Raw genomic sequence first — 72,089 nt, forward strand, 5'->3', positions numbered from 1 at the left:
TCTCGAATTCCCAGTCCACCCTGCTCCTTAGTGTTTGTAACTTTATCCCACGATACCCGAGCTGAATGATTCCCCTCTATTCCTCCAGTCCAAAGAAAAGCTCCACACATTGAGTTAATAACTTTAACACAAGCCATTGGAAGAATGAAAGACGAGCACCAAAAGGTAGTGATCCCTGAAATTACTGTCTTTATAAGTAGAAGCCGACCTGCAAAAGACAACGTTTTAACTGTCCATGAACTGAATTTTGCTTTAACTTGTTGGATCAGGGGCTGGTAGCTATGGAGAGACGGCTTTTTCGAAGAGAGAGGGACTCCAAGATACCGCATTGGAAGTGAGGCACACGACATACCAGTTGAAGCTTGAATTGTCGCAATTTCTTCTTCAGACAACCCTGATGCAAAGAAACTAGTTTTTTGGAAACTTACCGCCAGACCCGAACGCTGCTCAAACTCATGTAGGGTCTTCAGCACAGTCTGCACTGATTCTATTGATCCATCAATAAAAATCAACAAATCATCAGCAAATGAGAGATGTGTGAGCTTTGTTTGGTGACAGTTTTGATGATAAGAGAGCTTCCCCTCCTCCGCAACTTTGTTAAGCATCAAGGATAAGCTGTTCATAGCAATCACAAATAGGTACGGAGACAGAGGATCACCTTTTCTCAAGCCTCTCTTACCCTTAAAATAGCCATTGACTGTTCCATTATAACCCACAGTGAAACTCGTAGTGCAGACGCAAGCTTTTAGCCAACTGGTGAACCGTGGAGGAAGTTGCAGCGCATCTAAACAAGAGAAGAGGAAGTCCCAAGATAAAGTATCAAACGCTTTAGCAATATCTACCTTCAAGGTAATTCGCTTTGGGGCCTTGTTCTTATGGTAACCGTTGACTAGCTCACTTGCAAGAACTGTATTCTCAACTAAAAGCCTATCTTTGACAAATGCTGTTTGATTTGGTACAATGAGACCCTGCAAAATAGGTTTCAGTCGAGAGACAAGCAGCCGTGAGATCACTTTATAGAGGGTATTGAGGCACGCGATTGGCCTGTAGTCAACGATACAAGAGGCTCCGGGGAACTTTGGGACTAAGGTTAAGATCGTGGAGTTTGCAGTAGCTGGCAGGAATGACGAGTGAAAGAATTGATGAATAGAGCCAACTACTTCCTCTCCCAAAATACCCCAAGCAGCCTTGAAGAAACCAGAAGAGAGACCATCTGGCCCTGGCGCCTTATTGGGGTTTAACTTGAACATAATTCTGGTTATCTCTTCTGAAGTTGGGAGCACTATCATCTGATTCTGCTGAGCCACCGAGCATCTGAAAGGAGTAAGCGAGTGAAACAAAGCGAGAGGGGTGAATTGGCGCCTCAGAACTGAACCTTCAGGACCTAGCACTGACTTGAAATGGCCTACAGCAAGGTGACTCATCTCAAGTGGGTCAACAATAATTTCTTCCGAAGCCAATAAGAACGACCGGATCGCATTGTAGCTTGCTCTCGCCTGACACATCCTTTGAAAGAAGGTAGTATTTTGATCTCCTAGGTTTAACCAGTTAATTCTTGACTTCTGTTTGAAGTAACTTTCCTCTATCTGTCGCAGGAAATGCCATTTTTGACTTAAGATAGACTCTTGAAGGAATGTCTCTGCCGATGGAGAGTCTAGTGATTGAACCTGCAAAATTTGAAGCAAACGGTAAGCTTCCTTAACCCTCTCTTGAATATTTGAAAAAATTTCTTTGTTTACGGTTCTGAGCTCCCTCTTTATGTTTTTTAGTTTCCAGCACAAACTTGCACGGTCCATGCACAAACTTCCAGCCTGATTCCACGCATCCTGAACCACTTGGTGAAAATTTGGGTGTTTGGCGAGATAGTTAAGGAACTTAAAAGGTTGGATTCCAGCTTTGGGTAAGGGGAAGGCTAAGTCAGTGAGACAGGGGGAGTGATCAGATATCATAGGGGCTTGGAAGAAGGAAGTAGCATGAGGGAAGGACTGAATAGATGCATAGTTGAGGAGCATCCTGTCAAGTTTCTTAGCAATGGGGAGTGCATGTTGTTTATTTGACCAGGAGAAACTGGGCCCTTGAAATCTTGAGTCAAACAACCCCACTTGCAAAAGAGTATCTCTGAATTGGTACATGGCAGAAGAGTTGTTGTAATCAAAGGGTACGGACTGCTCTGTAGAGTGAAGGATCTGATTAAAGTCACCTCCCATCATCCAAGGCTTAGAGTCGAGGTCGGAGACAGAATGAAGATGGGTTAGCTCAGCCCAGAGGTCTGTCCGCTCCTGGCTCGTATTAGCAGCATAAACAGCAGTGTAAATGAAGGCTGGAAGACCCGGGATTTTGATTTCACAAGTAACTGATTGCCGAGATTGGGATATGATCGAGACTGACAGTGGGTCTCGCCAAATGAGGATCACCCTTCCATCATCATCAGCTTGGTGGTTGGAAGCATAGTTCCATCTTGGACAGATGGAGGACATGATATGGGGCAGGGTAAGTTCTTTGATATGTGTTTCTAATAAAGCTCCAAAATAAACATGTTGACTATTAAGCCAACTGACAAAAGGCCGATGCTTGTCCGAATCATTTAAACCTCGGACATTCCAAAAAAAGAGTTTTACACTCATTAGGAAGAAAAATTTGGTCCCCCATTAGAGTGGAGAGAACCAAGGGAAAAAGGACACGAAAGGTTTAGGATCAGAAATTTGGGGAATATGGTTAGGGGGAGTAGAATCAGGACCTGTAACTCCTGAAGAAAGAGTGGTAGTTGCAAGATTAGAAGTTTCTGAGAGGCTAGAAGAGGGTGCAGGTGATGTAAGGATAGTGTGGTTAGGAGTAAAAGAGTCAGGGCCTGCAATTCCTGAGGATCGAGTGGTAGTTGCAGGTTTTGTAATTTCTGAGGGGTAAGAAGAGGGAGCAGGCAGAGTAAGGGTTTTTTGATGAAGGGGGGGTGAGAGAGTGGGAGAGGATCGAGATCTTTTCAAGGATAGTCTAGGAGGGTCTGGGGAACTTTGTGGAGTATTTAGGATGGCAAAAGGATTAGGGGAGGAGGAAATAGAGGTTTGAGAAGGTTTTTTGTGATGGGGTTTACGGGTAGTAGATTTTGGAATAGAGAAAGAGTTCTCAGTATCCATAGGAAGCGGAATAGATTGAGAATCCTTTGAGAACGGAGTTCTTGGTGAGGAGAGGTTCACTGTGGCAGAACCAGATTCTGCTTCACCTAAGGGTTTCTTTGTATTGTGATCCTTTACTGCCACATATTGGACCTGCGGAGCTGACTTCTCTTTTGTTTCCTTTTTATCAGGTTTCCTCATTGAGCCCTTTCCTTTACCAGGAGGCGCAGCAGGGGGTACTGGGAGTTTTAGGCAGTTACGCGCAATGTGACCCAGCTCTTTGCAATGGGAGCAGGTGGGTGGAAGCCAAGGATATGATACCAACACTTCTACCACTTCACCACTTTGACGTTCAAACTCAACAACACTTGGAAGAGGCTTTGTGAGATCCACCTCAACTTTAACATGAGAGAGCGATAAACTGACCAGGTTCAAGGTGAAAGCGTCGGTTTCTTTTGGATCTCCAACCAAACTAGCAACGAGACTTAACCCTTCTCTGTGTCTAAGATCCAGAGGCACTCCAGTGAGGTGAGCCCATATTTTGATGGAGTCCATGGCCGGAGGCTGCGCTGAGGTAGTAGAGGACCATAAGGCTGTATGAAACATAGTATCTCCCACATACCATATGGACTTCTCCAGGATCTTATTTCTCAGGTACTCACTTGTGATTCTCACAATTGTTGTTCTGTTTAGTGGGTTGTTGTGGATTTCAAGCTTTTTACCTTTCCCCCACATATGGTTGAACACGCTTTGAATTTGAGTGAAGGGAGGCGCTCTTCCATTGTAGTAGCAGATTATAAAGTCCTTGTGCAGCTCAGCTCCTTTTTGAAATACAGCATCTGGTATTAGAACTCTAGGTCTGCCTGTTTCAGAATAGGATACTGGCGCTAGTCGCTGCAAGGATTTATCTTCGGAAAGTCTAATTCTTTCAACCAGGGTAGGAGGGTTAGGTTGCAAAGGGGTTACTGGGGGGGGTGTGGGTGTGGGGGGGGGGGGGGGGGGGGGGGGGTTGGGGAAGCCATCTCCACATCTACAAGAGTAGACACGGGTTTGGGGTTAGTTAACGTGTAGTTCCATATTTTGATACCCCCGTGAGAGTCCCAGTCGCCATCGTGAACGGTGACACTTTGGATGTGGTGGCCAACGGCGTCAGGGAAGAGATGGTTCTCGCTCTTCCACCTCTTGTAGTATTTCTCCGCTGTTCCGTTTAATGGAACCTCCGTTACATATGTTCCTGACGTCGCCAATTTCTCTCTCTCTTGTTGTTTTTGTTTTGCTTTGGTTGATGAAATAACACTTTGCCTTGGTTTATACAATGAAGCTGACGGTTAAAGACATTGTTACGACCGCTTCTTGTAACTTTTTAATCGGATAAATGTCCACCCTAAAATCTTCTCATTTTTTCAACTCACACTATTTTATGAACACTATTGAATCACTGAAATGTGCATTATGATTGATAACTTCTCGACCACGTTGTTAACGAGGGTAACTGGGCCCATCATCCCTTAGAAGATATACACACTAATTGCGACGAAAATATTAGGTCGTGTGTATATTTTATCATTTCTTAATTTTATTTCATATTATTTGATTGCGATTAGGACACGTATCCTACTAGTTTCTGCTAATATTGGGTTGTGACTTGTGTTTTCCATCATTAAGAAATAAAACACTACGCTTTGTAGATATTCCAAGTTTTTTTTTTTGAAACACAAGATATCTATACTAATAAAAGAGACCTTTTGAGGTTCCATAAAACGTCTACATCAGCGAAAAAAACTTCTCCCGAAAAATGACACGTGACATTATTATTTAAAAAATAGAGAATAAATAATAAATAAATTTGCAATATAAAGAAAAATAAATAATATGTAAATAAATAAACAGAAACATTGCATTAAACTAATAAGTAAATATACAATATAAGGAAAAAAATTATAAGTAAATATACAATTAAGAAATAAAAAAACTAAATTAAACATATATATGAAAAATGTATAGTAGAATAAATAATAACTAAATACACAATATAAGAAATAGAAATATTATATTAAATATTTATCGTAATATTAGAATAAATAAATATAAAATATAAGAAAAAAATAAATAATAAGTAAATATAGTATATAAGAATATTACATTAGATATATATCGTAATATTATCAGTGATATAAAGCAAGAATCCTTACTAATAAAAGGGACCTTTTGAGGCTCCATAGAGCGTCCATATCAGCAAAAAAAACTTCTCCTGAAAGATGACACGTGGCATTACTATTTAAAAAATAAAAAATAAATAATAAGTAAATTTACAATATAAGAAAAAATAAATAATATGTAAATAAATAAACAGAAACATTGTATTAAACTAATAAGTAAATATACAATATAAGGAAAATAAATTATAAGTAAATATACAATTAAGAAATAAAAAAAACTAAATTAAACATATATATAAAAATGTATAGTAGAATAAATAATAACTAAATACACAATATAAGAAATAGAAATATTATATTAAACATTTATCGTAATATTAGAATAAATAAATATAAAATATAAGAAAAAATAAATACTAAGTAAATATAGTATATAAGAATATTACATTAGATATATATCGTAATATTATCAGTGATATAAAACCAAAAAATTTAGAATAAACAAATATACAAAATAAGAAAAGATAAACAGTAAGTAAATATACAATATAAAAATGGAAAAAACTAAATTAAAATAAATTAAACATATATCTGAAAAATGTATAGTTAAATAAATAAAAATTAAATATACAATATAAAAATATTGCATTAAACATTAATTATAATATTACAATAAGTAAATAAAAAACATAAAAAAAATAAAGAATAAGTAAATATACAATATAAAAATACAAAAAATACATTAAACATCTATCTGAAAAGTATATTACAATAAAAAGTTAGATAAGTAAATATACAATATAAGTAATAGAAATATTACATCAAACATCTATCGTAATATTACAATTTGATATAAAATCAAAACAGTTAGATAAGTAATCTATACTAATAAAAGAGACCTTTTGAGGCTCCATAGAACGTCCACATCAGCGAAAAAAACTTCTTCCGAAAAATGACACGTGACATTATTATTTAAAAAATAGAGAATAAATAATAAGTAAATTTGCAATATAAGGAAAAATAAATAATATGTAAATAAATAAACAGAAACATTGCATTAAACTAATAAGTAAATATACAATATAAGGAAAATAAATTATAAGTAAATATACAATTAAAAAATAAAAAAAAAAACTAAATTAAACATATATATGAAAAATGTATAGTAGAATAAATAATAACTAAATACACAATATAAGAAATAGAAATATTAAATTAAATATTTATCGTAATATTAGAATAAATAAATATAAAATATAATAAAAAATAAATAATAAGTAAATATAGTATATAATAATATTACATTAGATATATATCGTAATATTATCAGTGATATAAAGCAAGAATCAATACTAATAAAAGAGACCTTTTGAGGCTCCATAGAGCGTCCATATCAGCAAAAAAAACTTCTCCCGAAAGATGACACGTGACATTACTATTTAAAAAATAGAAGTAAATAATATGTAAATTTACAATATAAGGAAAAATAAATAATATGTAAATAAATAAACAGAAACATTGCATTAAACTAATAAGTAAATATACAATATAAGGAAAATAAATTATAAGTAAATATACAATTAAGAAATAAAAAAAAACTAAATTAAACATATATATATAAATGTATAGTAGAATAAATAATAACTAAATACACAATATAAGATAGAACGTCCAAATCAGCGAAAAACACTTCTCCCGAAAAATGACACGTGACATTATTATTTAAAAAATAGAGAATAAATAATAAGAAAATTTGCAATATAAGGAAAAATAAATAATATGTAAATAAATAAACAGAAACATTGCATTAAATTAATAAGTAAATATACAATATAAGGAAAATAAATTATAAGTAAATATACAATTAAGAAATAAAAAAACTAAATTAAACATATATATGAAAAATGTATAGTAGAATAAATAATAACTAAATACACAATATAAGAAATAGAAATATTATATTAAATATTTATCGTAATATTAGAATAAATAAATATAAAATATAAGAAAAAATAAATAATAAGTAAATATAGTATATAAGAATATTACATTAGATATATATCGGAATATTATCAGTGATATAAAAGCAAGAAATTTAGAATAAAAAAATATACAAAATAAGAAAAGATAAACAGTAAGTAAATATACAATATAAAAAATACAAAAAAACTAAATTAAAATAAATTGAACATATATCTGAAAAATGTATAGTTAAATAAAGAATAAGTAAATATACAATATAAAAATATTGCATTAAACATTAATTATAACATTACAATAAGTAAATACAAAACATAAGAAAAATAAAGAATAAGTAAATTTACAATATAAAAAATACAAAAAATACACTAAACACCTATCTGAAAAGTATATTACAATAAAAAGTTAGATAAGTAAATATACAATATAAGTAATAGAAATATTACATCAAACTTCTATCGTAATATTACAATTTGATATAAAAGCAAAACAGTTAGATAAGTAAATATAGTATAAAAAAGTAAATATACAATATAAGAAACGGAAAAACTATATTAAACATCTATCTAAAAAATGTATAGTTTTACATTTTTATTATTTCCAGATATTTTATAAGTAAATATAAAATATAAGTCAAACAAGCATACAATATAAGAAATATTATATTAAACATCTATCATAATATTAGAATAAGTAAATATACAATTTAAAAAAATAGAAATATTATATTAAACATCTATCATAATATTAGAATAAGTAAATATACAAAATAAGAAAAAATACACAATAAGTAAATATACATTAGTAGAAATAGATACTAATAAAAGAGACATTTTGAGGCTCCATATAGGGTTCACATCAGCGAACAAAAACTTCTCCCATGAGACGAGGCATCATTATTTAAAAAATAGAAAATAAATAATAAGTAAATAAACAATATAAAAAATAGAAACATTACATTAAACATATATCATAATATTATCATTTGATATAAAAGCAAGAAAATTAGAATAAGTAAATATACAATATATAAAATAGAAAAATTAAATTAAACATATATATGAAAATGTATAGTTAAATAAATAATAAGTGAATATACAATATAAAAATATTACACTAAACATTTATTATAATATTACAATAAGTAAATATAAAACATAAAAAAATAATAAGTAAATATACAATATAAGAAATACAAAAAATACATTAAACATCTATCTGAAAAATATATTATCAAATGAATAATAAGTAAATATATAATATAAGAAATAGAAATATTACTTTAAACATCTATCGTAATATTACAATTTGATATAAAAGAAAAACAATTAGATAAGTAAATATACAATATAAGAAATAGAAACATTACATTAAACATCTATCTGAAAAATGTATAGTTTTACATTTTTATTATTTCCAAATATTTTATAAGTAAATATACAATATAAGTAAAACAAGCATACAATATATGTAAAAGAAACGTACAATATAAGAAATATAAATATCACATTAAACATCTATCATAATACTATTATTTGGTATAAGAAAAAAGAAAATTAAAATAAATAAATATACAATATAAAAAAAATAAACAATAGGTAAAATACAATTAAGAAATTAAAAAACTAAATTAAACATCTCTCTGAAAAAAATGTTTAGTAAAATGAATAATAAGTAAATATGAAATTTAACAAATAGAAATATTATATTAAACATCTATCATAATATTAGAATTAATAAATATACAATATAAGGAAAAATACACAATAAGTAAATATACAATATTATAACTGAAAAAACTAAATTAAAAATCAATCTGAAAAATGTATAGTAAACTAAATAATAATTAAGTATATTTATTTTGACAACAATAATTAAGTATAAGAAATAAAAATATTACATTAAGCATCTATCATAAAAAAAAAAGTAAATATACAATATAAGAAAAAATAAATAATAAGTAAATATACAATATAAGAAATAAAAACTAACATCAAACATCTATCTGAAAATGTATTTTTTTGCATTTTATTATTTACAAATACTTTTATAAGTAAATATATATACAATATATGAAGAAATAAATAATAAGTAAATATGCAATATAAGAGATAGAAATGTTACATATTATAATAAGTAAAAATATAAGAAAAAATAAATAATTAGTAAATATAGTATATAAAAAATAAAAATATTACATTAAATATATATCATAATATTATCATTGATATAAAAGTAAGAAATTTAGAAAAAGTAAATATACAAAATAATAAAAGATAAATAGTAAGTAAATATACAATATAAAAAAAATTATACATCTATCTTAAAAATGTATAGTTAAATGGAAAATGTATAGTTAAATAAATAATAAGCAAATATACAATATAAGACATAGAAATATTACATTAAATATCTATTGTAATTTTACCATTTGATATAAAAGCAAGAAAATTAGAATAAATAAATATACAATATAGAGAAATTCTTTAAGATGGTCAGTTTAAGTTTTTGTCACAAAATAGCTTTAATAAGAAAAATGACAAAAATAAGTTTTATTAAAGAGTAAAAATATTTTTATACCGTAGGGTTAACTAATCTAGATTTAGGGTTTAGAGTTAAGGGTGGGGTTTTAAGGATAGGATTTCAAATTTAAAAAAAAACTAAAATTAAAATTTTCAAAATTTAAATTAAAATTTTCAAAATAAAAAGTGGTTATTTTGGTCATTTTACTTATTCAATGTTATTTTTGTGACAAAAACTTTAAAAAAAAAATTGAGAGAGATGTCCTACTATATAAGAAAAACTAAATAATAAGTAAATATACAATATAAGAAATGAAAAACTATATTAAACATCTATATGAAAAATGTATAGTTTTCAGTTTTTTCCTAAGGAAATATATATTCACACAAACATACAATTCAGAATTTTGTTGTTCTTCGTAATACAATGTAAAAAAAAAACTATATAGTAAACATTTGAAAATCAAAATAGCTCCGCGCGTAGCGCGGATTAACTCCTAGTCTATATCTATCTATATATATAAAGAAGACTTTCTTTCACTCCTAGGCTATCCACATCAGATTTCATGTCACTAATTCGGAGTTTGTGGTGACAACACGTGTTACAGTCAATCAAAAGTCAATGTTTCATTAAATCTTGAGTTTAATGGGTTTTATGTTTACTAGGGTCCAAATACAACTTCTCTATAAAAAATTGTATACGAAACTTAGGGAAAGTGGCCGTCGAGCAACAATTCCCGTTCAGTCAACTGTCGATAGAAATCCAACGGTTTCACCGGTGACGAACGATTTCGATCAATGTCAGTCGGAAGCTGAATAGACTTCTTTAATCTGGCGCCGTTACTGAAATTAACTTGGTTCATGCATCTTCATTAACATTCACATTAATACCTACTCTCTACTTCTCACACAATCTTACATTCAATGAATCCCTTCATTCATTTCTATGTATTAATTCTCCATTATAAATATCAAGGTTTTCTTTCAACAAAATCATCCGTTCATTTCTCTTAATAAACAATACAAAAAGGTGATGAAAAAAAATTTGTTAAGCCCATTGTTGTACTTAAAAGATTGTGACAGAAAAGTGATAAGAAACAAAAAAAAATGAGATGAGAAACAGAATAAACAGGGAAGAAGAGAAAAGAGGAAGACGATAGAAGAGGAGAGATAACTTTTTTCAGTGAACCTTTTTTTTTTAAATCTATTTATCTTTAGCTCATAATAATTTCCAACATCTTGGTGTTGATTTTTCATTAATGTGGCTCCCTAAAAGGTTGTTGGTCCTGATCTCAAGGATACAACAGTTAGTGCAGACACTTATGGATATAGAATTCTATGTGAGTATGAATGATTGTGATTTGTGAGTATATTTCAATTACATTTTTTCCATACCAACTAATGGACTGTGAATTCTATTTAACTTGGTTGCTTATGTGTCTTCAAAATTGGCTAAGTTTTGATATATACATAGAATGCATTTTTCTTATTATACTTCTAAGTTTGAGTCTGCATATATCACAATAAAATGAGGACGGTGGACGAATGAGCTGAGTGTGGAATACTAAACATGTTCTTACATGAAAGTGAAGCGTTGTAGTTTTGTCCAAACACTAACTTATGCCTTATTTAGAACACTCACTTTCCATAACATATATACTCTCTTCTCGGCAAATAACACCTGCTATCCTAATAAAAAAAACAATCACAGCGTTGACACATTTGAAAGAAAATTTGTCCAACCGCACCTCCTATTTCGGATAAAAACAACTAAACAACGATATGAAAAGAAATAGTTTCAAATATATATATATATATGAAAATAATGTTTCATTTGACATCAACCTAAAATAATATTTTAGCACATAATTAATAATATAATATCAAAGACATAAATTTTAAAAATATTCATAAGAGAAAATATAATCTAAGATTTTTGTATTAAAAATTATTTTACTTAATATCAAAATTATCATAATTACAGTAGATTAAACAAAGAAAATATTTAAAACTATTATGTATTCATGAACATTTTAATATTAAGATGGTCATGATCTATAAAAAGAATAACAAAACATATACAATAAAAGTTAATATCACCTTAAATTTTAAATAAGCTAAACATTGTGAAATACTCTTTAAACTGATATATTTATGTATTTTTGGTTCCTAACACGTCCGTAACGTGAATAGAGAGAGAGAGACAGTAAAATTATGCTAATAGTAAAAATTAGTATTTTTGTTAATTTTCAATTAAGAAAATATATTATATCTCATATACATTTCTTGAAAATGTAAACGTAAAACACAAACCACAAATCATATAAACGATAATAATCTTGATTATAAGTAAAGTATATCTCGCCCGTAGGGCGGACCGACCCTAGTTACTATAATAGAAGAATTTCCTGGCTCCCGGAGGTGTCCACGTAGACAAGTTTTTAAAGTTTGTGGGTCCTACCTGTTAATACATCTAACAACGACGTTATTAATGTGTTTTGATTTGGTATGTGTGGGCTAGTGTGAATTTATAATTTATATTTAGAAGTCCATTCTAAAGCCTTTAGCCCAATGATAACAAAACTCCGCGTTTAAGTTTAGGTCATGAGTCGTCTCTTCCGTGGACTATTGAACTTCACTGTGTATTGTTTGAGAAAAAAAAAATAGACCTTAATTCCCTTTCACCTTTTACCTCGACTGTCTCTTCATCTCCATCTCTTGCTTACCCTCTTTCAACGTTTTGATCTTCAAATGCTCAATGAATCTGTTGTATTCATTAAAGTCATTTACTCCCACGAACTCTCCGTCTCCCTTTCTTTGCAATCCTTACACTCCGAGCTTTATTTTCGATTTAAAACCTAAAGTACAACTCAAACCCTATAAATAAAAGAGGTTTGCGAGTCCAATCCACCTACACCGACACTGTCTATTGTTTCACCGACACTGTCTATTGTTTCATCTACTTGCCAAAAGCCAGACACTTCTTCCTCTGATGTTGTTCTTGCCCAATCAGCTATCACTCAGCCTTTGATGATCTGCGGTTTGTGAACCTGTTATGAGGAGCGTCATTGGAGTGAAAGTTGAGCAGTTGACGTTGTCGTGATTCGTACAAGGTACTATTTACATGGATTCTGAAGGTTTGTGTCAGCGTTAGAGTTTTAAGCCCTGTTCGTTTGGTTGCCGCATGTTTCGGCGTCAGCGGCAGCGTCTGCGTCAGCGGCAGCGTCTGCGTCGGCGGCGGCGGCAGCGTCAATGAAAACAGTTGTTGTTCGTTTCGCAGACGCTGACGCAGAAGCTGCCGCTGACGCTGCCGCAGATTATTGTTCGTTTAGAAAACGCAGGAAGTTGATGAAGCAGATTTTTGGGTTGTTCATTTGACAGACGCAGCGGCTAATTTTTTGGTCAATTATACAAATGTAAATTATACAAATGTAACAATTTTTTTTCATACATCATAAGCTTAATTAGAAACAAAATAATAATTCAAAATATTTATCATAAACAAAACTAAATATTACATCAAGTCTTAAATAAATATCACATTTAAATGACAATCAAAGTTATAAGCAAAAAAAATTAAATCATCAACTAAAACATTTAATACGGTAAACGACCTCTACCATATTCATTTGTGATGTTATCACGCAAATCTTCCATCGCTCTATCACCTGTCGGCTCATATACAATATGTCCACCACCACCACCACCACCACCTCCACCACCACCATCATCTTCATCATCATCATCATCATCACCTTCTTCTTCATCACCGTCACTATCAGCTTCTCCTTCTCCATCATCACCATTTTGCCACTATACAAAATCATGATCTTCCCGATGTGAATCACGTATGAAGTTGTGTAGCGCCATCGTCGCTGTCACCGACCAAGACCAATAAGAAACAATATTTAAACGACTCTTTGAGGTTTAAAAGACCTAAAGACAGTTCCATACAGTCTAAAGACAGTTCCATACAACCTAAAGACAGTTCCATACAAGCATTAAGACTAGCTAGTGTGAGAGAAACTTACATCTTTTGACGTCGACATCTTAAAAAGTGAGAGGAACAGCGGTAGAAAGTGAGTTTGAGAGGGTCTGAGCTTGAGAGAATGAGCTTGAGAAGATCTGAGTCTGAAAAAAAAAAAAAAGAGAATAAGCAATGTGTTCACGTTTTGGAACAAGTAGTAAAATATATTTTCACTTGTTAGTCACCTTTTCCACTAGGTCTGAGCAAGCCTGAGATCAATGGAGCCTGAGATGAGAGAGCCTGCAAAAAGATGCAGAGAAATGGAGCTTATGATCAATGAATCAAAACACATAAGATCTTATGATCAATAAATACTTTATAAATTTTAAACAAATATGGAAGAAAAGCATAAATAAAAATCATTCACAATCCACAGTTTGAAGCATACGTTGAGTGTTCCCACACACACAAATTATTAAAAAAAATGAAAAATCAAGTCAAGCCGTCTACTTTCTCCAAATAAGACCAAACAACGTTCCAACAATGTTCCAGGAAACAGAAACAATTTAACTTCTACTTGACTCGGCATATGTTAACTTCTTAAAACAATTTAATACCAAGAAGCAACCCTTTAAACTTCCCCATGAGTGCAGACTCGTAAACCAATACGTACTAACTACAATAGGATGTTTTTGTAGCCTGCACTTTAAATTTAGAAACCCCAAAAGCTACACTCAGAAGACAACCCATCGTTCATTTTAAAAGAACAGACCAGCAATGGAACCATGAAGGTAAAGAAAGGGAGTTACAGCTAGGCGTCTTTCACAATGAAACCAAAGATATATCACACAAAGACTCAGTATGGAGCATCAAACAATCATCAGAGATTCAAATAATCAGAATGTTGAAACTCTATTTGACTAGCATCAAACGTACCTCAACGAGAAAAGGAGAAGAGAGAGCTTGGAGATGAGATGAGCTCGGAGAAGAGAGCTTCGAGATGAGATCGGAGATGGGTAAGAGAGCTTCAAAATGAGATCGGAGATGGGTTTTCTTCGGAGAAGAGAGACAGCCCGAGATGGAGACAGATCGTGACGGAGAGAGAGCCAGAGAGCCTGAGATGGAGACAGCTCGTGACGGGGAGAGAGCCCGAGATGGAGAGAGCTCGAGATGGAGAGAGAGCTTGAGATGGAGGGAGCTCGAGATGGAGAGAGAGCTTGAGATGGAGAGAGCACGAGATGGAGAGAGCTCTCGAGATCTTCACTGGTTCTAGAAATGGAGATCGAGAGAGAGAGATAGAGATGGAGCTGCGTCAAACTTTCCCCGACTGCGTCAAATTTAGGTTTAGGTTTTGTGTAAATACTAAAACATAGTAAGGGTAAAATAGTAAATTACCTTATTGGCCGCAGGTTTTATGTCGCGACCGCAGGTTTTATCGGCGTCAGCCGCAGGACGCGGCGTCCGGACGCTGCGTCAACGAAACGAACAAGAGTTGACGCCGAATGTTGACGCTGCCGCTGCCGCCGGTACCTGCGGCAACCAAACGAACAGCCCTTTAGCCTATTCTATTGCTAATGAAGTGCAATCGTATCTTTTAAACAGATGTAGTTTATTCAGACTTTTTCATAAAAGTGGACCAAGGGAGCAACTGGACGAGAGACGCCGCTTGAGTATGGCATATGATGTGGTATGTTTGACCTCTTTCCTTTACCACTCCTGAACGGGTTTTAAATTGAGTTGATTACTTTGTGATCTTGTGTGTGTTTCTCATCGAGTTGTTTTGCCATTTCTCTGTAACTCTGTTGCAGGCTAAAGGAATGAATTATCTTCATAATCACAATCCTCTGATTGTACATAGAGATCTGAAATCTCCTAATTTGTTGGTCGACAAAAAATACACCGTCAAGGTTTGAATCTGAATTACAAAACTATTTTGTTCAGTGTATTTTTTATGTTAAATCATTTTATAGACATTGCAAAAATAAATTAGTCTGCTGTAACCCATGAAAGCCTTGGCCCCCATCTATTGTCTGAAAAGCATATCTCTTGCAAAACATTATTTCTTTTAATTTTTGATTGGTCTTAAAATTTCAGGTTTGTGATCTTGGTCTGTCGGTTAAAGGACAGGACGTTTCTTTCATCAAAGTCGGCGGCTGGAAATGTAAGTTCAGTTAGTTTGAAGCTAAATATAAGATGAACAAGTTAACTCAGTTTTGGGCCCTATTAACTATTTGTTCAGTAGGAGATAACAAAATTGATTTGCTTTTTGATTTATCAGCCCGAGTGGATGTCACCAGAGGTCATGCGGGATGAGCATCCAATGAGAAGTCAGCCGTGTACAGTTTTGGGGTCATCTTGTGGGAGCTTGCTACATTGCAGAAACCATGGGGGTACTTTGAACCTGGCTCAGGTACTCTCCACTCCAAAAAGTTATTTTACACTAGAAAGTTGTTCATCACATGTTTTCATCAGCAACGATGTTTCATAACACGCTATATTGGTCATTCAAATAAAAACTGGTCCACAGGTTGTAGCTTCGGGTGGTTTCAAGAATAAACGGCTTGAGATCCCATGGAACCTGAACCCTCAAGTTGCAGCAATAATTGAGGGTTGTTGGACAAAGTACGTTACAATTTTTTTTTTCTTTTTCTGAAACTTCATTTGTGATTTCTACCTTGAATCATTCATATTTGATTGTCAGTGAGCCGTGGAATAATCCGTCGTTTGCAACTATAATGGACTTGCTAAGACCATTGGTCAAATTAGCCGTTACTCCACCCAACCGCTTGGATCTGTGAAACACCGGTCCACTTGGAAACACGATTTTAATAAGTTATGGGAGCAACAGAGGCGTTTGGGAAGTCTTTGAAGACATGGAAGTCATGGGTTTTGGAGAAACTTGATCTTGACAAGACTTATGTCTTCCTCAGAAATGCACTACAGAAATGGGACATGGAATCTGGAGGTCTGTGTGATGCAGAGACTGGTCCTGAGACTGATAAGAGGACAATGGAACCTGATGCAGCTCACAATAGATATATCTATGAAGTAATTGAAGATATGGATATCAACACAGTAAGGTTAAGTTTATCAACATTACATATCTGACAGAGACACAAAGTTCAGGAAAGATGGTCATCCTTCTCGGTTCCGAGAGGGGGTACCCCTGTTGATGCTCCTCAAGACTGCAGCCACTGGTGCTTACCAGGCGTGCCTGACACATGGAATGAGATTCTCTATACAAAATTCTTGTCAATGAATTATGGAAATATTGAGTACGCTGGATAAGAAAATGCACAGCAGGACATATACATACATAACCAGAACCCAAGTTATATGCATAATTGAAATATACGTGTTCGGTCTCTTTACATACATTTTTGTAAAAATACAAATTTTAAAACTAGACTTGAAATTAATATGAATTTAAAATCAAATATAAACAGTCATAAATTTTTAATTACTCACCCACATTGAAAATCAGGGAAATACTCAATAATTTACTTGAAATTTATAATAGGGCAGAGACTTGCATGTCATCTTTTCATGCAAATATTTTTTCTTGACGTATAAGGTACCGTTTTTCTCTAAAGATCTGAGACGCTCTTTGAACCGTTTGTCAACGTCCCCGCGCACCCTAGTTCCAAGTTAAAAGAAAAGTTAATCGTGCATCTCAAATGGAGATTATTATATTGAGGTGTCATAATATGTAATCTTTGAATTAGTAAAGTTAGAAAATAAAATCTTTGAATTAATAAACTAATCATCGACCACAATGAGGGTAGTTGGCCCATCATTATTTAGAAGATAATCATTCCTCATGCACAATAATTGCATGAATCATTTAATATTTTTTATTAAAATAAATAATCTAATAATTTATGACGATATCGTTGTAATTCAGATTTATGATGACAAACTTAGATTTAATCTATTAATAGCCATTGGACGTTTGGCAGACTCTAGGGTATTTGCCAAGCTCTAATGATATCAGGCACAAGTTTTGAATATTTAGCAAATTTTATGTATTTTTAAAAATTTAGCAAATTTTGGGTATTTTTAAAAATTTATTGTTTTTAATAAAACACCCTTTAAAAACTCCAACCATAAAACCAAATTTGATGTTGAAATAACACAAAATTGGTATTTTGGTGTTAAATTATATTTTCCATCTCCAACCACAATACCAAATTTAATACCAAAACTAATATTATTTGCTATTTTATTTTTGAAACTTTAAGTTTTTGTAATTAACTAATTATTATTTATCACATTTATATTTTAGGTTCACTTCTTAAGATTTTATAATTTTATGTTTTCAATATGTACTTAAATTTTTTTTTTTTTTTAGCTAATTTATATATTAATTAATGTAAAATAGCATTTATAATTACACATGAAGACCATTAAATATGAAAAATTATAGAGTAAAATGATAAATTTATTTTTAATAACATTTTGATTTTATTAATAATACTTATTTAGCTAAATTACTAAATTTAAAATAAAATATATTATCTTAATTTTTAATGTAATTAATAATAATACACAAAATATAAATATAAAACAATATGATTTATTTATTTTTGGTATAAATTTAAACTAATTAATAATAGTAATTTGGATATATTATTTAATGAAACATAATAAAATATACACTTCTAATGTTCGGTGTGATGAACTGAACACCAAATTTTTATTACATCAAATTTCGTGAGACAGTGTTCGTATTGCACTAAATTTGGTATAATACTATTCACAAAATATCAAATTTGGTGAAATGTTGTTTTGTAATCTAATTCTAAATAAAATCACACCAAGTTTAGTTTTCTGGACTCTCATTGGAGTCCTTGTTCTTGAGTTTCAAATGGAGCAAGTCAAATTCCTTTTTTTTTGCGCAACAATAACTTACATAAACTCATAAACTTAAATAAGTTGTGCAAGCTCCCTTGGTCAAGTGATTTGACGAAAAGTTCATTAATGTTTCTACGCCAGAAGGTTTGGGCTTCAATTGTCGAAAAAGGCAGAATTATGCAAATTAAGGAAGAAAAGGCTTACAAGAGATCTGCAGCATAGCGCAAGGAGTACTGTCAAGCATGGATCCCATAGGACGGTTCAGGTGATGCAGTCAGGCCAGAAGCGTGGATCCCATAGGACGGACGGTTCAGGTGATGCAGTCATTAATGTTTCTACACCAGAAGGTCTAGGTTTCAATTCTCGAAAATGGCAGAATTATGCGAATTAAGGGAGAAAAGGCTTACAAGAGATCTGCAGCATAGCGCAGGGAGTACTGTCAAGCGTGGATCCCATAGGACGGTTCAGGTGATGCAGTCAGGCGTGAATCCTCATATGACAGATAGAATTGTCGGCTGTAAAATCTTCTGTAATATTTCTCATGATTGTAATGGCATAATTATCGAGCGTTAAAATAAACTTAAATAAGTTGGCCCAAAGGGGCAATACAGAGGTAGCAAGTCTAATTCCTAAAACTGGATTAGACTGCTATTTTCTTTTTGTAATCTGAATTACTTTATTGGGCTGAAGACAAAAAATCTGGAATGGGCTTTTGTGTACTTTTTCTTTCTAGTGGTTTTTGATAACAGTCTTTATAAAAGGTTTTCTGACATGATGTTAAGAGGTTCTGGTGTATGGAACATCATGAAGATCAAAGAACTGCTCCCAGATCTTGTAAATGAGATCATGGCTATTAGACCAAACGAGACAGGAGCACCAGACTCATATGTGTGGTATCCAGCAGTATCAGGAGCGTACTCAGCAAGGTCAGGATACGATGCTGCGTCCGAGAGCAACACACACAAACCAACCTTACCGCTAGCTACAACATCTCTAAACTGGAATAAGGTGATATGGAACGTCAAATACCCGCCAAAATAGAAACTATTGATATGGAAGATCCTCCATGAAGCCAGTACTGCACATCACTAGCGGAAACAGTAGATCACCTATTCCTCCACTGCCCCTTTGCTACTCAGATCTGGGATCTTGCTCCGATACAATCACGCTTCGACTCTGCAGTATGCCCAACTTTCCTTACTGCGCTGGAATCTTCATCTCGCTGGATCTGTCTACCGCCGTCCGGAATAATGAGAGACATCTTAATCTGGATCACTTGGACAATTTGGACCTCCCGGAACCAACGAATCTTCGAATCGCGATCATCCTCCCTGATGGAAGTGATCTCCAGAGCTCTCTCAAATGCACAAGAGTGGACTAGGATCCAGTGGGATCTTCATACACTCCAAGTCATCCCCACCTCTACACTCCAACCTCCGATGACTTCAATTCCTCCCGATGTGATCCTATGTAACTCCGACAGGGCTTGGGTGGATCTTCACAACATGGGACTCCCGAGCGCAACATATGCATCCAGTCGGCCCTCCAAGCAGAAGCTCTTGCGGTAGGTGCTGCTCTCTCACACGCCATTCACTTTGGCTACAACAAAATCTGGCTTCGTTCAGACTCCCTTCGGCTAATCAAAGCCATCGTTTCGACATCAAAGCCGAAGGATCTCTATGGAATTCTCTCGGACGTGAAAACCCTATCATCCTCTTTCAATTTCGTTTATTTTTTGTTTGTTCCAAGAACCCTTAATGGGCCTGCGGATCTAGTGGCAAAATCTGCACTTTGTAACGTGACTTCTTCTTGGGCTTGAGCCCAATTCCTTAATATAAGTATGTGTTTGCTCAAAAAAAAAAACGTCTTTATAAAAAAAAAATAGTGTCTAGATGCTTAGACCAGCTCCATCGCTAGGTTCAGGGAGAGGCTCTTAGGGAAAAAAGCCAAAAAATTAAATCAAAAATGCTTTGACAATAGAGAACCGGTGCTTAATTTAGAGGGTTTAGAGTTAATAGAAACCCCATACGTGGTGGCGGCTTACTGGCTCGTTGCTTTCACACGAAGGGAAAGAAAATTGTCTCTTCTTTCTCGGTCTCTCTCTCTCTTCTTCGACATTCTCGAAGTTCCTTCGTCGACGAATCGATTTTGATTCTTTCGAAATCTCCAACGGAGATGAAGTTTGATCTGTTGCTTCGTCGTTGCTTCGTCGGTTGGTCTCTCTTGTCGTCGTCGATTGGTCTCTCTCGTCATCGTAGATTCTGTTGAAATCTCCAACGGAGATGATGTTTGGTGCTTCTCTTTACTCGTCGATGTTCTCCTCCAGTTCCGTCCATTCCATCACCGTGAAGGTTCAGATTATTTTATTTTGTTGTTTCTGTGAATTCAATTCCTTCGATTAGAATCGAAAATTTTGTTTTGATGATGAGATGTGACTCTGTTATTAATCTCCTCTCTTTGTCTCTCTTATTACATCGGTTGGTTCGATCTTAATATTCGTCTGTTGTTGTCCAGATTCCAAACCTCTTTGTTATTGAAAGAGCCGCGAGAGAAAGAGAGGTATGTATCTTTCTGTGTCTCTGATTCAGTATCTCCTTGATCAAATAAGTTTATTGAGCTTATCGGTTTTGTAGGAACTCCATGGAGAGAGGAAGAACATAGTAGCTACATTGGTTAGTCTTTTATCCCTTTTTCCCTTACTCTGATTTTGTTTCAGGTTAAATAAGTCATATGTTAGTTTGGTTTCTATTTCATGATTAATTTCGAGTCTGGATCAAGTTAGTTTGGTTTCTCTATATGCTTAATGTCGGGTCTGTAGTATGGTTTCTCGAGTCTGGATCAAGTTAGTTTGTTGTTGTATTGGTCTGTATAATATATCTCTTAATGCTTATTGCTTAATGTTGTATTTGCTTTTGCTTTGTCTCGTGTTGTTGTATTGTGTATCTCGGGTTGTATTCGTCTTTATAATATATTACATAGTTGCTTCCTTGTGTATCTCTCTTTGCTTTGATCAGTTGTTGTTTGTTGTTGTATTGGTCTGTATAATATATCTCTTAATGCTTATTGCTTAATGTTGCATTTGCTTTTGCTTTGTCTCGTGTTGTTGTACTGTGTACCTCGGGTTGTATTCGTCTTTATAATATATTACATAGTTGCTTCCTTGTCTATCTCTCTTTGCTTTGATCAGTTGTTGTTTGTTGTTGTATTGGTCTGTATAATATATCTCTTAATGCTTATTGCTTAATGTTGCATTTGCTTTTGCTTTGTCTCGTGTTGTTGTATTGTGTATCTCGGGTTGTATTCGTCTTTATAATATATTACATAGTTGCTTCCTTGTGTATCTCTCTTTGCTTTGATCAGTTGTTGTTGTATTGGTCTGTATAATATATCTCTTACATTGTTGTATTGTGTATCTCGGGTGCTTTGATCAGTTGTTGCTGTATTGTGTATCTCGTGAGTCATGTGACATAAGAAGCCAGGAGATGATATTGGTATGTTTCACTCACTCATAAAGCTTGTCACTGATGCTTACGATTGTAACTCATAAAGCTATTGCTTTTGCAGGTGGAGCCAACAAACGACAGTAGCAACATGTGACACCAACAAACGACAGTAGCGACATGTGACAACAAAAGCAAGTTGTGACTCCTTTTTATTTTTTTATAAGCTTAGCCATTTCACTTAAAGAGTGCATAAGTTGTATTTGTCTTCCGAGTGTAAGCAAGTTGTATTCCTCTTCCGAGTGTAAAAGAACAAGTGTGTGTTCTTTTTGTTTTTCTTACCATTTGCAAGTTGTGTGATATAGAACAAGCTTTGCAAGTTGTGTGTTATAGAACAAGCTTTGCAAGTTGTTTGTTCTTTTTGTTTCTCTTTCCATTTCACTTCTCATTTCTCACCATTTCAATTCTCATTTCTTTTCTAAATGGCTTCATCTTCTAATAATATCGAAGACATGATGTATGAAAAATTCGACCAAGTTTTCGATCAACAATTCGAAAATCGTTTCATTCATATCATGATGATCATCAAAATGCGGGAAAATCCAAAACAATACATCAACAATCAAAATCCAAAATAATACATCAACATGATTTTAACTAATCGGCTTTTTTTCGTTTCCGATTTGTATTTGTATTTTTAATATGCTTTTATGTCATTTTTATTAAAAAATTTATGTAAGCTTTTATTTTAAATCATTCAACTTTAAAAAAATAAAAAATTAAGAACCCCTATGAAGTTCTCCCATTGGAACAGAAAAAAATTAATTATCCTAACATAGATTCTTAGCTTCTCAAATCACCTAAGTAACTATTAATTTATTGATAAGAACCCATTAGAGGTTCCTACCAATGGACTTGCTATTAGAGCACCATTTTTTTCTCGTCAACATTTATGCTCGTTTATTTATTTTTTGGGTTGAAATGTAAAAACAAAAAATATTTATAGAATCTCAAATATGTTTCGAATGAGATGGAGAAGACTAACAGAGCTTAGAAAACAGAGAACAAACATATTTCTATAAGCAGAACCTAAAATCTGCAACATGAAAACAACAGATTGCTAATCTAAGTGGTGTTTTCGCTTAAGATCATCAAACTTTAAGGAAAAAAACTTTAAGATCATCAATCTTTGGATCAAATCATCATTGTTTACTACACTTTGGGCGGGGAGAGACATTAGAGCATCATTAACGCAGGGTTCTTAGTACAAGATTCTTAGCAGAATATAAGAACCTGACTCTTAACTTTTAACTGAAAAAGTTAAAAGTCGGCTCTTAAATAAGAAATTTAAGAACCGACTTTTAACTTTTTCAGTTAAAAGTTAAGAGTCGGGTTCTTATATTCTGCTAAGAACCTTGTACTAAGAACCCTGCGTTAATGATGCTCTTAGTACGTTGATTATATCCTTTCGAATATTGATCACCATTTGGATATGAGTTTGGTAATGACTGGATATGTCTTCTTTTATTTTGTTCTCGTCAAATGCTACAAATTATTGCTTGGAAAGCTAAACGAACTAAAAGATAATCAGCTAACTAAGGTCAAGCTGGTTATATCAGGAAGTGAAATGTAATGTTTCTCTGTTTTTTGGAGAAGAAAAGGTTCTTGAAATCATTCGACCATATTTCCATAAAATGGTACATCCTATCCAGCATCATCATTCTTGAAATCATATGTTCTTTTACATTTTTTTACTTATCCTGCATTTTCTTTAATTCTGAAAGGGTTATATTCGTCTTTCATTCTAAATTATAATCCACTAGACCAATTGTGTTTTTTCATTACTGCTTCTAACAATTGGGGCAACATGAATTATGAATTAAAAAGCACACACATTAAAACAAAACAAAAAAAAACACTTAATTATTAGTAACACATTTTTATCTCTGTGTCAACACAAATTGCAAAAATAAAACACATAAATTACTTAGTAACATTCATAGAGTTTAATATCCATCTTAACACGGAAATACTTCGCCCCTTGAAATATGTCCGTCACGAAGGTAGCGATCCCACGAGCCATGAAGAAATCACCAGTCCCACCGACGACCGATAGATCTCTTGTCGGCTCCATCATCAAATCCGCACCCATTATGTTCAGTGTACCTTTGTGTTCCGTCGAGTTAAACACCAAGGTGTAGCAAAACCACGCATTGTAGTCTGTCTTCATGTCATAGAAATAGAAGCCTTGTGCACGAGCCAGGGGTTCCGATAGATAGTTCTTGTCCATTGTTATGGGGCCGTCAAAGATCACAAACTTACCAAACTTAAAGTTTCCTAATCCAGGAGGGCTCACGATAGCGGCTGACGTTGCGTTTGCTACATTGTCGCCATCATAGAGGATATCATGGAAGTAGAAGGAGAAATGTTTGCATGGTTTTTTCTGATCCAATGTTTTTCGGGACGAATAAACGGTATCGAAGAGTAGAACTAGAAGGAAGAATGAGAAGAGTGATTTGAAGAGTTTTTTCTCTACAAGAGATGTCATGGTTAGCTAGAGACGACTAGTGAGTTTGTGTGTACTGAAGATCACTTAAAGCCCATTTATATAGAAGTATTATTCACTTAATTTAAGCAAGAGAATTTATTTAAATAGTGAAAGAATTTTAAAAGTTTAGGGGGCCTTCTAAATGGGTTGTTGATGTTTTGTCAATTTATACTTAAAATCCAAATTAGCGTGAAAATAAGGTTTTAAGATCATGTGCAACGGACCAAGCGTGGTTGGTGGCAACCAGTTAATTTCACTTTCTTGAAAGTTTTAATGATTTAATACTATCAACCCGTTTGGTGATCAATGTTGGGTCCAACCTAAAAGCATAAAGTCGAAGGCTGATTAAACAGCAAGTTGAGTATAATAAATAAACCTAAATTGACATAAAGGAAACTGTTATGCGAAAATTGCCTTGAATTACATGTGCCCATCACTCATGGGCGGGTGCATATGGATAACAATTAGGTAACTTGTACAATAAAAAACCAAACCACGTTCTAGCTTTGCTTCTAAGGTTGCTACTAATTACCATTTTTCTTCGTTGATAGAAATTTTATATAATACCGAAATATTTCTAATTTGTAGTTTCTGTATAACTTTAGCATCTAGAATACTTAATCGTATGTTTTCCTTTGACATTCCTATAATTTGATTCATTTAATTTTGAGAATGTATAAAGATGTTCGAATGGTAATAAGCGCTCACACACACAAATGAAAATGGAACTGTGCTTCATTTAGACCATTCACATCCATGGTCTATAAGAAAAATCTTCTCACATTTTGTTAAAATATTAATTTTTCCGTTTCAATATATATGATGTTTTAAGAGATTTTTGTTGTTTCATATTATAAAATATTTTTAATTATCTAGGTAATCTTTTGGGATCAAATCTAAGTAATTTTAACTTTATAAAAAATTATGTACCCAATCGTGTCTAAACTATTTTATATGTAATTAATATGTGTGCATTGAGTCAAAACATCGTGTAATACGAAAATGGTGAAATATTATTTTTGATGAACTTTTCCTGCAAATACTCCGATATTGTGGACCTCTTAGTATTGTGATTGGCCTGTAACACTAGATTTTAATCATTTTATACGTACTTAAACTCACATGAGATGTTAGCAAGAAAAATACCTAACGTATAGCTACGCCAGCTTGTTTGACTGAACGATGAATTTTACAAAGTAGAGATCCTGTACCTATTTCATAATTGCCAAAAACAAATTATTTCAGATTTTAGAGACCTATAAAAATTAAAGATTTAAAATACCTTTGTTAGCAAATAAACATTTAAAAAGGTGATGTCGTAATAATTCATCGATTTTTTTCTTTCTTAAAATCACGAATAAAAATTGGAATGATTACAAAAAGGATCAGGTTTATATCCCCTATATATTATTTGAGAAGCATTACAACTTCTTTTTGTAGCCACGTGTCATCACTAGAATGATTCTTAGAATCATTAGAGAAATATGTTGGTCCATCTAATTATATAATAAGTTTTTTATTAAACTAACAATAAATTCATCATTAATGTACTTTATTATTTCCTTAAATAAAATTTACGGAATTTTCTAATGTGGCTAAAGTATATATGGCAATTAATGATTTTGAATAATAAAGATTTGATAAAAAATAGTGTATCTTCTATCATATTTGTTTAATTTTAAGCTATTAAATAAATTAAATAACCACAATAACCATATAATAAAAATATAGATTTTTATGTATACGTTATATTTTGAATTTTTACAAACGGCTATAAATTACTAAAACTGTTAAAAGTCTTACATTCAAATTTTATGATCCATGGTTTAAAATTTTTGTTATGACAAAATACAAACGATTACAAAAATTATATAAGTAAAAAGTCTAATTTAATTAATTAATAAGATTAATATATATATCGTTTTAAATTAAACTATAAACCTTATAAAATACAATATTTTAGTTTCAAAATTTGCTTTGAACAATTTTTTTGAACGATCATTGACAACTTTTTTTTTTTAATTATAAATTACTAAAACTATTAATCCCACAATGAAAATTTTGTTATCAGTAATTTAAATTTTTTACTATAAAAGATACAAATGATCAAAAAACTATATGAGTATAAATCAGTATTTAATAGACATTAATATTAAAAATATACTAAAATATATTATCTATGTTAGTATCATTTAAATTTAATAACATATCCTATCAAATAAAAAAAAAGTTGGATTAATACAATTGATTTATATGTTTGCACCAATTTAATTATATTTTTAATAGTTACTAACTTTTAATTATTTAATATATATTTATTATTTTATAATATGTAAAAATATTTAATACATAAAATAATTTATATATATAATGTTGATCCCGCGCAAGGCGCGGATCTTAACCTAGTATATAAAGTATTTTATATGATTATTGTATTTTGGCGATAAATGTATAATACATGGCTATGCTCATGGAGAGCAATTATTCCCACTATTGCTTTACTTTCGGTGTAAGACTAACATATAAACTAAGAAACATTCGATCAATTATATTTGTCACTAAGTGCTTCCTAATACATGAACTATAAGCATAAAAAGACAAAAAGTCAAGCAAGAGGGGTTTATAATCTTAAAAACAATTCCAAGGGTTTAGTTGCCTAACTCCTCTTTTGTCCCTTACTGATATCAAAATGGACCTATTTTGAAAGCAGATGGTGTTTGGTTTATGAAAAAACAACTTGAGAAAACTTAATTCACAAAGAAGTTATCTTGCACACAACTGCAACCAAAAAAAAAATAATAGAGAACACTATCCCAAAAACGGCTCTGAAACCATGAAGCCGAAGATACTATGACTCCAAAAGAGGTCGAGAGCTATAGTATTCACCTTTGACTAAGGACTAGTAAACACATGATAATCAAACTTTCCCGTTCACCCATCGCTGCTCCTTTTCTGGCGACACGGGGCAGAATCGTCAAAGGCTGCAAGAAGGGTTTCATTTCTTGTGGTTGGGCCTAGCGAATCTACCAAATTTAATTCAGCACCCTTTCAACCTAGAGAAAAAGACAAAAATAGCAATAAATCAAGTTTTTGTTCCCAAACAAGCACTTAAGGTCAAAAGTCACAAAAATAGCACTTAATGTTTTATCAAAAGTCACAAACTTAGAGTTTAGAGTTAAAGAGTGGGGTTTAGGATTTAGGGTTTAGGGATTAGGGTTTAGATTTTAGTGTTTAGGGTTTAGACTTTAGGGTTTAGGGTTTAGGGTTTAGAGTTTAGAGTTTAGGGTTTAGCGTTTAGCGTTTAGAGTTTAGGGCTTAGGGTTTAGAGTTTAGGGTTTAGAGTTAGAGAAATGAGGTTTTAAGGATAAGATTTCAAATTTTGAAAAATAAAAAAATTAAAATTTTCAAAAGATAAAAGAGAAAAAGACAAAAATAGCATTAAATCAAGTTTTTGTTCCCAAACTAGCACTCAAGGTCAAAAGTCACAAAAATAGCACTTAATGTTTTATCAAAAGTCACAAACTTAGGGTTTAGAGTTAAAGGGTGGGGTTTAGGATTTAGGGTTTAGGGTTTAGAGTTTAGGGTTTAGGGTTTAGAGTTTAGGATTTAGGGTTTAGGGTTTAGAGTTTATGGTCTAGGGCTTAGGGTTTAGGATTTAGGGTTTAGGGTTTAGGGTTTAGGGTTTAGGGTTTAGGGTTTAGAGTTTAGGGTTTAGGGTTTAGAGTTTAGAAATGAGGTTTTGGGGATAAGATTTCAAATTTTGAAAAATAAAAAAATTAAAATTTTCAAAGGATAAACTTAGAAATGTGCTATTTTGGTCATTTTAGTTTTTGCGTGTTAATTTTGTGATATAAACTTAGAAATGTGCTATTTTGGAGATTTGCCCAAGATAAAATGCTATTTTGGTCATTTTAGTTTTTGAGTGCTATTTTTGTGATATAAACTTAGAAAGGTGCTAGTTTAGAGATTTGTCCTTCAACCTAATCTCAAAACTCATTTTTAGTGGGATAGTTTTGACCAGTCTAAGAATTTTGATGGATTTATCAAAAAATTTACTGAAACTGATATATGTACTTATAATGTTATATATTTCTTCTTGAGGAGATTTTTTTTTTTTTTTGCTAAAATGTGAATATCAAATTAATGAAAAGTTTAGGTTTACAAGCCTATTTTTGTGTTTCCTTGGCAAAAAAAATAAAAACAAGGAAAACAACATGCGAGATCAGGGTGTTTTGGTCACCTAATCCATAATGACATAAGATATTTGAAAGTTTTCCTATGCCTTTGTGCTGTGATTGTGTTTCGGACTTCTCTGAGGAACTGAATTTCCGAAGAAACTCCGAGGAAACTCCGAGGACCACTAGATCGTCGGAAAGTTCCTCGGAATATACCGAGGGAGGACTTTCTCGGTATATTCCGTGGAAATTTCCGATGGTCCAATCCTCGGAAGTTCCGACGAAATATTCTTCGGAATTTGCATCGGGAATTTCCGAGGAACGTGGCCCTCGGAAATTTCCGAGGAACGTAGCCCCTCGGAAAATTCCGAGGAACATTCCCTCGGATTGTTTTTTAAAATTCCGACGACTTGTTCCGAGGAAAAGATCGTCGGAAATTTCCGAGGGTGATTTTCCTCGGAATTTCGAAAAAATTAATTTTTTTAAAAAAATTATTTTTTAAAAAAAATTAAAATTTGTGAAATTTAAATTAGAAAATATAAAATTAAAATTAAAACTGAAAACATATTATAAAATTTAAACTTCTACAAATAAAAATAAAACATTCCGAGTTTTTGGTTAAAAAAAAAAAACTACGGGTCTTGAATGTTCGGGAACACCTCGTTCGGGTACATCCTCTTCATCATCTCCATCATCTGCTCGTTCAGCCTCTTCTGTGTCTCATAGCCCGCCTGTTGAGCTACCATCTGGGTCTCCAACGCAGATATCCGATCATCCTTGTCCTTCAGCTGAGCCGTAAGAACTTCTCGATCAACATATGGCGGTGGTGCAGAAGAAGGAGCAGCCGACCGGGAGCGACGACCCAAACCGACCAAACGTCCCTTCTTCTTTGGAACCGACTGAAATATAAATAGCCAAATTTAAATAATATAAATTGATAATAAAATAAAAATCAAGAAATAAATAAATTGAACTTTAAAAAAAAGAACTTACAGATTCAACGATTTCGTTGATTCGAAACCGGGACAAGTTGGTCGAAGCCGTCGAAGCGTCATCCTCGGTTTGAAGCTGAGACACTTCGTCTACCACCTGAGTTTGGACCAGGTCGACCACGTCCCTCACAAGACCGTCATCAATCTGCCCGGTCTTCTTGTTGGTATACGCCTTCTTCATTAGGGCGAGATCATCAGCCGGCTCGCCATCATTTTCTTCCGCCTTGAAAAAAAACATAAATTAAAGAAACATTAGAAATTAGAAGAAATGCACAATAAATTAAAATTCTGAAACTCAAATAATTGAAGAAAAAGCGGTTGAACTTACCATGCGATCTCCCAGAGTGGCAATAGATTGAGCACCCAAGTTATGCTTGTAGATGCCCTTCCCTTTACGGTCGCTCCTGCGGTTGGTGGAGTTGGTGGAAGAAGTTTCTTTCGTCTCTTCCTTATCCCAATGCGCACACAACTCCTTCCAGACCGTGTCGTTCATCGACTTTGGGACCTTTTAATAAATAAAAAATAGTTTAATAAATAAAAAAAATTGTTTAATAAATTAAAAAATTGTTTAATAAATTAAATCGAACCTTATTGATTTCCCACTTCTTCTTCCACTCGTGGATCTGCTTCCCATAGTTGTCCATAACTTTATGGACGAAGTGGTGATAGATAAAGAGCGTCTCATCGGAATTCCAGTTGAACTCTTGCTGAAAAAAAATCACAATTAGTAGAAAATTTATATTAAAGATTAAAAATATAAGTAAAAAATTAGAATACTTACCGCAAACTGACGAAACCACAGATGCTGCTTGTCGGTAGGGAAGTGAGTGAAAGTCGGATGTCCCCTGTCGAGGGCCGAGTACATCATACGGTTGATCCATGCGCTGATCCCGTTCCCGGATCGGTTGAACCTAATAAAAAGAACAAACGGTTAATAATGAATCCAAATTTAAAGAAAAGAAAAAAATGTTTAATTACCATGTTTGACCCAGTCCATGTGGATACGGAGTGAGATAGGGAAGATGGTCACGACCGGGCTGTTGAACCAACTCCGCAACACTCATCACTCTCGGAGGAGCAGGAGCGGATGCAGCAGTGGGAGCGAGAGGAGCAGGAGCGGCTGCAGCAGAGGGAGATGTATGGTAGGAGCTGTGGGGCGAAGGGGAATCCTGAAAATGGCTGGAATCCCGAGACTGGCTCCCTGTACCACCACGACCACGACGCTGTCGAGGCCGGGTCTGATCATCATGAGACCTGTAAATTAAAAAAAAAATATTTAATAAATATAGAAATATATAAATTAATTTTTTTTTTAAAAAAAAATCCCAAATAATAGTTTTTAATCACAAAAAAAAGATTTATAGATATTAAAAATGTTTAATAAATATATAAAAATAGTTCTAATAAACAAAAAATAATTTTAATAAATAAAAAATAGTTTAATAATTACAAAAATAGTTTTAATAATATTAAAAATGTTTAATAAATATAGAAATTTATAATATATATATATATATATATATATTTAAAAAACAAAATTCCAAATAATAGTTTTTAATCACAAAAAAAGTTTTATAGATATTAAAAATGTTTAATAAATACATAAAAATAGTTCAAATAAACGAAAATTAGTTTTAATAAATAAAAAATAGTTTAATAATTACAAAAAATAGTTATAATAATATTAAAAATGTTTAATAAATATAGAAATATATAATATATATATATATATATATATATATATATATTTTTAAAAAAATCCCAAATGATAGTTTTTAATCACAAAAAAAGTTTTATTGATATTAAAAATGTTTAATAAATATATAAAAATAGTTCTAATAAACAAAAATAGTTTTAATAATAAAAAATAGTTTAATAATTACATTTATAATAATATATATATATATATATTTTTAAATCCCAAATAATAGTTTTTAATCACAAAAAAAAGTTTTATAGGTATTAAAAATGTTTTGTAAAATCCAAAAAATCGAATTTATATACAAAAAATATTTTGTAAAATCCAAAAAATCAAATTTATATACAAAATCGTTTTGTAAAATACAAAAATCGATTTTATATACAAAAATCGATTTTATAAATACAAAAAAATAAAAAAAAATTATTAAAAAAATTCTAAATCAATTCAACAAAACAAATTATTCAACCAAATCACAATTCTAAACCTATTATACAACCAAATCACAATCCTAACCAATCACCCTAACAAAAATCTATCAAAACTACACAAAAACCTAACAAATATAACCTAAGAGAGTGGGATAGGGTCCTTAAATGATTTGTGTAAGAGAAGGGGGAGATCGCCGGAGATATCGTCGGATTTCAGTGGGAAATCGCCGGAGGAGTCGCGCAAAGGAAGAAGAGAGAAATGGAGAAGAAGAAGCGGCTCGTGGTTATAAAACCTAGGGTCCGACGGATACTATCTGTCGGAATTCCGTCGGAATTCTAATTTTAATTTTCGCGAAATATTTGCCCGGTTAAATGAAAATATTCCAAGGAAATTCCGACGAATAGTAAAATATCCGTCGGAATATTCCGAGGAAATACCGAGGAACTAGTGTTTGGGGTTTCAAAACATCAATTTGTTTTTGCCGTATTTCATTTCTTATACAATTGTAATGCATACCATTGATGATTCTTTGTATAGATGAGCATAAACCATGAAATAACAAATTTCAAAACGAATTGTAAGTATTCCCTTTACCGTTCATTAAAGTGTATAAGTGTTTCTCTTATGTTGTGGGGATTTCGTTCATACAATCGGAAAAGTGTTTATTATAGGGGGAAGAACAAATTTTTGACTTCATAATCAGTCTAAGACACTTAATAAAGGTTATATAAGTGTTATTCAAACCGCAAAACGTTGTTTTCGATTTAAAACCCCTATTTCCTCGGAATTTCCTCAGAATATTCCGAGGGAATTCCGAGGAAACCCTTATCTTCCTCGGAATTCCGTCGGAATATTCCGAGGAAATACCGAGGAACTAGTGTTTGGGGTTTCAAAACATCAATTTTTTTGCCGTATTTCATTTCTTATACAATTGTAATGCATACCATTGATGATTCTTTGTATAGATGAGCATAAACCATGAAATAACAAAATTTCAAAACGAATTGTAAGTATTCCCTTTACCATTCATTAAAGTGTATAAGTGTTTCTCTTATGTTGTGGGGATTTCGTTCATACAATCGGAAAAGTGTTTATTATAGGGGGAAGAACAAATTTCTGACTTCATAATCAGTCTAAGACACTTAATAAGGGTTATATAAGTGTTATTCAAAACGCAAAACGTTGTTTTCGATTTAAAACCCCTATTTCCTCGGAATTTCCTCGGAATATTCCGAGGGAATTCCGAGGAAACCCTTATCTTCCTCGGAATTCCGTCGGAATATTCCGAGGAAATACCGAGGAACTAGTGTTTGGGGTTTCAAAACATCAATTTTTTACCGTATTTCATTTCTTTTACAATTGTAATCCATACCATTGATGATTCTTTGTATAGATGAGCATAAACCATGAAATAACAAAATTTCAAAACGAATTGTAAGTATTCCCTTTACCGTTCATTAAATTGTATAAGTGTTTCTCTTATGTTGTGGGGATTTCGTTAATACAATCGGAAAAGTGTTTATTATAGGGTAAGAAACAAATTTTTGACTACATAATAAGTGTAAGACACTTAATAAGGGTTATATAAGTGTTATTCAAACCGAACAACGTTGTTTTCGATTTAAAAACCTTGTTTCCTCGGAAAAGCCTCGGAATATTCCGAGGAAATTCTGAGGAAAAACAAATTCCTCGGTATTTCTTTAAAAAAAAAAAATGTGATCGATCGATCGAGTATATCAAGTTTTCCTCGGAATTTCCTCGGTATTTTTTTTTAAAAAAAAATAAATCAATGGTAGTCTGTTTCCGAGTCGTCATCACCAGATGAATCTGAATCTGGATCTTGAGGAAACTCTCCAATCACTGGTTCATCCTCTACGTGAACGACGGCTTCCTCTCCGAAGTCGGTTAAATCGACTACAAGGCCAACTCCAGCTAAATCTTCTGCTGCACTTAAGTTGTCGGATGTGCTTGGTTGTAGTAGGTCTTCCAGCTCAGAACTTCCCTGAACTCGGCTTCTCGGGTTGAGTCTTGTAACAGTAACCCATGGATCATCTATGTTCCTTACCCGGGGGTACTTGATATAACAAACCTTTAACATTTAGAAAATTATTAGTAAAATCATAAATTAATACACATGATGATGAATCATTCTGAATAATTAACATTTAATTACCTGATCGGCCTGAGAATGAAGAATGAAAGGATCATAATATTGCAGCTTTCGCCTCGAATTTAATGATGTAACACCAAATGCATCTGTTCTCACACCTCGATCTGGAGTGTTGTCGTGCCAATCACAATAGAAAACAATACAGCGCAATCCAACCATGCCCAAATACTTGATTTCCAAAATCTCATGTATGTGTCCGTAGTATACATCATCTCCTGATGCAGAACAAACGCCAGCATCATAAGTCGTACTCGAACATCTCCTCTTCTGAGTTGTGAATGCATATCCTCGAGTACAAAATCTCGGATATGACTTCACAACAAAGTTTGGTCCAACGACCATCTCACGTATCCAATCGTCAAATGTTTCACATCTGGCCAAACCAGCAGACACCTATTAATAGCACATATATATATGTTATATCAATAAATGTGAATTAGTATAAATATGTGATAAAATATATTTTAATTTGTTTAAAGCACTCACATAAGTAAACATCCATCCAGTAAATTCTCTCTGCTTTATTTCTTCTAGTTCGTCCTCTGTGGCGTATCTATACTCGAATCGCTTTTCTGCCATGAAAATCCTGTATATGATGACAATAATGTAATTAATTAAGATTTAAATTTCAACTTGTTAAAATAAAAATTTGTAAGCTAATTTATTTACCTCTCATATTGAAGAACGTCTTCGCAGTTGGTGAGCAAATATGTTTGCAAATGACTGCGCTCCTGCTTAGTAAGTCGACGGTCCTTTGGTTTTCCGCTAAGTCGTCCAACGTCTGTGAAAATGTCTGGAACTGTAACATGATATGTTGCTCGTTCGCCTCTATCATCATGCCGAGCAGGTCTCTTGTTTTTGGTCTGAACTTCTGTTGGAAAGTAGTACTCGGCAAAGTTTGAAGTTTCTTGATTGATCATCTGTGCGACTATAGAACCTTCCACCCTACTTAAATTTTTTACTATCTTCTTCAAATGGAACATATACCGCTCATACAGATACATCCATCTATACTGCACAGGACCACCAAGTTCCAATTCTCTTGGCAGGTGAATAACAAAATGCTCCATAACATCAAAAAATGAGGGAAGAAATATCTTCTCAAGGTTGCACTGAATCACGGCTATGTTAGTCTTCAAATTTTCAATACCTTCAAGAGTCACTGATCTCGTGCATAAATCGCGGAAGAAACCACTTATCCCTGCAATTGCTTCATGAACATTTCGTGGTAATAGTTCCTTGAAGGCGAACGGAAGGAGGCGCTGCATCATTACATGGCAATCGTGGCTTTTCAAGCCAGTAAACTTTCCTTCCTTTCTGTCGATACAGTTACGCAAATTTGATGCGTAACCGTCTGGAAATTCCACATCGTTTGAAATCCAATCAAAGAACGCATCTTTTCCCTCTGCATCAAGTCGGTATATGGGAAAAGGAGCCCTACCATTCTCATCAACATGAAGTTCTGAACGAGCACATATATCGACTAAATCCAGTCTTGACTTCAAATTATCCTTTGTTTTACCTTGAACATTAAGGATCGTGTTCATGAGATTGTCAAAAAAGTTCTTCTCAATATGCATGACATCTAAATTATGCCTTAGCAGATGATCCTCCCAGTATGGCAGATCCCAGAAAATACTTTTTTGTGCCAGTTATGTAGTTCTCCAACAGCATCTACCGGAAAACGCTCATGTCCACCGACGTCTGGCGTCCTTTCTGCACCAAAATCTCTTAGTTGTATCTTCAAATCTTTCCCACAAATTTCCGGAGGTGGACTGTCAAACACCCTCTTGTTCTTCGTAAACAAATTCCTACTCCTACGATATGGATGATCAGGTGGTAGGAATCTCCTGTGACAGTCAAACCAACACGTTTTCCTCCCGTGTTTTAGTTGGAAAGCATCAGTGTTATCTTGACAATATGGACATGATAGCCTTCCATGCGTTGTCCATCCAGACAACATACCATATGCTTGAAAATCACTTATTGTCCACATTAGTACTGCCCGCATTTGAAAGTTTTCTTTACACGAAACATCGTATGTTTCAGCACCTTGAGCCCATAGTTGTTGCAACTCATATATTAGTGGCTGAAGAAACACATCAAGTGATCTCTTAGGATGCTCTGGTCCGGGAACGAGAATCGAGAGAAACAAAAACTCTCGTCGCAAGCACAAGTTTGGGGGTAGGTTTTATGGTGTAAGAATGACGGGCCATAGAGAATAATGTCTTCCACTCTTGCCAAACGGACTGAAACCATCAGTACATAATCCAAGGTAGACATTTCTTCTCTCATACGCAAAGTCAGGATACTTTGATTGGAAATGCTTCCACGCTTTTGCATCTGAAGGATGTCTGATCTCACCATCTGTTGAGTGCTCCGCATGTCATCTCATTGGTTGCGCTGTGCGTTCAGACAGATACAACCTCTGCAACTTTTCCGTCAAAGGCAAATACCACATCCTTTTATATGGCACTGGAACTCTTCCACTCGTATCTTTATAACGAGGCTTTCCACAAAATTTGCATGTAACCCGCTGTTCATCCGCCCTCCAATAAATCATGCAGTTGTCGCTGCATACATCTATTACCTAATACGATAAACCAAGACCCGCTACGAGTTTCTGAACCTCGTAGTATGAACCAGGAGCTACATTATCCTCGGGTAGAATACCTTTTACAAAATCAGCAATCGCATCCACACAGTCTTCAGCCAAATTATAATATGTTTTAATGCCCATCAATCTTGTAGCAGATGATAAAGCTGAATGACCATCTCTGCAACCTTCGTACAATGGTTGCTTTCCAGAATCCAACATATCATAAAATCTCCTAACTTGTGCATTGGATAAATCTTCCCCTCTAAAATGATCATTTACCATCTGCTCAGTACCTACACCATAATCTACATCCGTTCTAATTGGTTCTTCTAATCTAACCGCTGGCTGAGGTTCGCTAGTACTACCATGTTCATAATCAGTTTCCCCATGATGATACCAAATTTTGTAACTTCGTGTAAACCCACTCAAATATAGATGAGTCCAAACATCCCACTCTTTAATAACCTTTCTATTTTTACAATTAGAGCAAGGACATCTTAACATACCTGTTTTTGCTTCCGGTTGTCGGTGAACTAACCCCATGAATTCGGTTATACCTCGTTGGTATTCTTCCGTAAGCAATCTCGTGTTCGGATCCAAATGAGGTCGATCGATCCAAGAACGAAAATAATTTGAAACAGACATGTTTTTTATGAATCAAATTCGTGTGTAAAGAGAGTAAGAGGGAGGATGAAGATATGGAGTGAATGAAGAGGAAGAGGTGTGCTTGTATTTATAGTTGAAATCCTGCCGACAGACCGAGGAAATTCCGACGGAATTCTGACGGAAACGGCTAGTTCGTCGGAATTTCCTCGGAATTTTTAAAATCCCCCAACGGCTCTCTAACGGCTATAATATATCCTCGGAATTCATCGGTTTTTTCCGAGGAATACGTTTTTCCTCGGTATTCCATAAGAATATTCCGACGGATTAGTATTTCCTCGGAATTCCGTCGGGATATTCCGAGGATTTCATTTTCCGTCGGAATGTCCGTCAGAATACCGCTGTTATCTTGTAGTGAATACACGTGATGATTTTTTGTTTAAAACCGCTTTCTGTTGGTTTAATCTTTGTACTAGAGAGTGACCCGCCCTCGGAGGGCGGGTATATTATTTGTTTTGTATATATTATTTAAAATTAAATTTATATATTTATTTCTTTCCTTGTAATATATATGTATTTTTTGTAATCATACTTGTGTTTTTATCAACAAACGTATTTGCGTAATTTAAAAAAATGATTAGTAAAGTATTTGTATAATTGTATTGAATTTATTATATTGTTAAATTATACATTTGTGCCATAGCCTTTAACACGTTAATATGGTACTTTATTTTCAAACTGTTATTTTGTTAAAAAATAACAAAATATTGTTACAGTTTTGTTTAGTAAAAAAATAGTAATTAAATAGATAGATTAAATAAATAAAATAAAAATAAAAATTAAACATAATTTAATTTCGTATATAATTATCATTACATTATTATTACACATAATAATTTGTATACCAATTATAAATGAATTATGTAAATCAAAGTCCATGGCCCAATTTTAATAGGTTTTGTAAATTAAATGTTTATGGCCCAAATATATTGATACAGTTAGATGAGAACTGATGTGGTGGTTATTAGGTTAACTGATGCGGTGGTTATCGTATAAAGTTTGTATTTTTCTTATATACAGTTATCATATCAAAAGGTAGGTATCATGGAAATAATTATGCATCATGTAACGTACCATTGCATGGCATGGCAGTCCAGATGTTACAGATCTGCTCGTATAATGCGAGGTACTCTGTCGTGTGTCATCGATTTCCAGGTTTCATATCCTATCAGTCGAGATTTAATCTCTGCGTTACAAATTCATTTAATATTTGCTAGAGAAAAAACACGTCTAATATTAATACGAAACGGACTCAACTAACATCAATAGGTCACACTTGTGTTTTAATAGAATAGATTTGGATTCGGTTTTATCACACGAACCGGTAGAATACCATCATTATGCCTAGTCATTAGATATTCACAGCATGTCCAGAAACTAGGCTCCACGATACCACAACTCATACTCGACGAAAAAGAAAACTACAAACGATAAGAAATCTAGAAAGACACCTTCTATTCCTCAACTTCACCATGGAGCATTTAAATTTATCAGCTAAACAATCAATGTTTAGTCTCAGAAGGTTCATTTAAGATTGATCTAAAAAGTTATGAGTCCGATATTCAATACCAGCGATTAGGCATGTGCGATCGGTTTGATTCTATTCTTTTGGTTTTCAGATTTTTTCGGTTCTCAAGATATAGGAACCATTCAGTTATCTATAAAATTTGGTTCGGATTCAGTTCAGTTATTTTGATTTTCGGTTCAGTTCGGATAACAATTATAAGAACCGACTAATATCCAATAAACTATCAGTTCCAATTCGGTTTCGGTTGGATTATATTTTTTCGGTTAGTTTTAGATACTCGGGGATACAAAAAACAGATTTTTCATGTTTTTAGATTAATAAATCGGGTGATGCCAAAAAAAAGATTAATAAATCGGGTAATTCGAATAAATTTTAATATTTTGGATAAAACTATTCAGCTAGTTCGGTTCTTTAGGGTGATTTAGATAATTTTAAATACTTTGGATAAAAAAATATTCAGTAATTTGGTTTATAAGTAATATTTTAAAAACATTTATCAGTTTTAATACTAAATATAATTAATATTTTTAGGTATATAAATTGATTTCAGATATTCGGGTATCCACTCGTTCGGTTCCAATTTGGTTTTGGTTTTGGTTTTTTTAGTTATAGAAATATAGGAATCTTTTGGTTATTGTTGAACTTTGTTCTGTTTCGGTTTCGGTTTTTTTGATTTTTGGTTCTCGGTTTTTATGCTCATGCCTACCAGTGATGGTTAACGAACGCCTTTTTTGTTCTAAAAGAAACGCCTTTAATCTGCTAAATGCTAATCCTCTCCAAACTAACTCTATTTGCTACTCAAAAGACACTCCTGCGCAGAAGCAAGTTGTAACATATGGATCAGGCATTGTAAACCTAAAACATTTACGTCCTTTCCCGATTCATTTTTCTCGTCATCAGCCAACTAGCTAGTGTGATATAGTATCTGCATTATGAGTCTAAATAAATATTAAACCGATAACATTGAATTGTGATCTCGAATTGCCAGCTCAACTGATGAGGAGATATTAAACACATAATCATTGACTATTTTTGGTCAACTACTATAAACATTGACGAGCAACATTTTAGTCATTTTAGTCCGAACTAGATTTTGATCCGCGCACTTACGCAGGTATATTTTAAAAAAAAATATGATACTATTTGTTTTTTATGTCACTAGCTAGGGTTAGAAAAAAACTCGAATTCGAAGAACCGAACCGATTCCAATCCGAATAAGTAATACCAAATCCGAACCGAAATTGATTAAATATCTGAATTATTCAAAAAAAATTGTATTTGAATAACTGAAACCTAATCCGATCTGAACCGAAGTATTTTGGGTATCCAAAATAGATTTTTATATTTATATATATATATATATTAATTATTTTTAGATTTAATATATATAAAACATCCATAATATATATGATACTTTTAAGTTCATTTAAATACTTGAAAATATATACAAATAATCAAACGTAAATACCTAAAATAGTTAAAATATACACAAAACTCCAAAACTCAAAAAATACTTAAATAATTATTAATTCTCTATCCAAATATTTAAACCAAACCAATTTATATGTTAAGTTAGGTACTCTGACATATGTTATTCAAATTTATATGTAATATATTCTATTGTTTATAGATTTTTAAAAAAATTAAATCATATAATAAATTTTAAATAATTTTAAATAATTTAAATTGGTTATCCAAATCCGAACCGAATTCTCAAAGATCTGAACCGAACACGAAATCCCAAATAGACCCGAAAACAAACTCGAACGCCCACTCCTAATCACTATTAGATATCATATATGTGTCATCATAGGTTACAAAAATATGTGTTATCATATAATTAATCGTATTTTATACGTACCATCAAATAAATAATCTTATAATTAATAATATTTTGTACGTACAATCATATAAATAATCACATATATTATATTTTTAAATTTTTATGTGAAATATAAAACCCATAATTTAAGTTAATTAGTGTTTGAAATTGAGCTTTGTATTGTATTTTTTTTATATATATTGAAAATATTTTTATAATGGTTATTGGAAAATATGTTAGCAAAAATCAATTTTTGAATATATGTATATTTTTGATATAAATCAATTTAAAATTATTATTTTAATTTGAATATGTATATCAAGTAACATAAGCTCATTACTTTTTAATATAATGTAATGATCTTCTAATTTTTTAATAGCATAAGTCCATTACTTTTTTTTCTTAACTTACTGTTATCCATGTTTCCAAACATCACTATTTTTTTTAACTAATACTATATATGTTGCCAAACAAAAGCTTATATTTTAATAAAATAGATACTTTAATAACATCACTACTTTTATACTTACAGTGTATAAACGAAATATTCTTTTGTGAAATTATTTTATTCGAATTTATTATTTACAAAATGACACAAGTCAATCTTTTGACCTTTTCTCGCCTTGGAATCCCAAAGAGAGATCGCTAAGGACTCTCCGTATCCTTAACCGGCGAGTCTTCCTTTGTGACGTTCTTCAAGACTCCAACCACCGGAGAATCACGGCTTGCTACATACTGTTGCATCACTAACACCGACGCCGACGTCGAAACACTTTCGCTTGACGTTAACAAATTCCCCACCGGTCCAAGCTCTGGCGTGTCGCTTCTCATCACATGTAACCCTGAAGCTACCGAACCTTCCGGTGACTTCCCCACCAAGAAAAGATTGCTTCTTGAATATTCATCCATAGCCTTGCAGACTTCCTCGTGACAATTAACAATTTTCTCTTCGTATACAATCTGACACTCCGAGCTTTCTTGTTCTTTTAGCTTTGCTTTAAGTTCGGTTATAGCTTCTATATCAACCAATCTAGTTTCCCCTGAACACGAACCGGTTTGATCTTCGGTTATCTCGAGCTTCACGTTTTCCGGTTTAAACTCCTCGCTAGGAATGAACCGGACCACGGTTAAGCTTATACCAGGATGTTCCGCCATACGCACCGCAAACGCCAACGCCTCGCGATCATCATTCCCTCCAAAAAACAAAACCGTTATAGCCAACGAGAAATCACTAGACGAGACACGAGTCGCACCACCAAGACCACGGTCGACAAGAATCGCGACAGAACACGGAGCTTCCTCCATAACCTTCTTGTTAATCAAACGGTACTCGTTCCTTGTCGTCTCCCACGTCCTGTCCAGCCTAACGTGCTTGTGAAACGGAAGAATCACCATAGCGGCGCGTTTGCGTTCGGCGCTTCGGCATATATCTTCGTGGATAGTCGCCATCGCTGAGATGGCCGTCATTGGACGCACTGAGACGCGGCTGAGTCTCTGGTAAGCCTCGAATGCGACCACCACCATGTCGGAACTGTTGCCAGATTTGTCTTTGTTCCAGAAAGGAAGACCGTTTTTCCTAACCTTGTGTGCCATTAGTATAGCAGATGACCTCTCTGAAAGCTCCATGAGATGCATCGCGTAGACTGATAGAGTTTCTTTACGATTCGTGCCACGGGAGGCTTCGATGAGGTTGACGATCGTGGGAATGTTCATTATGCTTTGGAAACAAAACATAAGGCGTAGCGGTTTGTTGGACCGGTTCGTTTCCTCGATCGTTCGGTTATTGTAATCGCCTTTGGTTGAAGATTTTCCCGGTTTATACACCGCTAAAACCAGAGGAGTCGTCATGAACGTGGTGAAAATCGCCATTAGTACCATTATAGCAAATATTTGATCGTTCAAAACCTGAAAAAACATCAAAAATCAGGTTAATCCTCAAGTATTTATTACAAACAAATTATATAAATCTCATATATAGCACTTTTAACTTTTTTCACTAAATAGCATTCTGAATATTCAAACTAAATTACTCTACTCTAGTTATTTTTAAATAAAAAATATAGTTCTATTTGAAAGTATATCTCAAAGATTAATATATGTGACTTACCCCTCTGTCTTTACCAATGTTGAGGACAATAAGCTCAACAAGGCCTTTCGTGTTCATCAAGAAACCGAGTGCTAATGATTCATCAAGAGGAACTTTGCAGTAAAGAGAAACCACCACTGTGCCGACGATTTTACCAAAACAAGCGTTGAATATAACTAAAACCAATAGTCCCCAAGACTGAGCTCCTTGTATGGTCGCCACATCTGTCTTCAAACCGCTTGATACAAAGTAAAGAGGCAAGAACAGGCCCGATACGAGATCCTCAAGTTTCTCAACCAGAGAGTTTGCGAAATTGCCTTCTTTAGGGAAGATAACACCGATCACAAATGCACCGAACAGCGCGTGGATCCCAATCAAGTCTGTGACAAAGCTAGCAGCAAGAACAATACCTAACGTGAGACACACGTAATGCTCTTTAACTGGTTCCCCTTCAGGACAACGTTTGGCAATCCACTTCATCCCCGGCTGCAGGACAAAGATACAGAACAAAACAAAACCGCAACCCGCTAGAAACACCCATAGAGAAGTGAGCGGAGAGCTCCCTTCTCCGGAGAGAGCCACCGCGAGAGCTAGTAGAATCCAAGCCGCCACGTCGTTAACAGCAGCAGCGGACAAAGCAATCTTCCCAATGTCAGTTGTGAGAAGCTTGATCTCAGCGAGGATACGTGCCAAGACGGGGAAAGCTGTGATGGAGAGAGCAACGCCCATGAAGACGAGGAAAGGAGCTTTGCTAGCTCCATCAGCAATGGAGCTACGCAGTGCAAATGAAGTTCCGATGCCGAAGATAAATGGGAGAGTGATTCCAGCTAGTGCGATGGAGAGAGCTTTCTTCCCGGTTCGCTTGAGAGATTTAGGGTCAAGCTCGAGACCGACGAGGAAGAGGAAGAAGATGAGTCCTAAGTTGGCAAGTGTGTCTAGAACCGTTAGACTCTTCGCTGGAAAAACTGTGTTGAGAAACTTTGAGCTTTTCCCAAGAGCTGATGGTCCAAGTAATATTCCACCCTGATTAAAACACCAATCACAACAACATCAAACACAAACACAAACTTAAAATTATAATATAGTCCTACTTGCGCACCAAAAACGTGTATATTTGTCTATATGCAAAGTAATATCAATGTATGCATTTATGACTAATCAATTTGATGCAAAGGATGTATTTACTAATCAATTTTATGCAAAGTAATCAAATGTATACGTCAATAGTATATACTATCTATTTTCAGACCAAAAACATGTATAATTGTGTATATGAAAAGTAAGCAAATGTAGTAAGAAAAGTATGCATTTATGACTAGTCAATGTTAATGAAGTTATACAGTGAATCGTTTCTTCCACGCTGATTGGAACTTGTGGAAAAGTGGAACTATAAAGAAAAGCAAACGCACTCAAAGGTTAACGTGTCAGCGAATTTCTAGGAAGAAAAATGAATATTCTGATGAAAATTCCTCGGAATATACGTCATTAAATATCATGGACGACTAATTCAAGGTTATGATTGGTGTAAAACTCGTAAACAATAATGTTTTCAAAAGTCATTCAGATTTGGTTAATTTTTATAGATAAGTGAATTATTGATCAAATTGGTAACCGCTTTTGACTTCTAATAAGAATCAAAATTTGGATCAAGATTGATAAAGAAAACAAACTGAAAAGAAGATTAAAGAAACGTTACCACTATCTCGGCGATGACACGTGGTTGCCGGAGAGGACGGAGGAGAAAAGCAAGAACACGAGTGAGGAAAAGAACGATGCAGATCTGTAGTATCAGAAGAGGCAACGCATGTTGCAGAGGATTCTCTCCCTGAAAGACTCCATTAGAGGTTGCTTTCATTGGTCCTGGACATGTTGTATCGTTCGTTCCCATATCTTTTAGATCTGGAAAATATTAGAATCATTACGGGTTAGTATTCCTATTCTTGCATTTTCTCGATAAGAAATTAAAACTAACGATGAATGTTCTCAGGAAAGAAAGGAAAAGAAGAAACCCTAGCAAAGCAGATTACGATTAAATTTCTAGATATTCTCGGAAAATTAAAACAAATCAGATCAATGCACGAGATACGGATAGATACAGAGACGCGATACTCACGGATAGTTTAATATCTGAAAACAAGAGGGAGAAGTAGGAGTGAGAGGGGAGATGGAGTATAGTGGCCGTTACTAGGTCTCTTTATATAGCCTCCAGTCTAGCGAGATATCAATAATACCCCTGACTGCGCGGGAGTTATTTCTTTTTTCTTCTTGTATAATAATATACAAAACAAAAATAAAACAATATCTCTAGGATATGGCTGGCAATAACTAACAAAGATAGTTGATTTCTTTTGGAAATGTATATGTATATTCAAATTTCAGCATGGGATATTTTAAAGTGGTACATTTGTTTTATGTTATATTGTTTTAACATTATCCTTTTGGTATATCGTTGTAAGTATATAAATGGATTCAATTATTTTAATGTTTTAAATATATAAAATATTTATGTGAAAAATAGAAATAAAATAAATCTTTAAAAATTTATTGTATATATATACTAATTTTATTGGTTTTGTATTGATATCAAGAATCAAAAACTTGAGAACTGGTTGTGTTCAGGTATGTAGACCGTAATCTGTTTTTATCCAAAATGTATCCACAAGTCTTATCTGTATCCATAAGTCAAAATTGCGGTCTTTTCTGTTTTTGGTATTCATATATTTCAGAGCCATCTTGAGAGGAAAACAACTGTATTTTCATCGGACTTTCTAGCTAACAGATCTCAAATGTATTTGTGTGAATGTATCCTTGACGCCATCATGAAACACCTATTTATCGACGTAGAATTGACCAAAAGTTTCTATCGACGTAAATTTTCTTTAATTAGGCTTCGTTTTTTTTTTCTTTTTTTTTTTTAACCAGGTGTTGGCTTTGCAGTCCACCAGCTAGGCACGGCGCCAGCCTTTGTCTGTACCTTTTTACGGGTCCTGGACACGCCTCTCCTTCCACGCGAGTCGAACAGCCGACCTCCCCTCTCCAAGGAGGTAGTACCACTGGACTATGAAGTCCTGGGTATTTAGGCTTTGTTGTTAACAGATCCTAATTGTATTAAACCTTTCTATCGACATAAAATTGACCAAAAGTTTCTTGATTGAGTTTTAACTTGCTCTTAAGCAAGCATTAAACAAAAAAACTTGCTCTTTAGCACATAAGCAATTCCATATATCTCGTACGTAGAATACCAACCACCACTTGTTATATACATACTTACAACATATTGACCCTACTCCATTTTCATTATAAAATAGAGTTTTGATGAGTAATTCTACGCTATTTTTTTATTAGATAATAAAGTAAATAGAGATTTACTCCATAGATATAGTAATTCATTTTTTTTCACCACTCTAGTTTTATACTAAAATAGAGTAATTAACTTGTTTCAAAAAGGGTACTATTAACCTAAAATTTAACTACATTATAGAGTTACTTTATTTTGAAGAAAAAAACAGAGTAATTCACTTGAGATGGTCTTGTTTTGTTTCACAAACATAATGCCATTTTAATATTTTCTTATTAGTAAAAAACATCATTTTAGAATTTTAATACAATTTATTTTAGTTTAAGATTAATTGTAAAATGAATTGATTTTATAAATAATTTATTTATACCAAATACCTTTGATTAAATATGTGTAATTAATGAAAATATAAATATGTTATAATCATTTTAGTAATCTGTGTAAAGAAGATCAAAATCAAGTTTTTCATAAGACAGAATGAGTAATAAATATCTCAACAGCTCTATTTCAGTCCGTCGTATTACATGGAATACAAGAAATAATTAATCCATTAGATTGGAACCTGAAGCCGCTATAATAGATTGGTTATATATATTTTTGGAATCGATGTACTGGACGGGACCGTCTTCAGATTGAATATGTATTAGATGTTTTAATACGTCCGTAGCACAAATACCTATTTCGTTTGAACTATCTGGCTTGAATTGAATTTTCTTTTGTATCGTAAAATTCGTTTTGGGTCAACTTGAACCTAGGTACTATATTAAGAATTTAAGACTGATTCAACGCAAAACTATTATTCCCTCAATGCTATAAAAACGTCACTTCGACATTTTTTTGTTACGTAAACATTATTTCAAAATTTTCTTACAAATTTTGATAAAATGTACCATTTATAGAGGCTTTTATATCGGCAATGGAGAATATGAGAAATTTAAAACAGTTTTATGTGATGTTTACAACCGATTGTTTTGGTGAAGACGGTTTCGGAACCAGAAGAATGATTTATTTTTGCAATTTATTTCCAAGACATCAACTTAAAGAAAGCTTTAATCAACTCGGAGTTCATACATGTTCCCGGAACGCAAAACACAACGGCGGATAAGCTAGCACATAATGCTCGAATTCAACCGTTTTTAGTTGTTCATATGGACGCAGAGACGTCTTTGTGCAGAGATAAATGAAACTTGAGCCTAGGGCCCTCACTTTTTTAAGGCCCTAATTATTTTCTCGAAAAAATTATAGAACTAAATTTTTAGCATTTATCAAAAAGAAAATAATATCAAAACAGAAAACATAATGTGAACCCTATTCTTTCCCCAAAATTTAATATTTTCTTTTATGTTTTCGGATTTATCTTTTTCTTGTATTATATAACTTTGCAATATAAATATGAGTCTAGCTCCATTATTTTTTTTGTTTAAGGCCTCTGGTATTTCAGGACCGGTTCATGTATAGACGCAGAGTTAACAGTTTGGTTTGTAGAGTCCTAACATAATATGTTTATGTTGCTGACAAAAAAAATATTATTTATAAATTTAAAATTAATCAATTTTTGTAATTAGTGTGATATTTTGAAAAATAACGTTCTTTGTAAAACAGAAAATAATTTGTAAATTAATAAACTTTCCAGATCAAAAATATATATATATATAATTATCTGTTATTGAGAACATGGTAGGATTATTTTGATATAGCACCAAAAATCGGATCACATTGGTTATGATATTCAATATATAGTGTAAAATTTTCAAGAATGCAATTTAGTATACCGTTCTGCTTGTAGATGTAAAAAAATATGGATTAATAGAAAAACTTTCTCTCTCTAATTTCTCTCACATCTCTCTAGAGCTCTCTTTAACAAATCACCGTTTTGGTGGCCGGCGGCCTTATCACCGTCGGTCACCTTCTCTTTTTTGTTTTTAGTTCCGATTTCTGATCTGATTTAAGTCCGGCTTGCTCGGATATCTGTTGTTTATATTTCTCTTTCTCTTATCTCCGTTTTATAGGGTTTAATCTCCGCCCAGTTCGGTTCTTTTGTTTTCTTTTCTTCACCTTTTGAGGGCTTGATCCTCTTTCCAACTTACTTGGAAAGTTTAAATGCATGGTTTTTGATTGGTTTCGTGTTTTCTTTTGGTCATGTTTGCTCGTCTCTTCATATAAGTGTAATTCTTTGCTTTTGTTGAAAGAGTCTTATGAGCAGAGTTTCTATATGCAAGATTCGACAAGGGTTTCAGATGCTCGAGTGCTTTGCATGAAGAATCAGTGGTTTTCGTCGCGTTAGATGAGTCCCTGAAGAGTGTGATGCCTCGATCTTCTGTGGGGTTAACTCGTACCGAGGGTTCAACAAGATCCAATCCTTAAGCCAGAGATATTCAAAAGGTGAAAAAGGCAGATTTGTATGTTCTTCTTAGGTCTCATGGAGAATAAAGCTTCCAGACCCTAAGTTTAGCGGACATAGCCAAGGCGATGATGCGGCGGAGCGGCGGAGCGGCGAAGCTTTCATGACGATGGTCTCTTCTTTTTAGCATGTGGCAAAAACAATAGAGACGTGCCTTGCTCCTAATCGCAGAAAGTGGAAGATACATGTTTAATTAATTTTCATCCTTATTCCCTGAATCTGGGCTTTGTCTTCTTTTAATTTCATTGTTGGGCTTGTCCCATACTAAATATGTCTTGTAAAAAACTGGCATTTATGGCTTTTAATATTAAAGATTGTCGACAAAAAACAGATGTAAAAAATATGGGTTTAACGTAAGCTTTCCAATAATAAAAAATAAATATATATTCAAGTTTAAAACAGAAACAAGTACAATATTAATCTCGAGACAGGTTATCCTTTTGATAACCTAATTAAATAAATTCAATGATAAGGAAATGTCAGAGTGCAAATTCAGTGTATTGTTGTTTGATCTATATTACATGGAAATGGAAGCGGATACGTGGAATCGGAAGCGCATAAGCGAGGTTTTAAAAAAAAAAAAAGTGGGTACATGTTGGAAGCGTATCCATATAGATATACATATGTAAGAATTTTTTTTTTAAATCTAGAACTAAAAATTATATGATTTAAATTTAAAATAAAGTATTTATTCATTTATAATAATTTTGAATTATTTCATATTAAAACTGTGAAATTACACATAAATTAAATTAAAATAAACTATTATATTTATTTTTAATTCTATATAATTAATTGACATAATATATTTGAATATATGATTTATCTTTAATAAAAACCTCAATGCATAAAGATAATTTATAGTATTAGTTTTAATATTTGTATATTTTTATTAACTATTAAATACTATTAAAATTTAGATTTATATAAATTACAAACTATAATTTTCTACTCTTATTGACATAAGACATTGTGTTTTTTTTAAAGAATAAAAATGTGATTCTAAAACGAAGCTTAAGCTTTCAACGTGTTTTAAAAAAAATATTTTAGAATCGAGATTCCATAAGCTTCCACAATCTTCCGATTATGATTATGCTCGAAGCGGGAATCGGACGTTCGATAAAACTTTCGTGTAACGTAGCGTTTGATAAGCTAATGTCAACGCTCGGTTGATGACAACATATAAAATTGTTGGTTGGTTACAGGATCACGTATAAAATTGATTAAGTTCAACAGAAATAATGACAGTGATATATAAGTTGCTTTCAAATTATCGTCAGGGTCTCAAATAAAACTATGCATTAATGAATACTTATGTTTACACATATTATCGTAAAACCATGAGGTGTCGAAAGAGTTTGCGATAGTCTTCAATTTTTACTTAGTCTTCAATTTTTACTATCACTCATATAATATGTAAGAATTAACATTCAACAAGCAATTAAGTATGTTTAGATGTTTGAGTCCTATAGTAGATGGCATGTACAAATAAAGCATTATGTGTTCAGTACATAAAATAGAAAAATCGTGGTACCATGATCTGTTATACCCATTGATTGTTTAAGTGTACAGTGGCACCTGTCTGTACTGTGTCAGTCATGTTGAAATGGTAAAAGTTTTATAATTTAGAATCATAAACAACTATAATCAAATCAACAAATTACAAAGCGGAAAATACCAAAAAAATGAAGACTCGGACACGTGGGAACAAAAACTAAATACGAATGATACGTGGACCTACATTGTTTCGGTCATGCCAAAAGTTCATTTCATGGTTAGATATTAAACAATTTTATATTAATATAATAACTAGATATCGATAAAATTGTTTTTATTATCGAATAAATAATTAAACATTTAGTTTTTGTTTAATTTTTTAAAATAAACTATATAGTTTAAAATTTGTTTTCATTGATTTAATGTAGTAAAAATTAATCATTGTTAGATAATATGATTTTTGTTATTTAAAAAAAATCTTTATAATTTTAAAAGTTAACATCGACAAATATTTAAATATTTAGTATATAAAGGTATAGTATTACAACATTAAATTATATTTATTTATATACTATTTGTAAGTCTAATGGATCATCTATTGTTTAAATCAAATTATTGATAATCCAATAAAAAATTTTGGTATGCTCAAAATTTAAATGATATGATTATATATTAAATGTAACATGACTTTCTATGAATAGGTCTATTAGATCCATTTTTAAAAAAAATCACACGTAAATCAAAGTTGTGGCTTCTGTTTTAATATATAAGATTAATTACTAGTCCTATAAATTGCTGTCATCCGACAGAGTCAACCAATACATGAACCTTAAGACGACTTATTAGATTATAAAACTAAATCACATGTTCAACTTTGAGTTTTTGATAAGATAATTAATCATACGGATACCATTATTCTATTATTTAATTAGTGGCTCAAATCGTTGGAAGAGAAAGTAGTTCATCACCTTTTTTTTGTTCTCTGCTTTGGATTTAATTCTCCAACTTTTTTACAGGGTTTCTCTCGTTTTATTTGAACACACGCAAAAGTACAATCAAAATTTTGCAACCCAAAACAAAGACCGGAGACTTTTAAGGAAATTAGATAGCGATGACAATGTATTTATCAATCACTGTACGTTAATGAATTTGACCAAAGAAAAATATAATCGTCACGTCATAGTGATCTGATCATACATTCGTAGACTTCCCTACAAAACAGTGTTAGGTAATCATGTATGACGTAATTTATACTTTATACAAGATACTTTTTTCTTTTTGGTATTTCAGTTGGATGCACATAGATTAGATTGCGGGTCCAATTAGTGTTTGGTAGAGTAGTAACAAATAGAAGAAGAAAATGAAAAAAAGAGTACACAATACACAATAGAATGTGAATAGTAGACTTGCAAGAAGAATATAATAAGAGAATAGAGATTAAATTAAGAGGAAAAGTTACTTTGCGTAAATAAAAATAAATATTCTCACAGTTTGTTCTTCGTCTTCCTTTTCCACCAAAATTATGGTGAAGATCATTTCCATTATTCTTAATTTCATTGGTAAAAGAAACTTCAAATAATGACTTTTACTCAATCTTTTTTGTCTATTATATAGATAGTTTAGACACCAATCAGGCAATTACACTCACTATGCGGCTTCAATTGATGACCATTTAACTCAACAGAAAAATGAATAAATAATGAACAAAAATTCAATTGAGAAAATAAATAAATAGAAATATGATAATTTATGTTCAATTCATTCCCTATGAAATTGAAAGAGAAATTTTTTTAAAAATAAAATTTTCACCCTTAAAAAATGAGAAGAATAGATTAGGAACCATGTGTCTATAATTTGACAAAAAAAACTAACATGTGTTAGTATCAAAATTGAAGAATGGGAATTGTATCAAAATTGAAGAATTTCACCATTATTTGTTCATAAAATGTGATCATCTCTATGTGAATATATATTTATGGTACTTCCTAAAGCAACAGTTTCTATTTTTTTAATCAGTTTTTCTATTACTATTAAAAAGATATGAAAATATTAGACTCCAATTGGTGACCATGTTAAAAAAAAATTATGGTGAATTTTTTGTTCCTCAAAATATATACAAGTTATGTTAAATTTTTTTGGTTAAATTATTGATAGGTGGATCTCATCTTTTTTTTTCTCTAAATTCCTTACGGAGAAATAAATTTACAAAGAAATTTTTTTCTCTACTATTCTGAAGGAAAAAAAAAGCAAAATTCCTTTTTTTTTTCAGTTCCTCAAATAAAAATTTACTTTTCATTTTGTTCATTTTTTCGATTCATCTCTTTGACTATCAATTTTACAATCTTCCATATCAAGTTACTTCTTTATCAAATTTAAGGTGTATAAATATTTGTGCGTTTTCAAAAATAAAAACTCACCCAGTTCAATAAAATATTTCTAGCTTACAAAGTCGTCTACATTTGTTCTATCACAGTAATCAATTATTGAGCTTAGCTGTCTTAATTAATAAAAGTACGATCAATGGATAGGTTAACATTACTACCCACCCATTATAAACGTGTTGAATTCTGAGACAATAAATGCAGCTGATATACTCATCACAACAATTTTTATTTTCTTTGGTCAACGAAACGCAACAAACGTGGAGAATAATTAACTATGAAATTACATATTCCTCACTTACAACACAAAGTAAATGACGTTATGGTCTTATGGACAAAAGTTTACGAGTTCTTTGAGTTTTCGTTGTGGGAACTGGGAAGGCAATTTCATCTTGTACAAGCACCATTCAGTACAAGTGTAGTGTAGATATAAAACGAATGTGTGAGTGATGAGAGGAATGATTAAAAGAGTTAACACTCTTTACATGAAAGTTTTTCTCCGTATTCTAATATAGATATTTTATAGGTACACAGATGCAGATAAAAATACATGATGTATACGTCTAGCAAAAGATTAGATGGAACAGATTCCATGTGACTTAAAGAAAAGAAAAAAATAGAAAATGGGTTGCTTGCGGTTGCACATTTCAGAAGCCCATTTAGTCCTCAAAAGCCCAAACGTTAAAGAGGAGTGGGTTTTCATCAGGCCCGTGTTATTGTGAGGGAAAAATCACATGTGATCAAATCCGTCTTCTCTTTCTCTCCAGTTTCGCGGAAGCAGGTAGCTTTCTTCTCTAGACCCCTAGATTTTGGTATTACGTATGTATCTATCAGTCGAAGCATCCGAGACGATGATGAAATTAGTCAAGATCATATAGAGTTTTACAGTTTCTTAAGGCTTTTGGCACATTTCAACCAGTTTGTAGCAATTCAGATCGTAGAATCTTTTCGTGTTGTGATTATGAATGCTGGATTGCGATTCTGAGCTAATTTGACTATTTCGAACAGTTTTATGATTTGATCTTGTAACATTTTGCTATTTGATCTAATGCTCGATCTGATCACCGTTGTGTACGAACATTGCGTAGACTTTGTTAAAGTTTGGATTCTCAGGTTCATATGACTTTGATGATCCAATGATTTTGTATTTTGGTGTAGATAACCGTGTAATCAATGTTGGTTTAGTTTCTGGTTATTGTTTAGTAAACCAGAGACAAGAGCAATGTTCAATATCAAATATCAATACGAAGTGTGTGTGTGTTTTTTTTTTTGTAAAGAAATATCAATACGAAGTTTGTTACAACATTTCTTCTTCTTCCTCTGGTTCACTCACTCTAACAATTTGTGGTGTTCTTGAATTTTAAAAAAAAAAAACAGATTTTTGAGGTATTCAAGAAAACATGGAATCCAGCAGTAACCATGGAGGGATCAAGCTACTGCTAGCTGCTGAACACGAAGCTCAGCAAATCGTCAATGCCGCTAGGACTGGTAATTATTTACAAGCAAGCTCTATTACATAATAATTAATGCCTTTGGTTGGGTTAGCACTAATTTGAAGCGTTACGGGAATGCAACTTGTTGTTTGAGAATTGTATATATATCTTTTGGTTTTTTGAAAGCAAAAATGGCAAGGCTGAAGCAAGCCAAGGAAGAGGCTGAGACAGAGGTTGCTGAGCACAAAGCCAGCACTGAGCATGGTTTCCAGAGGAAACTCGAAGAGGTCAGATTATTAAAAAAAAAACTTGTTCTTTTAGTCATTGTAAATGTTTTTCTTTTATACCATCATGTTATTGATGAGAAAATTTTACTGCCGAAAAAAAAAACAGACCAGTGGAGATTCAGGTGCAAACGTGACGAGGCTAGAGCAGGAGACTGATGCCAAGATCGAGCAGTTGAAGAACGAAGCTTCCAGGATTTCCAGAGATGTTGTGGACATGCTTCTCAAACATGTCACCACCGTGAAGAACTGAGATATATCATAACCAAACCATCGATTGCAAAATGGTGTCAAGTGTTCTTTTGTGTGCATTCATTCATTCGTTTCTTTCAAATGTTTTTTTGGGTTCGGGGATTGAACTCTTGCTATTGGTCTCTCCAGAAGACTTATATGACTTTTGTGTTTTGTAATAAAAGGAACCCATTGGATTTTTTTTTTTCCATCAAAGAGGTTGTAAGAAAAGACTAAATCAGAGAGCGTAGAGGGTTCCCAACAGTGAGTGCAGGGCACCAAAAGGATTGGAGTTGCATGACAAAGCTACTGCTAGAGCAGTTCTTATACATGGACTCTCCAACTTGCGTAAACTCCTTAGGTGGCAATATTTTGCAGTTTCTCTTGTGGACTCATTTTGAAAGTCGCCTGAGAGAACATATCTATGAGCCAAAATAAGATATTGGATTTTAGAAAAATGTAGATGCTTAAAGGACCTCAAAACATGAAGAAATGGGGGTAAAGGGTGATGATGAATGTTGATCAACAGTAGGAAGTAGCGTTTGTTTATAAATATTATATAACCAGCAATAACAATGGTTTTCGTTTATCAACTGGAATTTTATATCAAACCCAAGAAATGATACATTGTGGAATACATAACTGAATGAAGAAAAGTAAATCTGCAGACAGAGAACTGACAGAAACTCAATTCTCCAGAGTAAGGGAAGCATTCATAACAAAACTGATAATGCAAAAATACCACAAATGTTCTATAACCAAAAAACAGAAAATACCTAGGGGACTTAACCCAAGAATTGAAATACTCAAAACAAAGCAACGGTTTTTAGAAAATAAATTATGAAATTGTTGATTTAGTCACCGAATGCTACTAGAAGTACAGAGACTAGTAGTATACAAGTACTTTATATTCATAGGTTAAAAAGTTTCTAGATGAGAAAAGGGAACACGGACTAAAGCCTCTACAGTACACATTAAATAATTGCCAGTTTCCTTTGTTATCTTTGTTCGTGTTCCAATGAAGTTAATAAAATATATAAATAATCAGTTAAGAGAATTTTTCCTTATTTTTCATACAAAATTTGTCTAAAGGCATGTATAATACTCTTTCCGTTTCATATTAAGTGTCGTTTTAGAGAAAAAAATTTGTTATAAGATAAGTGTCGTTTCAGTTTTCAAAGCAAAATTTATTAATTTTATTCGGTTATTTATTTTTCTATTGGTTGAAATATGGTTAGGTATATAGGTAATTGTGTTTTTATATAGAAAACATGCAAAATTAATTGTTTCTTTAATCCGTGTGCACAAGTGTAAAACGACACTTAATACGAAACAGAGGGAGTAGTACACAAAAATTTCTTATATATTTCACACTAAAATAGAGTAACTCTGTTATAAAATTGGATTTGATTCAATGATTCACTCTATAATAGAATGAAATATAGAGTAATATTATTTTTTCACTCCAAATATAGAGTTAAAAAATAACATTACTCTATATTATCGGATCAAATTCAACTCTATAATACACTTACTCGTTGTTAGAGCGAAATATTGAAGAAATTTTTGTGTAAAAAGAGCTTATAAAAACCCATCGCTACGTGTGCTTTCTTATATCCATTGTGTATTTTCTCGCATCCATCTTACAATTTACGCCTCTTTCTTTCTCTCTTCGGATTTTCTTTTATTCAAATTCTTTATCACTCTCATGCATACATTCCTCGTCGTATCTCTCGTAAATATTGATTGATCCATCTTCTTTTGTTTCCAAACTCTAATCTTTTCCATTTTGCATCCTACATACGATTTACTTTTAGATAAGATCTAGGGTTTCTTTCTTTTCTTCCAAATCTTGCTGCATATTATCCAAGATCGTGTTTTCATGCTTGCTAGAGTTCTAGATCCATCCATACAAAGCGTACATACATATACATATATACATACTCGGATACAAATACAAACCTATTGTTTATGCAAAAGCATCTTCGATATTCACTATTTTTAGTTGGTATTGTAGGAATATATATCGAGGGAGAGCTTCCTTGAGTCCATTCAGAGGCTGTGATATGATCCAATTAGTTTCCGACTCATCCATCCAAATACCGAGTTACTAAATTTTAAACTAGACTCGTTAAATGAATGAATGATGCGGTAGACAAATTGGAACATTGATTCTCTTTGGTTGGACTGAAGGGAGCTCCCTCTCTCTTAATACTATAATTTTCTTGATCTCTGGGATTTTTATTCGTCCTTTCACAAAAATTGTTCACATACTTGGCCAACAGGCATAATCAATAGTAGGAACATTAAAGGTTTTGGGGTTATATATGTTCCAGACGTTCGTCTTGAATACATGAAGAACATTACTGAGGTGTGGATATTTATAAATCTGGCATCTCCTACTTTCTTAGTAACTCCCTATTTCCTTTCGTTTAATTAATTATCTTTCTAATTCTAGGTTAATCTTAGTCGGCTTAACGAACCCTAGCTAGCGAAAAGATTAGTTTTTCTTTTCTTTGTCTACGACAGTTAGTTTGATAGAGACTTGCAAAATCTGTGTGTTACTGTCCTGTACAACCTTTCTTTTCATTTTTATTTGAGTTTTCCTTTCTCACACAGGATTCTCTGTTCTCCGAGACTTGGCGGCCGTATTTTACAAGGCTTTGTTCATTTTGTAGATGGCTAGGGTTTAGTGTAAGGAAAAGAGAAGCATGAAGACAAACTCATTAGCTTTGTTTTATCTTGGGGCTTGGAGAGGTCATGGTGCTGCAACAAGTTCCCATAATTTTCACTTATTTTACATTTCCCAATTATGTTCCTCTCTCTCTCTTCAATGACATTCTTTAGTCTTTTTATAGTTGTTGAATTAAAATTTCTTATTTTGAAACGCTTCGGTTTCTGCTTTCCTTGCCTTTGGAAGTTGAAATGAATTTGTTTTCATTGAGAAATTCATTCGTATCTGTGTATATATTCATTATCACTCAATTAAATTATTGGAAATTCGCAATCCGACCTGTGTGTGCAAGAACTATTTACGTGACCTATAGTTTTTTAACTTTTTTGAGGCTCTTTGAATTGGAATTGCTCTCGCGCAAATGAGATTTCAAGTTTCTTCATGTTTCTTGTAATCAAACTTTCATTACCCTTGTTAATGATATTTACATTTTTAGGGAAAAAAAAACTATTTATGTTATAAATAAAATCGTCTCGGTGGTGTCACATAATGGAATAGTATTAATAGGCCTAGTTATGAACATTTTTTCATATTGCATTCACAAATATCATTACGAGCTATACTTTCCTATGGTCACGACTCACATGTTTCCTTAACGTCTACGTGTCGATGTCGGTCTGAGTTTTCTGTCACACTCCACTTCTGTTTTTCTTTGTTTGAACCAGCAGTAGTTATATTTTATTACACAAACTTTTTTCTTTTTGGGGTACCGTCATATCTTGCTTTAGAAAGAAATTTTTAATTAAACCTAACACTACAAAAAAAAGCTTGTTTCACATCATTTATTTTTATATATGCATCAGTTATACATGATGTAAAAGAAAGTAAAATAATTTTGCATCGCTCATCTGAGTGACTCTGAAAGTGGTGATGCAAATAATTGACATCAGTTTAATATATAAAAATATCCATATCGATTCTAGCAATTGATGTAAATATGTGTCAATTACAAAAAAATGATGTTAACATTTACATCAATTTTTTTAAGTGACGTTAAAATTAGTGTTAGTTAAAATAATTTATTTTAATTATTTATATTAGTTATTAATAACTGATATAAATTAGTATCAATTTTCATTATTGATTTTAATAATTAAATCATCTATTATTACGGATTTAACACTTGCACATAATTGATGCTAAAAATTAAGATATTTTAGCTCATTTTAAACAATTAAAATGAAAACAAAATAATTAATTAAATCAGAAATCAAAGTAGATTGATAAATAATGTATTGAAAAGTAAATTACATCATTTATTCGGCGAGAAAATTTACAAAACAAAAATAAACTAATTCTCTTAAGAGATCCACGTAATGTTGATAATCATTCCATCAATTAGAGCCCCGAGACAATCTCCAATACTGAATTGTACAATGGTAGCTTCGGGGTCGGCATCTTGATGGACCTGATCTATTGAAACCACCGGCACTGAACGAAGTTGTCATCCCAAGCCTTAGCACTACAAACTTAAAATGGTCACGAATATTTTATCAAACAAATGATCAAATCTTGTAAACAGAGAATACTAAGAAAATACCTTAAGTAGTGGATTCCTCGATGAACGTTTGAATTATAGAACTCATAGTAATTCTGCAAGGCTTCCAATACAGTTTTTTTTGAACTCAAGGCTTCCAATACAGTTTTTTTTTTAACTTAAGGCTTCCAATACAGTTGCAGCAATATCTAAGTACACAATCTTAGAGTGAAACTACAGTTTCAAGGTCAAATGGTTGCATAGCGTTAGAGAATTCGATAAGAAGGCTGAAATAGACACTGATGTTCAGATTTAATACATTATGAAGGATTCGGAAATCTTTATGAGCGCGATGACCGAGAGAGAAGGGTTCGGAATCGGTGGTGATTGTGGCGGATGAAGAGGGGTTGGAATAGACGGATAGTGAAGAGGAGCGGAGGGTGCAGGAGAAGCTTCGTGGTATGGAAGAGGCAGAAGCGACAGAGATGGTGCTTAGGAGGATAAACCATAACGAGTGGGACAAGATAGGAAGATTAATTACTTTTGGCTTTAGTTGCAGTTACCAAAAGCTATTATTGGGGGATGAAAACGTTTTGGGGCTAAATCTCCGTTAAAGAAGTTAATATTTTTGGGAAGCAGTTTTACAGATTCACGTTAGTTTTTTAATTCCTGAAATATTAACTGATGCAAACTAAGGTAAAATAACATCATTTTTATTTTTATTGATATTATAAAAAAAAAAACTGGTTACCTTAACTTTCGCAATTAAGATTATTTCATAATACGATTTTATGCTATTTTTATTTTTTATTGGCATCAATTATTTTTTGATGTAAGTTTTCTATCATTTAAATAAGTGACTTTAAACCAAAAATAGATACATCAATTATTTAGTTGATATAAATGTATATAACAACATCAGTTTTGTTAAAGTGATACAAACTAATAAAGAAAATATCTTTTAACTGAATTGATGCTAAATAATTTAATTAAGGCATCAGTTTTTTGTAAGTGATGCTAAATTTTATATATTTGTATCATTTGTAAATAAGTACTTTAAAATAGAATCATTTAATTTTGTGATACACTTTAAGTGATTTAGTTCACAGCTTTTTTTTTTTGTAGTGTATCAATACCTCTTCCAATAATAATTTGTTTGTCAACATTATCTTAGTGTTTTATATTACCACCGTATGTAGGTTTTTCTCTTTCTTAGATCATCTCCAATAGTTTGTTCTATTTTTTACTCTATAGAGCAATTCTATAATCTAGTTTGAGTTTCCTCCAACGGTACTCTATTTTTGAATAGAAAATAGAGTGATGAACAAACAAAAAACTAGTTACTCAATATTTGGAGTAAACTTATTTTTAACTCTATTATAGAGTGATAAATAGAGTATCATTGAAATATTTTTACTCTAAACTCTATTTTATAATAAAAAATAAATTGGGGTTGGAGATGTCCTTACTACAACCGTAGTTTCTATCTTTTAATTTCCATGATGAACTTTTATATTATATATTTAATAGACAAGTCTTGTTTCAAAAAAATAATGAATAAAAATAAAAAATAGACAAGTCTACTACTATGTATCATTTTTATTAAAAAAGATGTATCTTTTTCATTTGTAGATCTGAAAATGATTTTTACAGTCAGTAGAAAAAGGTAAAAGAATATGTATCTATCTCGTTAACATACCAGTTCTTCCAAATATGGAAATAAAACGATTTAAACATATATTCGTTGGTCTGGCCTTTTCCAGTAATGTGTAAACATCAAGAACAATGTCTTAATATTAGAAAGAAACACACTTTAGATCTTTTAACCAAGTGAAGAAAGAAATCTGGAAGTTCTTTTATTTATTTTTACTTTGTTGTCATGGTACCTAACGAGAAAAAAAGGAGCAACTTCGGGAGAATAAGGTTAGCCGGATAAAACTGACGTGCAACTCCTTTATTTTTTTGATTAATCAAAGAATAATGGACATTTACAAGTGGAGATTACAGCTGCGAAAATACTATGTAATAATCAGCTGCGAAAAAGAGAAACAAACCCCTCATCCAATAAACATCTCAAACCACCTGCGCAGAAGTACCTCTAGCTTATGATCTCCACGGTAATGAAGCGAGACAATTCGATTCCGAATTGTTTTGTCAATACTTCGAATCATAGAATTTGTACTTTGCCAAACTCCTTGATGCCTTCTCGAGTTTCTCTCCTTCCAAAGCAGATACACAGTAACTTGAAAGGCTAACCGAACAAGAATGGAGTCCATGTTGATACGGAAAGGTCTCATCATTACAGTGACTATCCAGTCCGGAGTAATGCTTGTACCCATTAGAGTAGCAACAAGAGCTGACCAAACTGTGTATGTGTATGGGCAAGCGAAGAATAGGTGATCCCTAAATTTGTTCCTTTCTCCACAAAATACACATGTCTGAGTAATGCCCCAGTTCTTCATACGAACCCCTGTAGAAAGTCTGTCTTGAGCTGCTAACCAGACAATAAAAGAGTGTCTTGGAATCGCCTGCAGAAACCACACCAGACGGTATCAATGAACCCCTTGCTTCTTCACACGGATACTCTCCCATGTTTTTGTAGCAGAAAACTGATCATTATACTCATCTTTACCACGCTTCCATAGGATCTGTTCAGGGCCGTATTCCTGGGGCTTGTAGTGCTTCAATCCGATCGTACAAGTCATGATAAACTCGCCTACCCCTACTGCGCATACTCCAACAAGTACCCAAAACTGCCTCAGAAACCGTAGCAGTGCGAGGAACACCAAAATACCGCGGTCCATACTCTCCAGTTTTTTCAATTAATCTCCCAATTCCCAACCAAACATCAAACCAAAAAGACACTAAGGAGCCATCACGAACCTCATATCGCAGAAACTTGTAGGCCAACACTAATAAACCTCTATGTCAAATAACAAACATTACATAGGATAAATGATGAAACACATATTATACTGAAGCAATCAGACATGATTAACCAAAACAACATCATCTGATCCAGAAGATGAAGAGGGAGTAGAGAAACCAAACTACAAAAAAAAATTAGAGACCTAGTTCAGATGATGTGTAAGTCATCGTAGCCGAAGGAGCGGTGGCACAAGACAAAACGAAAAAAAGAGTTTTTTTTAAACCGAGATTCAATCTCGTTTTCTGTAAATATCTGTAACATTTATTGATAATTATAGAAGATTTTCCTGTAAATTATAGCTTGTACATATCAGCTTATATTATATTATATTTTCAAACACAATTTTTCGTTTGAAATAAATGGACTTTTGACAAGCTAACCAACGTCGGGTTAATAGGGAAGTAAGTGATCATGGATCTGCTACGCCTAGATGCTTGAATCCAACACCCATAACGAATGCTTACCAATTTCCACAAATTATGCTCTTCTCTTCATTTGTATTGAAGGAAGTTGGTACAGTCTGAATCAATTAGATCAATAACCAATCTAAGTATCTCCAACGGAATCATGTACCATTGAATAGAAATATAGAATATGTCTGGTTCAGCTCAGTAAGATAGTTCTGTTGTCAAATCATCAAAGTCTTATGGAGAATAATGCCTCAGGCTGTCATTGGCTAAATGTCTGCTGAAAAGAAGAAAAGTTTAGAAACATAAGTATAACAAATATAAATAGTTTATCGTAATAGTGTTGCATTATTATGCGTTCTAGGAGCTAAGTATGTCGATTTCGTTAAGCATCAATCTAAAGATATGCTAGTCTCAATTAAAATTCGATGCCTAATAATATAAAATATGTTTCCATGTTGGAATTTATAGACACAATTAGAATTAGCCAATTAGGTAACTCTTTTGCTTTTGATTATACCCAATAAAGTCATTCTTTTAAAAGATTAGGTATTGAGGTTAAATGTTTTTTCCCTAGTTCTTTTTTTTTTTTTTGAAACACTCCCTAGTTCAATGTTTATGTACACGCCATAAGTCCTGTTCGTGAACGCGCTAGGCGCTAATCGGGCGGTCGGAGTGGGTCTAGCGCCTAAAAAAAAATCGGGGATTAATCGGAAATTATGCGGGGCAGAATTTTTAGATGGTTTACTATGTTATAAAACATGTTAATCTTTAATTATGTATAAAATAAATACATTTTCATGTTTAAGATTATATAAAACACATAAATAGAATATATAAACTTAATATAGTGTAATCTTCATCAAAATTATGAATATAAATGATATTTATAAAATTTTAGATTAAATAAATAAATAAAAATATTATTAAAAAAAAAGATTAGGCCGCCTAGGCGGTCATTTAGACGGTCTAGGCAGGAAAAATCTGATATCCGATTTTTTTAACCAATTTGGCATAAATTGGGGTGGAAGAGTGACGCCTAATCGGCCGATTTTTAGAACATGGCCATAACCGATAATTTCTTCAAGAGGTATAGACGTCACATCATACTATTGGTTCCTTTGATCCATAATGATAAAAGATATGAAGAAAATCTCATATTGAAAATTTTAGATTGATTAAAAATAGTTTCAAGTACTTTTATGTCGGGAAATCAAACAATTAGTTTTTCTATGACAAGGCTGATTCAAAACGTTTCAAAAAGTCTGGCTCAAGATTAAAATGTTATTACAACTCAAACCATAACACAAAATTTAGTGATGAATAACACTAAATTTTGTGTATTAAGGCCAATTCCATTAGGACACCAAAACACTAAATTTGGTGTAGTTTCATCTCTAATAGGACACTAAAAATTACACTACTCCACCTAATTTGGTGTAATACTATTCATCACAAATTTTTTTTAATATATATATATATTATTTTTATTTAATAATATAGTTTAATTGCTATTAATTAGTTTAAATTTATAACTAAACAGAAATATATTGTATTATTTATAATTTTTAATTATTTTAACATGATTAAAATATTTTTTTTTCAAATACAAATCACTAAATTATTATTATAATTTATTTTATGTTGTAAAAAATAAAATTCATAGAAATTTTATCTTTTATTTTTAATAATATAAAATTTTAATTAGTATTTTATAAAATATGGAAATTAATAATATAAGGTGATAAGATTAAAATGCATATTAAATTGAAATAAAGACTCAAACATAAAATAAATATATTATTTTTATGTGATTTTTATAATAAATAGTTTGTAATTTTTAATATAATATTTAATATAAAATAAATACATAAAAGTATAATATTGTTAAGAAGAAATAAACTTAAATAAATTTATAAACATAAAATTATACATATTTAACAAACATAATATCTAAGTGTGATAAATAATTATTTATCAATTACAAATAATAAAATATAAAAATTACTAAAACTGAAAACTTTTTTTTTGATGACCCTGGTATCCGAAACTTCGATAGGATCCGACTAGCGCCAATGATCGTCCACCAGAGCTTAACCGGGGAGCCGCCGAGGCATTCAGGAGGACTGGTGATCACCCCCCATGTAAATTCCACCAGTGGCCACACGTTAGCAAGCTTCTCCGTATTGGGCCTCAAGGTCCCTCAAGATAATCACCTCCCAGCAGCACTCGAATCCATGACTTTTCAGGTTGAGTTTAACCACTGCACCACTAACACGTGATTAAAAATATTAACTAATATATAATATTACTTTTAGTGTAATATTTGGTGTTGTGGTTGGAGATGCCAAAAATAGAATGACATTAAAATACTAAATTTGGTGTATTTTCAACACTGAATTTGGTATCAAGGTTAGAGATGTCCTAAATACTCAACTTTACTATTTATCTTCAACCATAACATCAAATTATGCCGCCTAAAATATTATGTACTATATATATACATATTAAATTTTAATTTTATAATTTCAATATATTAATTATTTGCAGTTAACTATTTTCATTTTATCACACTAAATTTTTATACATTTTAAAAAAAATGAAAAGTACATATTTAATATTTTTTATTTATTGTTTTACAGTTTGATATAATTTATAATATTTATTTGGTTTTATTGTTAATTAAAATGCATAAATAAACCAATATTTAAAATCTAGTAATGTAAAATAAAAATAAAATACAAATAACTATAAATTTAAACTAATTAATAATACTAACATAATATGATTTAATAAAGTAATATATTTTAGTATTTAGCGTAGTGAATAATGTTATACAAGAGTTGTATAATTTTTAGAGATTTAATAGAAAAAAAATCTAATTAAATTTGAGCTTTTAGAATCCCACTTGGAATTGGCTTTATATTTCACTAGAAATATTTTTAAAAAAAATATTCTAGAAAATTGTTCATATTCCTCTATCCTAAGTCATGTCTTCTTTTACTCTGTGCTAAACATCTGAATGGAAATATGCAAAATAATTGCAGTACGATTTTAATACTAGATAACTTTCTGTTACTATTTACTGCAGTGCAATGCAATTTTAACCGTTGAAGTTTAAGCATGTTTTAGCGTGACTATAGTTGATAAAATTCCTTAACCTAAATGATCAATGTTGGGTAATGAAGTAGATTTGATTTTTAACCATCTCCACTGTACTTCAACGATGTAGTAGCAGGCAATGCGCAGCCACCATTAAGAACTTCTAACACGTGACAAACTTGACCTCGAATCAAATTTATTTGACCCGACCTGTATACTAGACAACACGCGATTTGATGAATTTTGAATGATAGTACTCTATATATAAAACTTCGTTAAAGCAATATGGGAATATCATCGCATCAGTATCTCGGTGGAGAGCCAAAAGTGAAAATATATTACTTGCAATAATAAACCTGCTAGCTTCGGTTTTGTATCACACAATTTGAACAAATAAAATATTTAGTCTAATCAAACTTTTTTCTCACCTGTCCATCGGCACATCTAATCCAAGGCCACTATTTTCTTCTCCTTCCATCATTTCTCATAGTACGATTTTCTTGTTTTTCTTCAGTTTTACCATATAAAGTATGATTGGCAATCTACGAACGTGGTTAGAAACCAACCGTTCATACTGTTCCCAATTGGTTGGCTTGAATAATCTGGTGGAATGGGTTAAAAACAACCGTGGAATGTAATTTATAACTCTCTTTTTTTTTCGCAACTGATCAACTTTTTGTTGTTTAAAAGATTATCAATATAAAATGGCAATATATATCTAGATAACAACAGTTTTACAATCATATCTAGCATATAAATTATGTTAGTGTTGCCAGATGCTCGACAATTACGTGAAAGACTAGATTTTGACCCGTTCTTAAAAAAAACGGGTATATTTTTTGTTTTACATTTTTGTTAAAATTTAATTTTTAAATTTTTGTTTATAGTCATATATATATTTTTCTTTGTATAATATTTTTTTTAAATAACTAATAAGAGGTTTTAATCAATACTATTAAAATAGTTGGACCACATCTATATCAATAGGTCATGTTCCTGTTTTAATAGTATTGATTAAACAAAATATTTAAAAACTCGAATAAAGATTTCAAGTTGTCTATTTTCTATATGTATTCTCTCATATAAAAACTAATGGCATAATTTTATTTTTAAAATTATATTTATATGAAAAGGCAACAAATTTTTTTATCAAATTAAAAATTTTGTATTTTCTTTGCCCAAGTTTTGTTTAAAAAATAGAAAAAATCAAGCATTATCATGTTTCTCATTTTTATTATTAGTTTATATCATTTCCATTTAAGATAATAACAAAAACTTTTTACCTATACTGTTCAAACCTATTGAAATTAGGCTATAAATAGTGATCAAAGAATCAAGAGAAACAATGCATACTTTAATATTTCTAATTTTTTTACCTTACATAAAGAATATTTTTTCTTTTCCTTTCTTCCTTATTCTTTTTATTGTAAAAAAATATAGAACAAATTTATTTTTCTCTAAATAGGATAATGAATAATAATTTTTTCTCATTCTTGTAATTTTATTCTTGTCTATTTTTTTCTATTTGTTCTCAATGTTTCCGTGATAGTCACCAGTCAATGCAAAGTATGTGCATTTGGTACATGTATATGTAGATCAGTTGATTTATGAACGGTCTTGAGATTATAAGAGCATGTGCAGCGGTGAGCTCAAAAAGGTGGAACGAAGAGAAAAAGTCTCTGCGAAGAGATTTCTAGTTTCGACGAAAAGTTTTCTTCTCCGCTTGTCTTTAAATAATGGATTATTTTGAAAAAATAAAATAAATAAAATAAAAATAATTTAAAAATATTATTTGATAGATCTATGTGTTCTATCAATGCTGATGCTCTAAATACTATAAACAATTCAGTAAACATATTTTTTTAAAAATATATATATTTAGGAATTTCTTTCTACGCAATTTTCAAAATTAGACATCCTATGCCAATGTTTCGCTTGGCTATGCATTGAACAAACCCTCGATGTACCAACATAGTTGTTTCAGGTGTGGAACGAGTAGTTTTCCAGTTAGATAGTAAGTGTATAACTTGATCCTCACAGTCAGCAACATTAAATATGCGCTGATACTACGTTCACATAAAGGAAAATAAACTATCGACATAAAAAATAAGAGATTAAGTTTGATACTCATATATAGGTAATTAGAAAGAGTGTCAAAAGGATTCCAACGCCTTTATTGGACATATAGGGTTGTCTCATGATATGACTCTGTGCTTCTACAGCTGTCTTCGTAATTTATCTTCTGCAATTTTATATGTCCTGAATTTTCTATCTTTCCAATATGTTAGTAATTGATATAAAACGGAAGTGGGAAACAAAACTGCAGAGATTCCATGGGTCTCTTGTTACTTGCCTCAGTCCTCTTGTAGTCTTTTCTTCATCATATCAGTACCGTTCAGAGTAAGAAAAAAATATCCGAAGAAACAAAGACTTATTGATATAACTGTTTATTTATCAATGTTGATTTGTAATATGTTAACAAAAAGAATATTGACTTGTGAAGTTTCCACCCGATCATTTTTCATTCGTGATATCAAAGATTTATTGGGTTTTATGTTTTTTTGTCTTGAGGAATTATTATATTTAAAATTAACAAAGTAATTAATTATATTTAAAATTAATAAAAAATAATTATTTTACTGGGTGATAAAATATTGGTTGTTAACTTGTATACTAAGCTTTAAATATGACAATATCTTAGCTAGGGTTTTCCTAACGTTAGCATTTTTCTTGTTTTTAAGTTTTAACACGATTGTGATCTACCCCGCGCGTTACTCGTATCATATGTTCACACTAACTTAACTGCGTAACTCTAAACAACAGGTCTTCTTCACAAAGCTCACGTAAGGCTACTGGAAACTCACAAATATTCTCGTGAACTACAGTTTTGTGATCGCCGTTAGCGAGATCTTTAGTGGCAGCTACCGCATCGACATGCAAAAACTCAATGGTCTACCAGCACTAGTTCTGAATTTAAAGTTTCTCATGAAGAACTAGTGCGTTTATTTTGCGACAATAAGGCTGCTCTATACTTGAACATATTAGGATTCGATTGTCATGTAATATTGATGCAGTGCACTTCAAACTTTTTTGTTTCGTCAATCTTTCCAACTTCACAACAAACATAAAGACTTTGTGTTTGTCTCTATGTAAGGATGTGCTTCTATAATTTATAAATGACCAAAGTGTCAATATATATAGAATAAATATAACAATGGTTACAATACGAAAGAGGTGGGACATAACACATGGGATCTATATACTATGATCAAATGCGTTAAGCCACAAGTGTCTTTGTTGCAGCAACCATATTTGAACAACCATATCTGAACAAAATCACTATTTACATCCTAAAAATAAAGAAAAGGTGAAATGGTATTTCAGTTTCGGTATAGAACGTGAATTCCTTTTTGTTGGGGTGAAATGGAAACACAAACTCATGGCTAAGCAGACAATCTCTCTTTTACCTGTTTCATTTGTTATTTTATTCCAAAAGAGTGAATCCTCAGTTTTTTTTTTCCGATCACTTGATATGACCACTGGGTAACTCTTTTAAAAATCTGGAAGATTGGGATAAAGATTACGTGAACATTGTTGTTACAACAAGAGAAGGGATGACCAATCAGAACACTCCAGCCTAAGAACATACGAAGCTTAGGAATAAATACTTTCAGACACAAAAAGGTCCCTCAACCAAGAAGGGATTCCGGAGGCAACCTATTAACTCATACTTCTACTTTTTCACTCATACATATTCACATTTATACTTCTTTTTTTTCGTCAATATTCATATTTAGGAACTTAAAAACCTAAAATGTACTCTCAGAACTACAACACCAAAAGAAACTGAAACGATCCCATTTATCTTTATTATGAACTTAAATTGAATATTTTTCTTAAGGAATAATAAAATCCAATAGTGTTTATGAATTCCTATGAATGATAATCTTCAATATAATATATAGAATCTGCAAGACATATTGAAATAAATACAATTTCACACAACCACGAGATCTTTTAGTCAAATTAAAGATTTAATTTACTTTTATAAGATTTTCTCCAAATGATATATATATCCCATATATATTAATCGAAGATTATTTAAAAACTATATTCTTAAGTTTGTATTAATTAAAAAATGTTCTGCTAAGTTGTCACGTAATTAGAATGTCAATTTTGCTTATGCGGCGGCTTGAGAATCAATTGAGAAATTTTTTTGTTCAAAATTAAATTGCTAGGGAATTTTATATTATATAGTATGTCCATTATGGACTATTCATTTATCAAATTAAAATTATTATATATTATGACCTAAATGATTAAGATATATATGTCAATTAATGATTTAAAATAATAAATATTTGCTAACAATCTGTATATTTTCTATAATTTTTGTTTAATTATTTATTATTAAAATAAATTACACAATTACATTAATCACATAATACAAAAATTTAGATTTTTTGTATATGATGTATTTTAAATTTTTCAAAACGGTTATAAATTACTAAAACTGTTAAAAGACTCACATAAGTTTTTGTGATCAAAGTTTAAATTATTTTCTATAATAAGATACAATGATTATAAAATCATATGACTAAATAATTTTATTTTAGTAGGTGTATATGTTAATGTATATATATATATTTCATATCGTTTAAATTAAACTATACATCATATGAAAATACATACTTATATTTTGATATTTGCGTTGAACATATATTGAAAAGTTAATATTTTAATTTTGAAATCTTCATTATTTTTTAAATGATTATAAATTATTGAAACCACTAAACATTTCACATTTTAAAAAAATCGTTGGCGTAAAATTTTGTTACACAAATATAAAAATAATCATAAAATTATATGAGTAGAAATTTCATTTAATAAATATTCATATTAAAAGTATACTATATATCTATGTTATTATCATTTAAATTTAATTAGATATCATATACGATATATAAGATTGATTGTTTTGATTTATTTATCCTAAAATTATTGCGAATAAACAGGAGCGGTCGTTTGATTTATATGAGCACGCCAATTTATTACGTAATAGTAACTGATTTCTTAGTTATTTAATATATAATTATTATTTTATTATTTCATATTATGCAGAAAAAGATAAAATGAGTAACAAATATAAAATATTTATTCTGCACAAGGCGCGGATCTTAACCTAAGTATGTATCTATTTAATAATTTTAAATCTTAGATATTTTCTAAATCTCGTGCCAAAACAAAATAACAAAATGAGAATAAACTTAAAAATCAATAATTATATCGAGCAATAACCAAAATGAAAAAAAACGACACAATAAAGAGAAAAATATTGAAGATATGTAGATTAGCACATGAACGTAAATTTATCATAACCATAATTAACTTTTAAATTGCTAAATCATGATATAAAACCAAGCTGACATAGTTTCATTGTAACCAAATAGTAGGTCAGAGATTCTTCGGCATAAACGTTAGGTTCTTATGCGATAAGAGATTTTTTGACCAAAAATATTTTTAAAAATAGAATCAGCTCATCAGTAAAGAAATTATGTAATTAACAAAAAAAAAATTTAAAATTGTTTAAGGGCCAAAAATAGTAATTTGATCAAGAATACAAATTTTATTTTTCCATACGATATTTTTTAAATAATTTTCATATAAATTCACCTTGCGCAAAGCGCAGATCTTATCCAAGTATATATTGTATTTCAGGTTTGGAGTAAAAGAATTTGAGATGTTGTAAGTTATCAATTTTGGAAAAGACTCTTTTTTTTTTCATTTACAGCATATAAATGGCAAATCGGAATCAAATGGAAATTTCGGCCTATTCAGACCCATTATTATACAATAGGCCCTTTTCTATAAGGGTTAGTTTAAGCTCAATTTTTGTCTCTTGTAAGCTCATTGTCTTGTATTTTTTTCTACGGCAATTGAAAACTTAAGTTTTATTGTTACTGTGTTCGATCAGCTTATATTAATCACACTGCAGTGAGTAAACAAAAATCCAATCTATGTTGATAACTATTTTGTTCAACAACTTCCCCCAATATATGTTGAAAATCTTGATTTTCTATAAAACAAATACGTATTTATGTACTGTATGGGGATGGCGATATTTAATTCATGCATGATTATTTACTTACGGCCCTACTACATTAGCGTATGAATCCACCATCTGCCATTCTGCCTACACATCATTGTCATTCATGGTCGTCATGTCGCAGAAAGAGAGAGTTCTAGCGAGACGTTGTTGTCGTGGTGAAGAGTAGTAGGGCGTTCAACTTTCAAGATGTTTGGAGTGATACAAGAAACGGCACACAGTTTTCTGATATAACTGGGAGAAAAAGCAATAGTGAACGACTTAGTTTTGGGCCACATCAACAGAAAATAACAACCTAAAGGGCCAAACGACAATCACTTGGAAAAGCGTGTTGGGCTAAATCAACCACCGATATCTATTCTAGAATCATTCTGAAAAAATCTACTTATACAAGGTTACTGCACCATTTCATTTAAGTAACAATTATTTGGTCTTACCATCTATTAGCTCAATAACAAAATATAATCATATGTTTAGCTAACTATATTTATTACGCCTTATCTAAACCAGTAATATAACAACTTTATATTTGACAGACCAAATCATGTTCTACACGATAATATAGAACACAATACATGTTATACACAAAACACTATACACTATATAGTTTATTCATTGAGTCCTGCTCATATTGATGACAGTTATCTGTACAATAATCATATCACATGTATTCCTCTCTCAGACCCAAACGCCAAATGTCAATACTCTCATTCAATTGAAAGACCAGATCATACTCTAACCTCGATGAAACAACACATTCATTCTCAATCTGCCAAAATGATTCAGAGCATAACCTTACATATACTGTATCATTTTGAATAAAACTTATCTGGTAAAATACTGTATCATTTTGAATCAATCTAATATGGCAAAATATTAGTGCTTATACCAAGTCTCTTCTTTGAGAGGGTTCTTAGTTCGTTCTTAATCTGAGAAGTTCGTTCTTTATTGATTCATTCTTATCTATCAAAGTTAAAGTCTGTTTTTAAGAAATCGGATCAAGTTTATAATAACCACGTTATCCTAACTATATATTGTTATAATATTTTCAAATTTAGTATTA

The 72,089-nt window shown here is 32.2% G+C and overlaps 3 protein-coding genes, 2 long non-coding RNA genes and 1 pseudogene across 9 annotated transcripts; 2 read left to right on the forward strand and 4 right to left on the reverse strand.

The window, feature by feature from the left end:
* Positions 1–12,909: 12,909 nt before the first annotated feature.
* LOC106441394 lies at positions 12,910–15,330 on the reverse strand. The gene is made up of 4 exons (XR_007317845.1): positions 14,675–15,330; positions 13,984–14,038; positions 13,803–13,902; positions 12,910–13,646 (listed from the first exon to the last, which is right to left on the reverse strand). It is a non-coding gene; the product is annotated as an uncharacterized LOC106441394 (long non-coding RNA).
* Positions 15,331–15,347: 17 nt separating this feature from the next.
* On the forward strand, positions 15,348–17,104 carry LOC106359040 (annotated as a pseudogene).
* Positions 17,105–23,852: 6,748 nt separating this feature from the next.
* On the reverse strand, positions 23,853–24,650 carry LOC106374549 (dirigent protein 6). The gene has a single exon (XM_013814553.3). The coding sequence runs from the start codon at positions 24,578–24,580 to the stop codon at positions 24,020–24,022; it is 561 nt and encodes a 186-aa protein (XP_013670007.1). The 5' UTR covers positions 24,581–24,650; the 3' UTR covers positions 23,853–24,019.
* A 16,482-nt stretch (positions 24,651–41,132) lies between these two features.
* Positions 41,133–45,208, reverse strand: LOC125575077 (cation/H(+) antiporter 17). 2 transcript variants are annotated; one of them, XM_048744106.1, is made up of 4 exons: positions 44,860–45,208; positions 44,443–44,645; positions 42,768–43,769; positions 41,133–42,565 (listed from the first exon to the last, which is right to left on the reverse strand). In XM_048744106.1, the coding sequence occupies exons 2-4, from the start codon at positions 44,632–44,634 to the stop codon at positions 41,306–41,308; spliced, it is 2,454 nt and encodes an 817-aa protein (XP_048600063.1). In that variant the 5' UTR covers positions 44,635–44,645; positions 44,860–45,208; the 3' UTR covers positions 41,133–41,305. The 2 variants fall into 2 exon arrangements, with proteins under 2 accessions (XP_048600063.1, XP_048600064.1); XM_048744107.1 differs by lacking the exon at positions 44,860–45,208 and having other exon boundaries at positions 44,443–44,803.
* Positions 45,209–52,976: 7,768 nt separating this feature from the next.
* On the forward strand, positions 52,977–54,470 carry LOC106374559 (V-type proton ATPase subunit G2). Of its 4 annotated transcripts, none has more exons than XM_013814560.3 (4): positions 52,977–53,104; positions 53,701–53,811; positions 53,943–54,043; positions 54,150–54,470. In XM_013814560.3, the coding sequence occupies exons 2-4, from the start codon at positions 53,724–53,726 to the stop codon at positions 54,291–54,293; spliced, it is 333 nt and encodes a 110-aa protein (XP_013670014.1). In that variant the 5' UTR covers positions 52,977–53,104; positions 53,701–53,723; the 3' UTR covers positions 54,294–54,470. The 4 variants fall into 4 exon arrangements, with proteins under 4 accessions (XP_013670014.1, XP_013670020.1, XP_048600065.1 ...); XM_013814566.3 differs by having other exon boundaries at positions 53,095–53,142; XM_048744108.1 differs by lacking the exon at positions 52,977–53,104 and adding an exon at positions 53,158–53,241.
* A 3,715-nt stretch (positions 54,471–58,185) lies between these two features.
* LOC125580121 lies at positions 58,186–59,757 on the reverse strand. Its single transcript, XR_007317846.1, has 2 exons — positions 58,546–59,757; positions 58,186–58,467 (listed from the first exon to the last, which is right to left on the reverse strand). It is a non-coding gene; the product is annotated as an uncharacterized LOC125580121 (long non-coding RNA).
* Positions 59,758–72,089: the final 12,332 nt, after the last annotated feature.

Source organism: Brassica napus, chromosome C1 (assembly GCF_020379485.1).
Source record: "Brassica napus cultivar Da-Ae chromosome C1, Da-Ae, whole genome shotgun sequence".
NCBI lineage: Eukaryota > Viridiplantae > Streptophyta > Magnoliopsida > Brassicales > Brassicaceae > Brassica > Brassica napus.

Coding starts and splice junctions, on each gene's coding strand:
- LOC125575077 (XM_048744106.1), bottom strand. CDS start 44,634: ATGGGAACGAACGATACAACATGTCCAGGACCAATGAAAGCAACCTCT. Junction 43,770..44,442: donor GTGTCATCGCCGAGATAGTG/GTAACGTTTCTT, acceptor TGTTTTAATCAG/GGTGGAATATTACTTGGACC. Junction 42,566..42,767: donor ACATTGGTAAAGACAGAGGG/GTAAGTCACATA, acceptor ATGTTTTTTCAG/GTTTTGAACGATCAAATATT.
- LOC106374549 (XM_013814553.3), bottom strand. CDS start 24,580: ATGACATCTCTTGTAGAGAAAAAACTCTTCAAATCACTCTTCTCATTC.
- LOC106374559 (XM_013814560.3), top strand. CDS start 53,724: ATGGAATCCAGCAGTAACCATGGAGGGATCAAGCTACTGCTAGCTGCT. Junction 53,812..53,942: donor CGTCAATGCCGCTAGGACTG/GTAATTATTTAC, acceptor GTTTTTTGAAAG/CAAAAATGGCAAGGCTGAAG. Junction 54,044..54,149: donor TCCAGAGGAAACTCGAAGAG/GTCAGATTATTA, acceptor AAAAAAAAACAG/ACCAGTGGAGATTCAGGTGC.